The sequence below is a fragment of the Coturnix japonica genome, unplaced genomic scaffold (assembly GCF_054131305.1).
Source record: "Coturnix japonica strain WE unplaced genomic scaffold, WE-NBRP24 Scf039, whole genome shotgun sequence".
Taxonomy (NCBI): domain Eukaryota; kingdom Metazoa; phylum Chordata; class Aves; order Galliformes; family Phasianidae; genus Coturnix; species Coturnix japonica.
In genome coordinates, this window is record NW_028188942.1 from 2,373,929 (window position 1) to 2,444,090 (window position 70,162).

General features: G+C 45.8%; 4 protein-coding genes and 1 long non-coding RNA gene across 6 annotated transcripts; 1 reads left to right on the forward strand and 4 right to left on the reverse strand.

Moving 5' to 3' along the window:
* Positions 1-9,785: 9,785 nt before the first annotated feature.
* LOC146753211 (obscurin-like protein 1) lies at positions 9,786-13,482 on the reverse strand. Its single transcript, XM_085530863.1, has 4 exons — positions 13,269-13,482; positions 10,360-10,635; positions 10,116-10,193; positions 9,786-9,940 (listed from the first exon to the last, which is right to left on the reverse strand). The coding sequence occupies exons 2-3, from the start codon at positions 10,601-10,603 to the stop codon at positions 10,144-10,146; spliced, it is 294 nt and encodes a 97-aa protein (XP_085386989.1). The 5' UTR covers positions 10,604-10,635; positions 13,269-13,482; the 3' UTR covers positions 9,786-9,940; positions 10,116-10,143.
* Positions 13,483-20,820: 7,338 nt separating this feature from the next.
* On the reverse strand, positions 20,821-23,809 carry LOC146753212 (rho GTPase-activating protein 32-like). Its single transcript, XM_085530864.1, has 4 exons — positions 23,691-23,809; positions 23,199-23,542; positions 22,460-22,929; positions 20,821-22,140 (listed from the first exon to the last, which is right to left on the reverse strand). The coding sequence occupies exons 3-4, from the start codon at positions 22,623-22,625 to the stop codon at positions 21,710-21,712; spliced, it is 597 nt and encodes a 198-aa protein (XP_085386990.1). The 5' UTR covers positions 22,626-22,929; positions 23,199-23,542; positions 23,691-23,809; the 3' UTR covers positions 20,821-21,709.
* Positions 23,810-29,688: 5,879 nt separating this feature from the next.
* On the reverse strand, positions 29,689-33,226 carry LOC146753213 (obscurin-like). Its single transcript, XM_085530818.1, has 4 exons — positions 33,127-33,226; positions 31,960-32,229; positions 30,635-30,940; positions 29,689-29,975 (listed from the first exon to the last, which is right to left on the reverse strand). Exons 2-4 carry the CDS (start codon positions 32,201-32,203, stop codon positions 29,689-29,691), a joined length of 837 nt encoding a protein of 278 aa, XP_085386944.1. The 5' UTR covers positions 32,204-32,229; positions 33,127-33,226.
* Positions 33,227-35,394: 2,168 nt separating this feature from the next.
* Positions 35,395-36,198, reverse strand: LOC146753214 (obscurin-like protein 1). 2 transcript variants are annotated; one of them, XR_014940170.1, is made up of 2 exons: positions 35,932-36,198; positions 35,395-35,503 (listed from the first exon to the last, which is right to left on the reverse strand). XR_014940170.1 is itself a non-coding variant. In XM_085530865.1 (2 exons), the coding sequence occupies exons 1-2, from the start codon at positions 36,173-36,175 to the stop codon at positions 35,739-35,741; spliced, it is 270 nt and encodes an 89-aa protein (XP_085386991.1). In that variant the 5' UTR covers positions 36,176-36,198; the 3' UTR covers positions 35,719-35,738. The 2 variants fall into 2 exon arrangements, 1 of the variants encoding a protein (XP_085386991.1); XM_085530865.1 differs by lacking the exon at positions 35,395-35,503 and adding an exon at positions 35,719-35,764.
* An 8,480-nt stretch (positions 36,199-44,678) lies between these two features.
* Positions 44,679-49,260, forward strand: LOC146753215 (uncharacterized). Its single transcript, XR_014940172.1, has 4 exons — positions 44,679-44,937; positions 45,808-45,974; positions 48,700-48,858; positions 49,124-49,260. It is a non-coding gene; the product is annotated as an uncharacterized LOC146753215 (long non-coding RNA).
* The last annotated feature ends 20,902 nt before the right edge of the window (positions 49,261-70,162 follow it).

A 70,162-nucleotide genomic window follows, 5' to 3' on the forward strand; every position in this document is an offset into this window, starting at 1 on the left:
ATGCAGGGTAGGCTGCTGGGAGTGCCCTGACCAGTGTCCAACCCCCCAAACCCTGCTGCCCATAATACAGCAGCTGAACTGATGGATATAGTACAGTGGTTTAGACAGAAACCAAGAGAGCATGCCAGCATAGCTGCTCTGGTTATGGGACATGGAGGCAGAAAGCGCTGTGGTGTATGGACTGGAAATTTCAAAACTGACATCCATTACTACTCACCCTGCCCTCAGGCAAAGACTGTATGCTCTGTCCAACATAATGAGTATAGATGTGTGTCATATAACATGGCCAAATAAGAATGACATACCATTTAATATGAGCCTGTGGTCCTCTATGGAGGACTAACAAAATTATATTAGAGAATTAGGCATGAAAGAGGCAATCTATGAAGATGATTTTGAGAGCCCAGTCAATAAATTTTTCATCAGGAACGAGGGATCTCATCCTACAGCCATCACCTTTACATCAGTATGGGTCTATGTTATCCATACTGAACCCCCCAGTGGCCCTCAGGTGCTGTAATACAACAGGCTGCCCAATTGATGGGGAGACAAGAGTGCCTGCGGCCAGATGCAGGCTCTGAATGGTGGTGAAAAGGTCAGAGAACCATCTGCTGCCATGACTTAGGCGTCCAGCCCCTAAGGTAATCCAGTCTGGACCCATTAGGGTCTTGAGACAGCAAATGTTTAAAGACCAGATTAGAGCAGGTGTTCAGTTTAAAAAGATCGATGGACAGCATAATCAGGAAAAAATATCTGTTAAACAGGCCCAAGCACTGAGTATTTTCAGTCCAACCTTTTCAGCCAAACTAGATGTGAATGTAACTCAAGAAGGGTCTGGATGGGGTCTCTGGCAGAGCCAGAGTTCTTTGTGAACCCCTGTGAGGTTTTGGTCACAGGTTTGGCATGGAGCAGAATAAAGATACATCACAGCTGAAAAGCATTTATTGGCTACCTATTATACACTACAGGTGGTAGAACCAGTAACTCAGATTTCAGAGGTTATCTTTAAAACAACTAGGCCAGTCCAGGGGTGGGTAAAAGATCTAACACACATCTCTATGATGGGGGTGGCCCAATCACAAGCAGTGGTGCGCTCAGTTGTTCTGCTTGCCTGCTCCTCAAGGAGTTAGGAGAAATCTATGCCTGCTGCGTGTTCGAGTGCGTGCGCAATGCCATGTGGAGGGCTTATCACAATAAAGATTGGCAGATTTGCTGCGTAGACCGGTCAGAACTCAGATCTGCGTTGTGCTTCCTGCGGCACCAAACGCCCAACAGTGGCAGTTCCGTGTATTGGCCAGCAGGTGGCAGCAGAGACCACGGAAAGAACGTCTGCGGGACAGACCCTGGGGATCCGTTCTCTTTTGATTATAGGGGAAGAACACAAAGATGGATTAAAAAAAAAAGGGGGGGGGGGGGGGAGAGGAGGAGGAGTGGGAAAATAAAAAAAGAAAAAATCAAACCACAGCAAACAAATAAATCTTCTCCAAACGTAGCAAACGTGAATGTCTGTCAATAAATAAATGAGTAATTGAATTGATGTCTGTTTCCCCTCTCCCCCGCCCCCCCCCCAACTTCCGAGATGAAAAAACACCTGGTATCAATTGGACAGATGCACACAGTGAAGCCAGGGATGGTCTGAAACGCAAAGCAGCTGAGCAGCTTTTAGAAGAAAACAGAGTAGTAACAACTTCTGTACCTACATTCACCACTCTGAGATCCTGTCTGGGTCACCCAAGGCTTGTAAATAACCACTGGGTCGGTTCTGATGTCGAGTGATTTGTTGTCAGTTCTCTCATGGTTCTCCGGTCAGTTCTCAGGTGCCAGGATCTGCCACAGGGCATTCTGACCACGGGCATCATGTTTCTACGCTGCCGCCTGCATTTAACAGGCAATGGGACTGCCCAGCATGTGCAAGGCAGCACCTCTTTCACACCACCAGAATGTTTAAGGCTGTTGGGATTGTTGTTAGCGTCCCATTAACACTGAGGCTAGAGATACCCTTAGGATTGACATTACTATTAGCATTACTTTGATGGTGCCCTATCTGGGTCATTTCCAGGGGATGTCAGGAGTAAGGCACAGTGTCAGGAGAAAAAGAACAGACTCTGTTACTTTATAAAAGTGATAATAGAGAGAGTTCATTGGAAAAAATACAACTCTTAAATAATACAAAGCATGCTTCTGATTGGATGCAGGCATCATCTGGGCTCTGATTAATATTACTCTTAAGGTAAAGATTATTGTTACCATAATGATTTTTTTTTTTTTGGATTATGATCAGGGTTAAGGTTCCTTTTGCTACAAACTTCTAGCATCATTTTTGTTGTTACATTTGGAGTTAGAGACGATTTTAGAATCAGGGTAAGGGTTAGGATTAGAGTTACATTGCGGGTTAATGCTGTTGTCTTTACAGCTCCTGTGAGGGTTGGGGTCTGGGTCAGGTGTTTAAAAAATGAAATGAAAAAAGAATAAAAAAAAAATATATTGAAAGCTTCAGATTTCCTTAATCTTTGTGGGAATCATATAATGTGCAACTCAGATCTACCTCTTCGTGCAGTGACTGCCTGTAAATTTGCTAGAGCCTGATATAATATGGCCTTGTGCCATAGTCCTCCAGATTGTTGCTGGGATTCCTTTCCATATATTGAAATTGAATTGACCTAATATATAGGTCAGTTACCAACCTCTTGTTTTTAGGTTTTCCTTGTACTTTTCTGCGGACAGAGAAGGGCAATGTTTCCAACAGTCAGTACATTCATTCTGTCCTGTGCTGGGCTCTACCCACCCTGCGTATTTATCTTGTGCTTGTCTCAATTCTACCCATGTCAGAATGCCCCCAGTCTGAACTTAACTCTGTTCAGCAACTTTCTTGGTGGAAAAACTACTTATACAGCTGTTTTACAAGAGGGTTATACATTCAGTTAGGGCCTACACTATGTACTGAAAATACTGGAAACCTCCACTGCAAAAACACGATCTACCTCTCCCATCTGTGCAGCCTTGCAGACACAGAGCATGCCAGGTTATTTCTGCTTTCATAGCATTTGCATGCTGTAGGGTGAGCAAAAGGTTCTGCTGCTTGATTCTTCTGCAAGAGCTGCCTACCGGCAAATGGTTGCAGGGATGGAGGATGTGACAGAAAGCATTTGTCTCCACAAGAGCAGAGTTACATTCAGTGCAGAGTGTGAGAGTCAGGTTGGTGTGGAAAAGCACTGACACGCTGGGGATGATGCAGTGCTCACATGTCTAACACTCACAGACATTACTGTCAGAAGGATGGTGCTGTGTTGTGCTTCTACCTTTGGCAGCCCCTGGAGAAATGCTGTGGCACACAGAACACCTTTGTATTGCACTGACTGCTGCCATGCAGCATGGATTTAACACACCAAATCCAGAGGAGCATGACTGCATCTAACTGCCCTGAGAAAAACTACTGTAGCTGAAGAGATGAGGAGGCAGCTGCTCATCTGCAGAACAAGCAGCACTGCCAGACATTGGGCCAGGTGAGCACCTCCTGCTGCAGCGTGATGATGACAGGGCTGGAGATGATCTGCAAAGCCAGCTTCAAAGTGGGAGACATGAGTCAACATGGCAGGAGGACAGAGGTGTTAGGGAGCAGCCAAGGCATCAAAGAGTATCAAAAGGCTTTAAAAGGTACCACAAAGCGACAGCCAGGAAGACTGGGATTATCATGAGCAGCAACCTGGATGCTAGAGATTATTTGCTGCCATACAAAATGGTAGAGATCTTGCTGCTGACATCCCAAAGCCATGCAAAATGGGAACCCAGAGCTCTGCCTGCACGAACCCCACAGCCATAGCATTGCAAGCTGAGCTGCCTTGCTGTTTGTTGCATTCATCCCAATCCCTGTGAATGAAGACTCGGAATGCAGCCAAGGCGATGATTGAGCATGAGAGTGACTTTATTCAATAAAAGACAGGAGGGCTTGAGAGGTCAAGGGTGAAGATGGGACTCCTCTTGTCAAGATGAGAGTGGCTCAGAGCTGGTGCTGCTGCCTGGTGCCTGGGACTGGCAGCCTGACTCTAAGTCCCCATCTAAGATGCTCAGCTTCACCTCACTGATGCTGCCCTGCTCCTGCATGGTGGTGCTGCTGTTGGGGCACTCGGGCTGTGCTTGGGATGGGCAGCACTGCAAAGGCGCTGGGTCACAATCCAGGCAGGTGACTGTGGTGTCTGGCAGGCTCAGGTCAGGAGCTTCAGCAGAGCCAGGAGATATGAGAGCATGAACGTGGATGAGCCCCTTGTGTCCATCACTGTTACCATGTGGAAGGCTGTCATCCGAATTGCAGCGATTCGTGCTTAATAAGAACTCTCCATTGATGGAAACACACTGCACATCACTACTTGGTTTGGATCTTTGGGGTTGACAAGGGCTCGAATTATCTAGGAAGGCACAGAAACACAAGGGTTAGTGTCAAATGTTTGCAAGTTGAATCATGCAAGAGGTTGTTGATACTTGGTAATAGAGTGGTGGCAGGACGAAGCAAATAAGCTTGAAGCAACAGAGCCACTGTCTTGAAAGTGATCCTCGTGCAGGTCCATAAGTTTTGACTCTGCCTGGACTTCATATGGGGCAGTATGACATCACAAAAGGGTGATATGATGTCACAAATGGGCATTATGACGTCACAAATGAGCATTATGATGTCACAAAGGGGCACTATAATGTCAAAAAGGGGCATTATGACATCACAAATAAGCATTATGACGTCACAAAGGGCATTACGACATCACAAATGGGCATCATGACGTCACAAAGGATTGTTATGACGTCACAAAGAGGCATTATGACATCACAAAGGGGCATCGTGACGTCAGAAAGGGGCATCGTGATGTCAGAAAGGAGCATTATGACATCACAAAGGGCATTATGACATCACAAAGAAGCATTATGACGTCACAAAGGGGCATTATGGCATCACAAAGGGGTGTTACCATCACCCTGCGCCCAACTCCTCTCTCCCTCCTACTGGCTCCCTCTCCCACCAATCCCCGATCTCCCCTCCCCTTAGGCATTGAATTCTCTTCTCACTACCTCCTCCCAGTCCTCCCCTAGGAACAGAAACCATTCAGATTCTACAGCAAACTACAGCATCTGCACTGCAAGAGCACACTGAACCACCTGCAACAATGAAACATGGTTTTGGAGAGTGGGTTTGAAAACACACCTTTAGACAGCTGTCTCCCTGTAGCCAAAAGGAAACCAAGCAGCCAAAGAAGAGTCCAGCCTGAAACATGCCCATGCTACTAGCCCAGGTTTTTCACAGTCAATGCAGAATCCATCCTGTTCATGAGGTGACAAATGACCAGTGGGTCTCCCCTTGCTCCACCCCTTCTCCTTCAAAGCCAGAAAAAGAAAGAAAAAACAAGCTTCTGTACAGCTGCCGTTATTTCTGACAGCGAGTGTAATCACAGAATCATAGAATGGCCCGGGCTGGAAGGGACCTCAAGGATCATGAAGATCAATCACCTCCCTGTCCCTGCTGGCCATCCCCTCTTCTGATGGAGCCCAGGGGACCATTTGCTCTCTGAGCTGCAAGAGCACGCTGATGGCTCACGTTCTGTTTTTCATCCACTAGGACCCCCAGGTCCTTCTCTGCGGGGCTTCTCTTAAGGACTGCTCCTCCCAGGCTGTAGAAATGCCTGGGATTCCTCCAGCCCAAGTGCAAAACCTTGCACTTTGTTGTGTTCAACCTCATTAGATTCACCTAGGCCAACCTCTCGGTTGAGCTCCCTCTGAATGGCATCCCTTCCTTCCACTGCATCAGCCCCACCACTCAGCAAACAGCAGAGGGTGCACTCCATTGCATCACTGGTGTCACTGATAACCATGTAAAAAAGCACTGGTCCCAAGACAGACTCCTGGATGACACCACTTGTTATTGGCCTCCACCTGGACACAGAACCATGAATCACCACCCTCTGTCTGTGGCCTTTCAACCAATCCCTTATCCACCAGGTGGTCCACCTGTCAAATCCACATCCCTCCAGTTTAGAGATAAGGATGTGGTGGAGGGCCATGTCAAAGATCTTGCTCAAGTCCAGGTCAATGACATCAGTTTCCTTCCTTTTGTCCACAAATGCCGTCACTCCATCATAGAAGACCACCTGATTAGTTAGGCATGGCCTTCCCCTGCTAAAGCCACGATGACTGTCTTGGATCACATGCTCATTCCTTATGTGATCAAGCATGTCTTTGAGGCGGATCTGTTCTTCACCATCTTCATCACAGTTCTACATTTGAATCAAATAATTGGTGTTGCTGTCACCAAGAAAACCTCTTTGTCTTCTACTCCTGCTGCACTACTGTGCTTTCACCAGAAGCAAAGGGAGAGGCCACCTCCTAGATCCAAATTTTAAGAAACCAACACCCAATAGGTGTCATCTGAAGTAAAATAGGAGAGAAATTAAGATGACTCTTTTGCATCCAGCTTGGATCACTCCCTCACTCAGGCACACCACCATCAGATCAAGGAGATGCTGCCTTCAGCTTAGAGACTGTATGGGAAATCACAGCTTGAACCTCTGATTAATCAGCTGAGGCAAGTGTTGGGTCAGCTGCGAGAGCACAGGTGAGAGTAATCTAGCTGTGCTCCCAGAAGGGGTGGACCTCGACTGCACCTCTTCTGAGACCTCACCTCATTTAAAGGCTGACCACCACTAAGGCAGAATCTCTTGGAGACTGCTCCCCAGTTGAGACTGCCTCAGCTTTCTGGTCAAGGCACCAACATTGGTGAGTTTTCCTTTGCTAATAATCTTTGACTATTTACCACCATCTTGGTTAACATCTTTTTACTAGCCACCCTTACAGAGACCATAAGGGCTTGGGCTTCCAAACTCTCAGCAAGCATTTGGATCAGACAGCTTCCTGCTGGGGAGCCCCCTGCATCACTGCTGCCTCCTTTCGTACTGGACCTGCAGATGCTTCAGAGCTCATTAGCATGGACTTCCTTCCTCCCCTCAGCAGCTGCTCCTGCACTCACCTTCATTCCTACTCAGATACCGGCCGCTTCCAGCACCAGCTGACCTGCAAGACACAGAAAGGAAAGGTGGGAGTCATGCAAACGCACAAGCCCAAGGCTGCGTCACCACCACGTATGGCAGCCTCGGGAAGTCAGCTGCAACTACAGCCTTTGTCAGAATGGAAACAGGCACCGTCAATTAAGTGTGACCTCTGAACTCATTGCCACCATCAGAAATAGGCACTGAAATTGCTCACTTCACTGCAGCTGGTTACCTCCTGATTTTGGGTAAATGCGGACACTGTCTTGAGGGCTACCAGAAAAACGACATCAACTTCATTGTAGGTGGTTAAGCTTGGAAGCTGGACTTGAGCAAGAAAAGTTTCTCAGCTCACAATCACAGAATTATCAAGGTTGGAGAAGACCTACAAAATCATCTGGTCCAACCATTACCAATACTTCCCGGATAAATCATACCTCTAAACACAACATCCAAACGTTTCTTGAGCACTCCCATGGTCGGTGACTCCACCACCTCCCTGGGCAGTGCTATCCAATGCCTGAATACCCTTTAGGGGAAGTAATATTTCCTAATGTCCAGCCTGAATCTTTCCTGGCACAGCTTAAAACCATTCCCTCTAGATCTATAACTGATCACACGAGAGAAGAGGCCAAACCCCAGCTCACTACAACCTCCCTTCAGGACGTTATAGAGAGTTATAAGGTCTCCCCTGAGCCTGCTCTTTTCCAAGCTGAACAATCCTAGTTCCCTCAGCAGCTCCTCGTAAGGTTTGTGCTCCAGACCCATCACTACCTTCGTAGCTGAAGACGTTCCAGAACCGCAAGGTTTTCTTGCAGGGAGGGGCCCAAAACTGAATAGGTCAAACATCCTTCTCTCCATCATTGCTGTCACGTGGAAGGCTGTCCTTGGAACTGCAGTGACTCATGCATCCTAACTGCACTCCATTGATGGAAGCACAACGTGCATCATTGCAACTTGCTGGTGGGTTCCTGTATTGGCAAGGGATCGATTCACCTGGAAAGAGTAGATACACAGCATTTAGTGTCAAACTTTCACTGTCCAAGGAGGCAAAGTCTTGGTGCTGCCTGTCAAGCAGGTTTCAAGCAGCTTGTGAGACTCATCTGGGAAAGACAGGAGTCAAACAAAGATGTCAGGCACGGGCTTGAATGCCAGAAGGAGGTACAAGCCCACTGAAAGCATGAATTCTACCTGTGTTGCTGACAAGCAGTGTTTTGAAAGCTGGATTTGCACCCTTACCTGCCAGGACCACGACTTCTGCTTCAGAGGGCTCCCTGGCACTGCTCTGCAGTTGGTGTTTGGCCACAGGGGATGGTTTGCCCAGGCAGAAGCAGGAACGCCAACTGCCAGCTGCTGACTCTGCCCTCTTACTGGGAGAACTCAGTCTGGAGAGAAAACAGAGCATGCTGTCAGTCGTGGTGCAGGATGAGGGAAGAGCTGCACCGAGCCCTTGCCAATAGTTGCCTGTTCCCGCCACTGCCTGCTTTCTGCTGAAACACAGCCTAGAAACACCCTCTGTTTCAAACAGCAGAGGATGCTTCCATTCCTACAGCTCAGCCCTCAAGTCCTGCTGGCTACATTCCTCTCAATGATTTCAAGCAAGATTCGGAGCATGTGAGCAAAGGCTCCACAGCCGGACAGGAAAGGAGCTGGCAGGCGTAACTGCTTTCTGAGGAACCGTACAGTTATAAGGGAAGTTCAAAAGCATCCCTGACTCTTACATTAACACCTCCTCGGCCTCAGCTCACTGCCACCTTTAATTTCTAGTGCCAGCAAGTCTGACCAACAGCTCTGCTTACAGGAGAAGCACAATTGGTTTCAGGCACATGGCCCTGAAATCATGAAAACCCCAAGATTTCCATGTACAGCCAGCACAGAACAGGATAGACGCCAGCGTGGCTTTCTGCATCTTGTGACTGCCTGCCCAACCAGGAAGGAAAGGCACCTTGTGTGGCTCCACTGAGGCCATAGGGCAACTGTGTGTTAGTTGAATCCTCAAAGATATAATGGACAAAAAATAAACCAATAAAAATCATCCGAACAATGATGGTAGGGGCTGGAAAGGGAATTCCTCTTTCTTTATCTTTCAGATGGAAAATCAATGATTGCGTTGAAGTTCCTCAGTACAGCTGCAGGCCCTTCCTCCACTTGTATCTTGCTGCTCCGTGTTGCAACAGGAGAGCTGCTCTGGCCTCTCCTCTCAGCCTGTGCCGCCTGCACGGTGAGCAGCTTTGTGGATGGAGAGACCCACACAGACTTGGGCCCAGGCAGAGAACTGTGCCCTGCAAGGGAAAACCACAGCTAAGACAGAAAAGGAAGCAGCAGCACAGCCATCCCCATTCTGCATATCTCTCAGAATTGCTCATCCGAGCCACTGGAAGAAGAGGAGCTCAAAATATCTGTGTGCTCAGAGGTATGCTCGTGGCAAAGGACACAGCCACAATTAAGAGCAGCTCACTGTATCTTAAGAGGCAAACAAAAAGCCTAGAAAAACTAGGGGCCAGAGATCTCAGAAAGCATCACTGCCACACTTCAATCAAGTTTCACCTGCTTGCAAAACATCTTAAGAGCAGTGATGGTTTTCTCCATGTAAGGCTTGGACACTCTCAGGACCCATCAACAGGGCACCATATTCTAACCTAAGCCCAGAAGCCTGCTGTCTCCTCAACAGTAACAGAATTTTCAAAGGTCTTGGAGAAGCCCTGGATTGGATGAAGCTGTCAGATTTAGATCAAGCTAATGGAGGAAGATGCTCACCTACTCCCTCTCCCATGGCTGGTGTGGATTTGGAGCAGAAAAGGACGTCTGTGTAAATAGTACTGTTGAAATATCAACTGGTAGAGCAGTGTTGCACATTGTACAAATCACAGTTGGACATCCATGGCCAGCTGATGATAAAAGTAATTGTAGGGGAAGAGCTGGATGAAATATTGTTAAAAACAAATAATCATTTTAGCTGCACTTTTTTAAGCATTTCTTTTCATCCTTCTCAAAACAGTTTCATGGCAGAATAAAGAGGACACGTTCACACAGACATTTCCACAGCCAGACTAGGGAATAATCAAAGAATATCAACCAAAACGTGTTTCCTACCAGTTACATGAATCTTGAAGGTGAGTTTCTAGCCAGCAGCCTCGCAGCTGTACTCCCCTTTGTTGCAGTAATTCATTCCTGGATGTAAATCACATGTAGAAAAGTGTTGCTATGATACTAGATGACCAAGAAAGTCCTATAGCCAAAATGTTTTGCACCAGAGAGGCTGTCAGTTGATCCTCCAAATGCAAGACACACAAAATGAAGCGTTCCTTTATCTCTGGGATTCCAAGCATTTTCTCACCTCTGACTTTCACTTGGAATGTTGCTTTGTCATCTTTTGTTTCACAGCTGTAGCTCCCTTGGTCTTTCAGGGTCACATTTTTGACCACGAGCTTGCGGTGCGTCCCCTTGGAGATGATGGTTGTCCTCTGGTCCTGCTTCACCTCTGTTTGATCTTTCTTCCATACGACAGCTCCGCTTGCAGCTGACACCTCACACACCAGCTCCAGGTCTTCAGAAGGACTGACTGATATTTCTGGAGTCATTTTGGGCTTGCTGACAACATTAATGGCTTCATCTGAAGAAAAAAAGAGAAAGTGGTTTACATCCTGACTCAGGCTTATTCAGCACAGCATGAAGATACAGTTAGAACTGATTGTAATGTCTCTGCTCATTACATTTGGGTGATTGAGTTTCACCTCTGGAGGTACTCACATACAAACGTGTGCTTGATTCTCCTGTGTAAGGAAAGAGTAAGTTCTATGCAGATAGTTCTTATTTCTTTTAATCAATTCTGTATTCTGCACATGTTCTTCTGAAGCTAAAATGAAGGCAGCTAAGTAACGTGTTTGCAATGCATGAACAAACCTATTCAACACTTTGTCTCTAAGCTAACAAGCAGCGTTTGATGAGCACATCAGTATTTCATGCCCTTCATTCCATCCAGACAGAACCTGCCTGAGGAGCAAGCTGATGGCTGTCAGCTACAGGCAGACCTAGCTTAGCATTGCATTTCTTAGAGCAACAACTGTTGCTTTCAGTCACTGAATATACCAAGGCCAATTGCTATGCCAGGCACATTTATGGCATCAGTGAACAAATAATGAGTTGAAAATTGTAATAGACAGGAGTCATCTATTCTTTTAAAACTAGGTGACCAAAGAAGAACAGTCCCTCTAGAGTCAAGCTGTTTAGAACTAATAGCATCAATCAATGTCACGTAGATAGATTACTTCCCTGCCCTAAGACCATCTTGTGACCATTTGGTGCTCCTAATTAAGCCCTCTTGATGGCTTTTTTGTCTGAGCCATGTGACATTTTGTGATAGGAGTTACTGCTAGTGTTCCCTTCACCCTACACCAAAGTAGGAGGTATCCATTCTCAGGGAATCATGCAGGCTTCCTCTGGATTTGATGCTCAGAGACAGCCCCAGAACTTTTTAAATCTTAGCTTAGCTCTCATCCAATAATGTTCATCAAACAGTGCAACTTGTCCTTTGGGGATGCCTTTGTTCTGCATCAACCAGTTCCAACGGAGTCTTCTTGGCTTGTTTTAGATCAGTTTTTCAACAGATAAAGAAAGGGGCTTTGAATTACAAAGTGAAATTGCAGAATGCATGATTCTCAACCAAACAGAACGGGAGGTGGGATGCAGGGTGAATACCTGAGCCAACACCACCTGCAAGCAATCCTTCAATATCTTAGGAATCTCTAGCCATCCCAAATCCAGTGTTGTGCTTGATCTATCATCTCTGCTGAGTTTTTAGCTAGCTGATGGTGAGCATCTTGGTGGAGATGGGTGAGCAGTCGGACTAGAGGGTCTTAATCAACCTTAAGGATCCTGTGATCAGAGGAACTTGAATGTGCTGTTAAAGGTCACAAGAGCTGCACTGCAGCATGAGCATACACAGCGAAAGGTTTTCAGTAGAGCTTCGGTTCATAAATGAGGACTGGGTTATGGAAAATAGGCTCAAGAAATAAACCAGAAAACAGATCTTAACGCCAGGTTCTGTGAATGCAGCCAGCTGAATTTCACAGATATTGAATTTCAATGACAATTTCTTGTGTTATTTTACCCTCCAGCTCCACCCTGAACAGGAACAGGTCAGTGACAAGCATTACTCCTCCAGGCTTGATCTGACAGTGCTTTACTTGTACTATGAGCTAATGCCAGGAAGAGCAGGAAAAGAGTTTCATCCACGTGCCTTCTCCTTCCTTAGTAAAACCAGTGTGAAACTGCAGCCACGTCAGGCTGAAGGAGACGTCTCAGATGTCCTGCCTGGATGCAGGAGCTCACGTGTCAGAGGATGTCTGGCACGTCAAGTCTCATGGCAGTGCAGTGCATGACAAACTGCAACAACACTTTCCTGTGGGCTCCTTTGGGCACGAGGCCCAGCGGGTGACACACCTCTGGCTGCAGCTCTTCAGAGCCTCCCAGCAGCCACGTGATGCCCATGGGAGAGACACAGCTGACCCGCACAGCAGATGATTTACCAGCTCGCTCTGATTTACAGCAAGAGAAGATACAAGTGGTGATGCTGAATGCTGAAATACTGCGAGTGTGTGGCATAGGTATAAGATTTGTGAGCCTGAGGATGTTCAAAGTCAGGATGGACAGGGCTCAGAGCACCTGATGGAGCTGCGGTGCCCCTGTTCATTGCAAGGGAGTCCAACTAGCTGACCCTTAAGGGTCTCTTCCCTATCTATGAGATACACAAAAGCTGATTCTGCAGTAACCAAGCTACCAACAGCAGCTGTTTGTCATACAGCTTGCCAACACAGATTTTAAAATAACAGCATTGATTACTCATTTGATAGTCACATTACAGTGCAAAGCACATGGAAACGTCCATCAGCTAATTCATTTAATTCTTTGGGCAGACCTGCCAGTATGAAATATTATGCTAACATGACAGAGAGAAGAAAAGCAAAATTAAGACTAGCTGACAAGCCGTGGCAGGAAGTTCTGCTCTCCATCAATTTAGTCCCATTATTCAATTCTGTTTGGAGATGTCTCCATGACTCTCTGGAGTTTGTTCTTTGAGAAGAAGCAATTAAGTAAGCTCTCCAATGCCAAAGTGCATACACTACTCTAGGCCTTTCTTGTTTCTCCATGGATCAACAAGGGTGACAAGCCAGCAGAAGATGATGAAGAGCCTCATCATGCAAACTCATGCATTTTATCCCCCTCACAGATGCACTGACAACTTACAGCATCATCCATTGAGACGTTGTGAATTTTCAGGGTGTGTTTCTTCCCCACAATGTGCAGTTCATATTTTTCACTGGCCTTGAGCTCCTTCCCATCCTTCATCCACTCCACAGTAGCGCCTGTGTCTGAAAGCTCAGCCTGCAGTTTGGCTTCCTCACGCAGCCGAGCGGAGATCTTTTCTACATCTTTGCTCTTATTGGTAAATCTCACTGCAGCACCTGTCAGGAGCAAAGGCCTCGTTAGTTCAATTTAGATCAGGCTAACGTGGTCAATGTTTGCTGCAACATCTCTGAAAAAGTATCACCTTCTGTTCCTGCACTCATCATTGTGTCACTGCTGAGCAATTCAAGATATTTCATTTGGTCTTCTTGCCGGATTTACTAAGTAAAAATCAACCAAACATCTCCTTCTACTGATTAAGAAAGCTCTAAACATGCTTCTGCAGAGGTTTCCACCCAATGACAAACAGGTCCTCCCATCATGAATGTTTATTTGTTCTATTTTGTCATGCAAAGCTGATTGATAGAGATATTATTGGAATGATTGCTCCCCTTCTTCTAAATTATTCCAGTGCAATCAGAAAGGCTGTCTGAACCTGGAGCTGAAAGTACTGCTCTATGGTGATGCAGTGGTAAACCTGCTGACTGAATGCACTGGCCAATAGCTGTGAACTGCAGACATTCATCAGCTGGCATGAAGCAATCTGGTTCAGATACCAAGCAGCTGGGTAGACTGGCTTAGCCTACACTCAGTGCTATCATGTTTAGGTCATTACCAGGACTCACATCAGTCCATGGGATGCAATTTCAGGTATTTGGTACAGGCAGTGAATGCCTGCAGCCCCAGTTCTAATCATCAGATCACAGCAACTATGCCTTGACTGTAAGAGGAAAGGAGAAGGATCAAAGCAAATACCTCTCACTCTCATCTTGGTGCTGACATCAACATTTTCGGCAACAAATTTCACTTCTGCTCCACCATCATTCTTGGTGATGTTCTTTATGATTAGGCTGTGAGTAGTTTGGGTTCTCTTGATGATGCAGGTCTCGCTTTCCTGTAAGACTTTACCACTGAGGTACCAAGTGCTGCAACACATTGTTGTAAGATCAGTAGTAGACATGGCATCCCCTCCAGGTACAGCTTCACCAGCTGTTAGGGGGGATTTCACAACCAGGACTGGTTCTGAGGAAGAACAACATGGATGTCTTAATGCTCTTTAGATGCAAGTCTGGTATCTCATTTAGAGATGGAAGATTAAATCATAGGTACATTTCTACTTCTCCCTTTGCATGAGTGCTGGAAGAAGCACTTCTATGCTTAAGATCTGTTACAGAAAGTTCTGCCTCTTGCACATGTGAGATATCAAAAGATAAGGATATTCATGTCTCTCTCACAGAAACAGAACTTGTATCACTTTAGTGGTAGCTGGAGGTTGACAGGAGAACTAGTAATAAAGGAAAGCCTTTGGTGTGTTAGTGCACTACTATCCTTAAAGTCAAATGAAACATCTTTAGGGAACCAACACAGCTGCTCAGCTCACACTGACCCATTTCCATTGGGGTTTTTGTGCTTACCAAGGTGCACGCTCCCTGGGAATTCCAGAGACGGGCTCTGTCCATGCGCATTGACTGCAGACACTCGGAACTGATCATCATCCTCTTCAGACAGATTGCTCACCGTGAACTCTGGGACGGGGACATGAGACTCGTGGCACCTCACCCACGTGAAGCCAGTTAGTTTATTGCCTTCCACAATGTAGCCATCGATTGGAATGGGGCATTGCATCTTCGGAGGGGACCATGCCAGCGTCACTGAGGTTTCTGTTTTATTTTTCACCACGGGGTCAGCTGGGGGCTGGGTGGGAGGTTTTCTGGGAGCTGAACAGAAAGAAATACAGAAATATTAGCATAAGGTCATGTAGGCTGGAAAAGACCATCAAGACCAGCAGACTCAACTTTCAGCATGACCTACTGAGTCCCACCATTAACTACTGTGCTACCTGAGGACATACATGACAAGCTTATTCCTGCAGGTATTTGCATAGTGAATATATTCACCCTCTGGTTGCTTTGGAACATTTTAGAGGTTAAAATCCCATCAGACTTTTTCACTGTGTGCAGCCACTGATACAGGCAGGAGGCTGGGAATTACCTGATGGGCTCTAGTTACAGACTACTGACACAGTAAAGGATTGATTTCATTTCATTTTGGCCATCAAAAAGTTTGGAGTCTGGTTTAAGTCATCCATCTAGACTCCAATTATAATCATATGGAGAACAGCGCATTTAGGAGAACTCATCTCATCTTAATAAACCTGAATGAAATCACAGAATCATAGGATCACGGGAGGGCTTGGGTTGGAAGAAACCTTCAAGATCATCCAGTTCTAAACACCCTGCCATGGGCTGGCTGCCCACTAACCAGCTCAGGCTGCCCATCACCCATCCAACCTCGCCTTCAACACCAAGGACAGGTATCCACAGCTTCTCTGGTCAGCCTGAAATGGAAGCAATGAGCCACATGTTGAAGATACTCAAACATTCATGACTGTAGAGAGAGCCAAATACTCCATACATATTGCCTGCCTGGTCAATGGTATTAAAATGCCAACAACAGACTCATCCAGCTCATGGAAAATGGTGTGAACATGGCGTACAGGATTCTTCCAGCATCGAGTTAGATCAGCAAAGTGTAAAAATAGGAAATCTCAATGCAATGCAATTTTCCCTCATAACATAAATCGACACATAACTGTTTTGGGGTGCACTGTTACCAGCCTGTCAGTTGCTGTTGGTCAGTGCTAGATGCCAAAGGTCCCACTAACATAGCATGAAGCCGAAAGCTAGACGCTGGAATCAGATCTCTTGACCTTACCATCAGAAATTGAAATGTCATATTTTGCTCAGAGGTGCCTGCTTGTAGGAGGGACAGCTTCCGAGCTTTTTCTGCTCCAGGAACCAGCTTGAGCTTCAGAATTTAAACAGCAGTCAGAAATTAAACTGAGCTTTGTCACCTCCATCAAACAGAAGGAGTGGTTGGGTGGTACAGCTTTCCAAATCACTTAGAAACTGGCACAACAATCAGATGCCTACCTTTTCTTTTTGAACTTGTTAATACATAGAGCTTAACAGCATCAGAATGCCCCAAGCACTTCAGATAACACGACAGCTGTAAACCCTTCTTTAAGGATTCCTTTGTTTAACCACTGAGTAACTGTAATTCAGTGGTGCTGGTGGGAGAAGGGAAGTCCTAATCTTCCCAGATGGTGAATAGAGTTGATGTTCACATGCAGACTGGTGCTGCAGCACAGCCAGAAACCACTCATTTGGGAAACACAGCACCAAGAAAATAATGGGAATAGCTTCATAAAATCTGGCAGCTTCACCCAAATTTCATGTCAGGTCCATTATTCTTCCTATTTTCAGGAAGAAAGGTTTTCCCTTTTTCTTGTAGTTTTATTTTCTTTTCCTTTCATGCAAGCAGCTTTGTAGCTTAAAAAATTGTTTTCTAATCACCTCCTGGTGTGGACAAATCACACAGGTTTGACTCCATGTTTTACATAGTTAGCATTTTATATTTGTTCCAGTATGGAACTGTACAGCCATAGAATGGCCTGGGTTGAAAAGGATCTCAAAGATCATCCAGTTCCAACCCCCTGCTATGTGCAGGGTCGCCAACCACCAGACCAGGCTGCCCAGAGCCACAATCCAGCCTTTCCTCATAGGAGAGCTGCTCCAACACTCTGATCATCACAGTGGCCCCTCCTCTGGACCCACCCCAACAGCACCACAACCTTATTGTCCACAGAAAGCATATAACCCTCATTCAATTGCCCTTCCACTCAGCTTAGAGCACTACTAAAACCAGCATCTTCACCTTAGCTCATCACACTGCTGCAGTTCCTTTTACAAGGATTTCACTGGCAAAAATGAAATCAAAGCCATCACAAGGGATTTAGCACAGTTACGTGTTACTGGCTACGAGAGCTGTCAGCACAGTCACCTGTCAGGCTTTGCTGCTGTTCTCTTTATGTAGAGGCACAACAAGGTTCAGACACCTCACAGTGCAATTCTCACTTGGACTGTAAAGAAAAAGGAGGCTTGAAAAGCAGCGTGTGGAAAACAAAGAAACAAGAATTAGAACAACAGTGGGGCCATGGCACTTGTAGGAATTGTTCTGCCTTTAACAGCAGAGCTTTTCAAGAAGTATGAGGGCATTGCAAACCAGACCAGTTTGGACAGATTAACAACTGCAAGTAGTGGGTTCCAAAATTCCAGACATGAAATCAAAGATAGAAAAACTCTTCACATTTTCATCTCTCAATTTTTCGTACATTGTGCATTACAGTGCAAACAAGTCTTCACATACAACTTGGAAGCTAAAGACAAGTCTGACAAAACAGACTGCACAAAAATGATGGATAATTAACAGAGCAAATTGCTCTTTCAAAAACAGAGTTTATGTCTTCTGGTCATAACACTTCAGAAGCCTCAGAGGCTTCTTCTCCTTTGTATATTTTCATTAATCTTAGATTTTGTTTTCATTCAATGTGACCTCACTAAACAAATATTGTCTAAGACCATGAGTATCACATAAATGTGCAGATCTCAAGCTGCTCACTTATCTAGTACCCTTGGCATGATGCTTTCTTTTCCTCAGCTGATCATCTAGATTGTGCCTGTTGATTGTGCAACAACAGCCTGTTGGTCTCGATTACCTGTGAGAGGCTCTAACTTTGGCCAGGAAAAATCATTTGAGGACAAGTAATTCTCTTGGAATCAGTAAGGCAGTCTTCCCATTCTTTCTTACCAGCACCCATCTTACATGTTAATAAAGGATTCTGGAAATCAGTTTGAAGATCAAGAAACAATTCAGTTCAAGCATATGCAATCACAGGATTTGTACGTCACCTGCAAAAGTCAATTTATTCTATCCACAATCTCATCCTACATGCAGTTCCTTAGAGGGTTCCTTAGGCACACCAACCCCATGCTCCTATTACAGACCCTTGCATAAGACAGGTGATATACCTACAAGATTATCTACAGCTTAGACTATGAAAACAGGGAGTCTAGCTAGAGAAAATTATCTACCTGTGCTTCTGAGCAATCTGTTAACCACTCTCATACAGTTCAGGCCAATCCAAACAAGATGCAATGACATGTCAGCCACAGAAACAGCTTGATTTTAAGGAGTTTGTTTGGACAAGCCCCTGTTGCATACGGTGGTCAAACATGCATTACTTGGGGGCACATTGTATTTGATTTAACAGATACTCTTACCTTTGGCTTTGCACAGAGTCCAAAGTCTATCAGCTTCAAATTGTCAATCAGCAGATTTTCCCGGTGGATGAGAAAGCAGTCAGGAATGATTTCCACCCAAATGCCCAAGGAAACATCTTTTCTCTTCTCTTATTTCCTGCTGTGGACAGTGGTTCCCATTCTACTCAAAGCTCGCTCGCTCTCGCTGTCTCAGAGATCTTCACTGACTGCTGGCAAGTTCCCATCTTCCAATATCCCAGGTGGGAAATACTAGCTTGTATCTGTTGGAAAGGACCTGGGGACTAGGAGGACAAGTGGTGAGAGACCACAGGCTGAATGCAAGCCAGCAGTGTGCTCTGACAGAAAAGAAGTACAACAAGATCATCAGCTGCATTAAAAAGCAGCACAACCAGACCAGGACAAGTCATTCCTGCTTCAACACTCATTGCACCACATCTACAATACTGTATCTGGTTTTTGGCCAGGAAGGATAACAACCTGAAACAAACTCTGAAGCAAGTTCTATGGATGACCTCCAGCCTGTGCAGGGGGCTGAAGCTCCCACTCAGAGAAGAGAAGCTGGGGAGAATGATCTTTGTGACAGAAAATCCATTGGATGGGGCCAGAGGAATGCATCTCACCCCATACCCTCTGTACAGCCACCATTTGTTTAAAGGATCACTCTTCCTTGAGGCACAAAACTAGAGCAGGTTACACAACAGACTGACACCACAAGGGCTTCTCTCGAGATACAAACTGCAGCAAAGAGCATCACAAAAATGTGAAACCAACACTCAGATCAGATCTGTGTCTCTGCTCCGCTCATTAGGAGCATCATGTTTTACTCCCCTTCCACAGGAAGATACTTCTTCAAGGATAACAAAATCCAACTCAGCTACAGAACATAGTACCACATAGCAATAATTATCTAACATTTCCTGTAGGGAAAGAATCCTAAGCACAAGTTATTGTCTGAGTTTCAGCTGGGACTGAATTATTTTCTTCAGTGTCTGATATAATACTACGTTTTCATTCTAGAGAAACAATGGAGATAGCGCAGTGATGCTTACAGTTGCTGCCAGGCAGTGTTGTACAGAGCCACAGTCAATCTCAGCTGAGAGCCCAAGGAAGTGAGAAGGAACAGAACTAGGACAGCTGACTTAAACTGGCCAAAGGATATTCCATACTATATGACATATTGTGGAAGGAGTTTTGAAGGGGGTAGAACTTCATGTAAATCTCTTCCACTACTAGGAGGCTAACTGGACACTGATTGGTAGGTGGTGAGCAATTGCTTTTGCATTCATCATAACTATTATCCTTTTCTCTATCTCAGTACATAATTCTATCTCAACCCATGAGTTCTACTTTGTGTTACTTCTCCCCCCTTCAGTGCTCTCCTGCAATCCACTGGAATGGAGTGGAGTACTGTAACTCTCTCTGCCAACAGAAAAATAAAAACACATTCATTATTATTTATGGAAGACTGACTGCAGTTCAGGCTCACTGGTTTGAGGTCTCTGGGCATAACCCTGACTGTGAACAGAAGCAATTGCTGAAACAGTCTGTCAAAAAAAGACTGGAGCTTCCTCTTCCAAAAGGCGGTCCTTAGAAACAATGCAATCAAACAGCTTCCCTGTAAGATAAGGTTATCTGAAAATGCATTTAGAGAGTATCAGAGAAAGATAAGTAAGAAAGACAGCACAGAAAGCAGAAACTATTTCTTACCTCTATGACTATAAATATTTCTTTGATGTCTCTCTTACGTGATCCAATGGGCAAACATGTTGATGACTTCAGTTCTTCATGGCATCAATTTCTGTTTTAGCATGAGGCAAGTCATCCTTAAGAGACCATAAAAGCAAGCGATGAAATCGCTAACTACTGTGACATACCAGGTACCACATCTGACTGCTGTGGAACAGAACAAGCACATATGGGACAGTACACAATTCAACATCAACTCAGCAATGACTGACATCACTCCCATAGAAATTCTGAAACAGAGCTGTGAAAAATGAAAAGTAAAACATTCAGCATTTTCATTGGCATTTTGGTAAAGTTGCTGTAACAATGTAACAATAATGTAATGTAATGTAATGATGTAATAACTTCCTCCATTTTAAAGCCAGAGAATTCTGCCCTCTGAACAACCAGCAACAAGATTTGTGGTGCTCTGTTAAACTTTTTCCAGCTCTACAGCATCTTTCAAAAGGCAATGGGACCAGTAGGCTGCATTCGTATGTACCATCCCACCTGCCCCCGTGTTCTTGAGAACTCCACAACTCCAACAGAAGATATTCTCATATTTAAATGCCTTTTGGCTTACCCCTACAGTAACTTTCTCCATGATTTTTAGTGCAACTTTTTCACCAGACAGAAGATGCCGCCCGAGTTTTACCTTGGCAAAACCACCTACAAATCAAAACACAGATGCTTAAAGTTGAGTGTGAATTCTTCTCTAATATAATATTACAATTTCCAACTGGTTTAAAAAACGAATTCCAAATTTATACAAATGAAACCTGACTTAGAGAACTGACAAGAGCTGTTAATCTATTCTCAGATTAATTCTAGAGTGGTGAGACAGACTGTTAGGCGTGCTGTTTCTGTACAAAGATGACACTTACCCGTTCCAACTGTTTCATGGAATTCCTAGTACTTGAGAATTTCCTCGTAGTCACTGACAGACATCCTGAATGTGCAAGAACTGAAGATCCTCCAAGCACGTGCAATGAGGAAGTGCCAGCAGTGTTCACATCCTACTTAGGACATATTCTTAGAGGCAGAAGGGACACTCGTGGCAGATCCAGCAATGCTCATCTTCTCACCAACGTGCATCCCCCTCTCACCCAGCAACAACAAAACACAGTGCATGAAGCTGGCTTCACTTAGGTTAACAATATGGAACATCCCTCAGGGCTTTGTGCCACAGAGCAGTAGCAGGGCTGGACTACAGCTTGAGGAAGCAGTGGAAGCCTTTCCCTGTATGGTTACAGTGTCCCTGCACGCACCCCACAGCCAGAGCGTTGCAAGCTGAGCTGTCTTGCTGTTTCTTGTACTCATCCCAATCTCTGCGAATGAAAACTCAGAATTCAGTCAAGGCGTTGATTGAGCACGAGCGTGCCTTTATTCAATAGGAAAAAGGAGGGGGTGTGAGGTCTGGAGGAAAGATGGGACTCATTCTCTGTTGTCTGACGAGAGTGTCTCAGAAGTCGTGCTGTTGCCCGGAGCCTGGGACTCTTGGCCTGATTCTACCTCCCCCTCCAAGATGTTTGGCTTCTCCTCTGTAATGCTGACCTGAGCCTGCATGGTTGTGCTGCTGTCGGGGCACTCATGCTGTGCTTGGGCTGGGCTGTCCTCGAAAGGCACTCGGTTCAGGCTGGTGCCTGAGGAGTCTGGCAGGCTCAGGTCAGCAGCTTCAACAGGTATGGGATGAACGAGAGCTTCAACGATGATGGCATTCTTCTCTTTATAACTGATGTTATACGGAAGGCTTTCATCTGAACTGCAGCATCCTGTGCTTAGTAACAGTTCTTCATTGATGGAATCACAGGATGCTGCATTGTAACATGCCTGGCGTCTTGGAGATATACAAGGGCTCGGGTCACCTAGGAAGGAGTAGACGCACAGCAGTTAGTGTCAAAGTTTCACAAGATGTATCATGAAACAGGTTCTTGACATTTGGCTATGCAGTGATGGTGGGCAGAAGCAAATAGGCTTCTAGCAACAGTGTCACTGTCTTGAAAGTGATCCTCGTGCAGGTCCAGCTCTTGTGATGACAAGAGACTCATTTGGGAAAGACAGGGGTCAACTGAAGATGTCAGGCACAGGCTTGAATGCCAGAAGGATGTACAAGCCCACTGAAAGCATGAATTCTACCTGTGTTGCTGACAAGCAGTGATTTGAAAGCTGGATTTGCATGCTTACCTGCCAGGACCAAGACTTCAGCTTCAGAGGGCTCCCTGGCACTGCTCTGCAGTTGGCGTTTGGCCACAGGGGATGGTTTGCCCAGGCAGAAGCAGGAACGCCAACTGCAAGCTGCTGACTCTGCCCTCTTACTGGGAGAACTCATTCTGCAGAGAAAACAGAGCATGCTGTCAGTCGTGGTGCAGGGTGAGGGAAGAGCTGCACCGAACCCTTGCCAATAGTTGCCTGTTCCGGGCAATGCCTGGTTTCTGCTGAAACACAGCTTAGAAAAGCGCTCTGTTTCAAACAGCAGAGGATGCTTCTATTCCTACAGCTCAGCCCTCAAGTCCTGTTGGCTAAATACCTCTCAACGATGTCAAGCAGGGACATGGATCCCGAGAATGTTGGAGGCTCAGGCTGCTTCGCTCTCCTGGGGCAGGCCTTCAACAGGGAACGAAAGCAGGAGATGAACTTGCCCCGTTTCTTTGGCTCTGCGCAACAAAACAAAAAACAAGTTCATTTCAGCCCTGGCTCGGTTGGACGAGGCCGAGTGCAACACATTCAACAGAACACGTAACAACAGAAAGCATGTTCCCAACAAAGACACGCAAGAACGGATTTTCCCCATCCCTGGAGGTGCCCAAGGAGCTTAATGAAGTTCTCTTTCTAAGCTTGCTCAACTCGGGCATTAATGAACCCCCTGAAAGCCACGTTCAGACCCCATTTTACTAACCCGCATTGTCAAATGTAAAATACGCACCTGACTTTGGCAATGAATGTAGGATGGACTCGGGCAGTTTTCCCCTGATGAGTTCCACGCACTCACCAGGGAAAAAACCAACCTGTAATAAGAACAAAAAGACAGGTGGGCATTAGCCCAAGCCCAGAGCCAAAGGGAAGGTCCTCTGACACCGACACAGGGCAACTGTTTGCATCCAGAAGCCATCCTGTGCAGGCAGAGCAGCTCCAACCGGAGATTCTAGACACTACTGAAGCTGTGCTCTCTAGTCAAAAATGTGTGCCTACCTCAAAGCCACGCTTGCCTCTCCAAAAGGGGCTCATCTCCTTTGGTGGCATATCAACAATGCACACGATGTCTCCAACCTGCAAAAGATTGAAACATCAATCCCAGCTTCAGCACAGCTAAAACAAAAGCCTTCTTCTACGACACAAAATATGAGAGTATTCCCGAGGCGTTCACACTCTATACTAATTCTGTGCACAACAACAAGGAACGCCTGGAACTGCTTACCTCCAGAGAGAGCTCATCCGGCCCCTGGGCGACATGGCTCCTAATAACATGGGCTGCCGCAATCGCTGGTACGTTTAAAGATGACATAGCACGCACCAGCTGCGGCTCCCGCATGTTATCAGCCTGCAAAACAGAGCACAGGCCGTGGTCAGGAGATGAGGACAAACCAGGAGGATTTCAAGGTGAGGAGCACATCTGCAAAGAAAGCTGCAGCAAATGCGCTCCGTCCTTATCAGGAGCACTTCAGAAGGAGCTGCACGTCTCATCACAGTTATTTCCCTTTCTGGCGTGCATTGCCAGGCCATGCAAAGATGCATCTCTCTCTACCCAGACTAATCAGCAATGGCACTGGCACAGACAGGTGGCCAGGCCCTTTTTGGCCCATTCTTTCCTGCAGGAGAGTACACCTGTAGCTCCTTCTAATGGCTCAACACAGGGAAAAAAGACCGGCCAGAGCTTCATACTGTACCTCCGTCGCCGCCAACTCAGGCTCACGGCTGATCCCACTGCACGCAGCACCCATCACAGCAAGTGTGAACAGCTGGAACAGAGCAGAAACACACTTCTGTTTTCTCTATTCACACAGCACAGTATGGACAGACTTCATCAGAGCTACCCGCGCATACCCTGCGGCAAAACCATGCGGGGGGACAAAACATGGCACGTACCTGGCAGTGAGATCACCTCAAGCTATCTGCAGCAGTTCCTTGTCGCTTTGCTCGGATGAAATGAGAGCAAAAGCTGCACCGAGGCAGTGGGCGGAGGGTGAGGAGAGGAGAGAGAAAGAGCAGGTCAGTGAGCAGGGCTAAGACAGTCATGGAATAACACACACAGCACAACTGTCCCACCCACTTGCTGCAAGACATGCTGAGTCTCAGGCTACGTGATGCCTGTCCGCCCAGCAACTTTACAATGCTTCCACTACTGAGCAAAGACAATGGAAGAAGCACGGGACAGGTGCCAACTTTACTGATACCCCCTTTGGAACGTGTGTACCGGGGAAAATTAGGTCTGATGGTCAAGAGTAAGCAATACGGTGCTGTGAGCTCAAACAGCCAGCAGTTCTCAACACCTCACTGCCCACCCATCCATCCCACATCAGCTCAGCTTACCTACAAGCTGCTGCACACGACGGTGAGAAGAAAAAGCACTAAAGATACTAACTAAAGCCACTAACTAAAGGCACTAACTAACTAACGGCACTAACTAACTAAAGGCACTAACTAACTAACGGAACTAACTAACTAACGGAACTAACTAACAACAGTAACTAACTAACAACAGTAACTAACTAACAACAGTAACTAACTAACAACGCTAACTAACTAACAAAACTAACTAACAAAACTAACTAACTAACGGCACAAAAGGCACAAGAACAACAAGACAACCAACCACTCCGACCACTAGCTCACCCACAAAGGAACACAGAACGCACCGCTCCTCCCCTCATTCCAGCCGCTTATGACATCACCAACGGCCAACAGCCTGGTCCACCATGACCCCCCACAAGGCGGGGAGCCAAGACCACGTGGTCACATCTGATTCCAACACGGCACCACAACATTCCAGGACTCAGTGTGGGCTTGGAATTCTATCCTGGTGTGGCAGCGCAATGGGAGGTGTTAGGGCACAGCTGAAGAGCTGACAGACAACGGACGTTTCCAAAGGAGGGTGCCAGATTAACTCTCAGCATTCTCTTGCGGGGCTCTTAGGAATGCTTCAAACCCATTTTCACTGCCTAGCTCATTTCTAGAAAGTCCAGTTGAGAAATGCTCACTTTGTCTGGGGAACGCCTCTATGCATCATGAATGAAAAATAAAATAAAATGGGCACGCGACCCTATGAAACTTACCTCTCTGCTCTTGCTGTCAGCCAGACACCTCAGATGAGCATGACGTGTCCCTGCTCCTGAATGAAGATTCACCCAAGTCTGTGTTCCTCTCTGCTCCATCTCTGGGTCTAAAAGAAACACAGACAGAGATGATTACAAGATCCTTTGTGCAGACGAAAGACAAGGGTGCACACGAATTCTGTTTAGCAAGAAATACTACATTCCCAATGGTAGTACTTGAATCCTCCTTTGGGGCTGGAGCTCAACAGGTCAACACATCAGAAATAACACAAAGTGCATCTGGAAGACGTGTCTCAAAGCCCAGAAAATCCAACACGGGAGGGGGCTGGACAGTGGACCACAAGTGTCCATTTCCATTGCAGCTCCCTGTAGAGAACAGCACCAATCAGCAGGCGTGAATCAATTCATTCACAAGCTGCACAATGACTCTGTTCTTTACATGATAAAGAAACACACAGAGATTCCTGACCAAAAAGTTGGGAGTTAATAACAACCAAAGAGGTTCCTGTTCCTACGCCTCATCCTCTCACCCCAACTCCTGGGTGATGCCCACAGGCTTCAAGTCAGCTCTCAAATCCATTGAACTCCAGTCACAGAACTCCATCAAGAAGGATGTCACACATGTGACACTTACATACATTTTGCATCAGAAACAGTGACGCCAGCAGGAGCAGAGAGGTGACTGTCCCCCTGTACTCAGCACTGGTGAGGCCACAACTCGAATTCTGCGTCCAGTTTGTGGCCCCTCACTGAGAAAAAGACACTGAGGCATTGGAACGTGTTCAAAGAAGGGCAACAAAGCTGGTGAGGGGTCTGGAGCACAATGGGGCCATATGAGGAGAGGCTGCAGGAGATGGGAATGTCCAGCCTGGAGAAGAGGTGGCTCAGGGGAAACCTCATTGCTCTCTATAACTTCCTGAAGGGAGGTTGCAGTGAGCTGGTGCTTGGCCTCTTCTCTCGTGTCATTACTGATAGAACTAGAGGGAATGTTTTCAAGCTGCGGCAGGAGAGGTTCAGGCTGGACATTAGGAAATATTACTTCTCAGAAAGGGTGGCCAGGCACTGGAATGGACTGCCCAGGGAGGTGGTGGAGTCACCCACCCTGGGGGTGTTCAAGGAACGTCTGCAGAAATCCCTGCTGAAATCCTGACCTCTGCCACAGGTGGCTGAGTGACACAAAAGCTGTGTCCTTGGTTCCCGGCCTTACCTTCACATGCTGTTCATCTTGCTCTGCAGCTCCTGTTCTGAATAGTCTTCTTATATTCCCATGTGATGTACCCTGAAATACATCATTTAGTGAGTCTGAACAAAACATAAGACATTAATTGGAACTGTGAAAAAATGTTTTTTGCACTTTACTTGGAGGATGTTACATGCTATACCTTCTTTTCTCAATTGTAACACATGATTTTTTATAAAAAGAAACATAGCAAGTCAGCTCTTCAGTGTGCATATTGATGAAACTTGGTGAAATACAACTTTAGAAAAAGGTAATTTGAAAATTTAAATATTCTTATCAGAATCTCTGCTATTAGTTACCGTTCCAATGTTCTGATTTGATGATGATTCTCTCAGAGCTGTTTTGTCACTCCCCACCTCAAATGCACTTCAAGTGCTTTAGGAGCATCACTGGAATTTTGAATAAACTCGATATATTTTAGGAAAGCTGCTACAGATGCATGACTGCAGTACTTTGGAAAAATATAATCTTGATTGAATGCTGAACAGTGTTATTTAATTATAATCCAGGTAATTAAATTAATTAAACCAAGGGAATCACCTCCCAGTCAGTCAGCTCCCACCAGGGAACTCGCTTCCCTGCCAAGCAGATGCAACCAACACAAGCTGCTACATCACTCTAGGGCCCCACTGAGTCTTCCCAAGGGGTCTCCAAAGGCTTCCCTGTTGACTTCTGGGAACCTGGAAACACTCACATGGAAACCAGTGCCCCCTAATGTGCCCCAGAGGTTTCTCAGGGCCCTGCAATTAGCTCTACAGACATCCAGACATGCCCCAGAGCAAGTATGTGTGCTGTAGGGAGCCCAAGAGACATTCCAGAGTATGCTAGTACTCCTCAGTGCGCTCAAGGGTTCTTCACCTGTCTCTAAATATGCCATACTTGACTTTGTTTTCTCTTCTGGAGCTTAGTTCTCAGCTTTGCTTTCTCATGCCATTTATCATTCAGTTTAGAGATTATTTTAACTAAAATATTTTAATCCACCATATTTTCTGAAAACTAAGAATTGATCCCGCTCAAGGAAACAGAAGAGAAAAACATCACCCACAGGCTGCAGATATTTACCTCGACTTCTCTACATGCCATCCCCAGTGTGCTTTTCAACTCACCTTGCACAGTGACCCTGGCTTTTGTTTCAGAGTCCTCTGTCTCACAGGTGTACTCCCCGCTGTCCTTGGCGGTAGAGTCATGGATGATCAGAATGGCCCCAGTTCCCTCCTGCTGCAAGTCGTACTTCTGGCTTTTTCTGATTGCTTTGCCATCCTTGTACCACCTGATGTTCACATCTGGTTTCGACAGCTCACGGCTCAGGCTGATGTCCTGCCCTGCTGCTGCTGTCTTATCCTCCAGCTGTTTTGTTACCTCAGTAGGTTTTTCTGAAAGAAAACATGCTTTTTGAGTAACATACACTTAGGGTAGGATGCCTCTCTCAAAATACACGCATCTACATGCTGGAGATAAGTTAGAGAGGCACTTGCAACAGAGGCCATCCTACAGCCAGCAGTAATCTGTAAAGTACAGACAATAGAATTCCAGGCACCATTAATTCTCTCTTAAATCTACCCCATTGAGGATGATGAACCATGTCTGAAAGCTGCCTCTTCCTTCTCTCCACTGATCACACTGGGAGCCTCAGATGATGCTCTCAGATGCACATGTTCTAGATAGGAATTTGTTGTACAGCTAGATGATGTGAAGGCCATCCCTTCAGCTTATACTTAGAGGATATTGCTCCCACAGTTCCCTCAACAGATCATTCCTGATTTACTGGTAATGGAACAAGCTGGAGTGAGATGCCCATTTCCAACACTACCCCAGTGCTTTGGGTAGTTCTCACATTTGTGTCAAATGGTTCCTCCTTTTACTTATTTTTAAGAGAAATTCTCAGTGCTTCAAGGTTCAAGTAGAAGGTTGCTATTCACTTTAACCATATTATGAGTTAGCTCTCATGACAATCTTATCAGAAGACAGTTGAAGGAATCAGACCCCAGAATCTCTCCCATCTCATTACCTTTCACAGACAGAGAGGCTTTGGAGGTTAGACCACGGGCAATAAAAATGACTTCCCCAGAGTCAGTAGGAGTCACACTTTTGATAAGGAGAGTCTCTTACCAACCCACGTTAGAAGCTTTAATTCGCCCACCACTTTCCACTCTGCTTCCATTCAGTGTCCACTTGAACTCATCAATGCTTTCATGGGACAGAATGCATTCAAAAGTGCAATCTTCTACCTCCTGGATTTCAGTGTTTTTCAGCCGTTTGCTATTGCCAATATTCAGCTCTGGAAGATAAGAGATAGGTTAGTATGAGGTTTAGATGGAGAAAAGGCATTCGTGACCAATGTGAGTAGCAGTACTGGTGTTTGAACTCAGGATTTGCAGATCATGGCTGCATTCCTCACTGATGTATTCTCTAAGACATTCTCCTCTCAGAATTACCAGAAAGCTATAAAAAAAAAAGAGACGTGAATCTCTTGGCTTTGCTCTGGAAGAACTACAAGGAGAGCAGCTCAGTCCATGGAGCACAATGAAGATTCAATGAGCTACAGAGGGAAAAACCTAACAGAGAGGACAACTCTAGGATGCTGCGTGAGAAAAAGGGTTTTGCCTACGACAAGACATTAAATGTTTCTATTAGCTAATTTGTTACCATCCTACCCCTACTGGTGTTCAAACCATTTCTCCATTTTAGGGATGTTTAGAAAGGAAACATTTCCAGGACATTCTTGACGTTTTTTGTGATTTTCATGGCAAAAGGAGATACATTTACTTCAAAAGCAATGGGAATTTTCCAGACATCACTACGCTAAATTGCAGAAATACAGTTCTATTGTAGAAACTATTAAGGCTCGTGGGGGAATAGGTGTAAGACATAGTGACCACACTGAATGTGCTTTTAGCACTCCTTCACTTTCCACAGTACTTACCCTGAACGCCGACATTTGACTTGGCAACATCAGTGCCAATATCACAGGTATAGAAACCTGCATCTGGCTTCTCGAGGTCATGGAGAAGGAGACATAGGGTCTTCCCAGACTGTACCAGCTCATACTTGTTGCCAGAAGTGAGCACATCACCGTCCTTTTTCCTCACTGGTTTGACCTTCTCTTTAGAGACTTCACATTCCAATTTAATCACACCCCGCTCCTCACCAAAAACATCATCCAAGGACTTCATGAAGACAGCAGGCTTCTCTGCAATTAAACAGGCAAAACAGAACAACGTGATACAGAAGTTGAGACATTTCCAGTTGCTTTCAGCTTTTTAAGGAGAAATCAATAAATCTTTACCAGTACTGACAACACCAATATAGAACCTAAAGCGGTTTCATGTCTCTTGACAGAATGCGCTTTAAGGAATTCTGAACTAATCAGTAGGAGAATACAGGGAACAGGAGGGACAGCCTGCATTGCTGTGGGTGGGACTGATATCATATGAAGTTATTGGGATGCAGCTCTTCTAAAGCTGGAGAGCTGGCATTGCCCTCACATGGAGCAGAGCTCATACAGCAGGCCACAGGATTAAGAGGATAAGCTGATCTCTCCCTGCAGTCATAAATCCTTGGAGACAACAGCATTGACACTGCATGGCACTGAAGCAGTAAAAAAATTGCTCCTGTAACTCTTCTTGTGTTAAGTAAAATGATGATAAAAAGCAATGGAATGCTTTGGCAGGACACCAAAACCATCCTCCTTCGTTGATATCTGCTGCAATGGAACCTTCCACTGGAAGAAAGCCCCTGATAACTTGTCACCCCAGAGAGGTGAGCTTTAGAAGCAGGATTGCTTCACAATAGAATGAACTAGAGCTCCTTAGCATCTCTTACATCCAGGAGGGTTGTGACCAGACCCACCTATCACCTTCAGGCGCGCGCTTTCTGACACCTTGTCTGACTTCACTGTCACTGTGCCAGCATCTTCAGGCTTAACCTGACTCATTGTCAGTGTGCAGCAACTGCCAACGTTCTTGATGTCATTGTAATTGTTGGTATAAAGGAGGTTGCCATTCAGGAACCATCCCACGTCCTCGTCATCATGGGACAGCTCGCAGGAGAAGACAGTAGAGCTCTCTTCTTCAGTTTCCACATCATGCAGGTGCTTCGTCACTTCTACATTGCGAGCTGTGGGGAAACAAGGTGAACTGTTACAAAAATAAGAACCTTAAGAAGAGAAATCTGAGGTGAAATAGGACATGGAAGAGGCCACCCTCCATGCTCATACCTTCAGCTGTCGGCGTGGCCTAAGTCTCTGCAATTTCTGCCTTGCACTTGTACACACCAGCATCATCGGGCTTCAGCTTCAGAATCTTGAGCTCTGCTGAATGCTTATCCCTCTTGATCTTGTACTTCTCAGAGGGCTCGATGGGTGTGTGGCCCTTGAACCATTTCACAACCTTGGGAGAAGGCCTGAAGTCACAGGACAGGATGACAGAATGACGTTCCAAAGCTGTCTTGTCCTCCAACTTCCTGGTGATTTGTAAATGGTAATCTGAAAAGCAGGGGTGGAAGAGAAGAAAGGATGAGGACAATTGGAAGAAGAGGAAAGTCTCTTGCATCTATTCCATTCCAATTAATTCCATGTTCACAATTGTTCTTTGAACCACTCTAAAGATAAAACAAACGATTGCCTATAGGGAATGCCATTGACTACATTTCTATAAAGTAATACTGTATATTATCTACTAAATGCAAGGTCCAGCTCTTGTTCTGTGCTTATTAAATTGCTCTCAGTTGAGGCTTTTTTTCAAATAAGAGTGAGTTGAAAATATAACAAGTACTTTAGGATGTGAATGGAGACTCTTACGCTGGGGACAACAGCAGATAAGAAGCCTGGAAGTTTCCTTCAGATGAAATCAATGACAAACTGCATCAAATTTAGGTGCTACCAAACTTAAACTTGTCTAGTTCAGAAATACAATTAATTCCACCTGATTTGACTTCTTTGGTATAGCCAAGGACAAAACCTCAGCTCTGTAGGTCTGAATAGTAAGCACATCACAACTATTCAAACAGATCTTTTACTGAGATGCAGCTGTCTTATTTAGTGTCCAATGACTTTTAAAAGGAAATGGAGCCGACCCTCCAGAAAACACACAATATTTCAAAGACTCCAGTGAAGGAAGACTGTACGTTAATTAATTCTTCATCTTCATGATGTAAATCAAGCCAGGATACGTTACCTCTGATGAGCAGATTGGCTGTGGATTTGGATTTGCCAATTGAGAACTGAATGGTGCCTGTCATATCAGTGGTGGTTTTCGGTAAGGTCAGCCGGTGGATGGTGCCTTCTTGCTGCATAATCAAGTTTCTGCCAGCCTGTAAGATTTCTTCACGCAGATACCACTTGGGAGGTTTCATAGAAGGAATGGATATCTCGCATTCAAATTTGGCTTCTTCAGGCTCAGTCACATCCTCATCACACATCTCCTTTACTAGATTAATGGATTGCTCTTTAAGAAGGATGGAACAAGAGAAAGCAGAGATTTAGAAGGAATATAAAAAACCCATACATTATCACCCTACTTACTCATGTCAGCATTACTGCACATGAACACTACACCTATCAGCTCAAAATGCCTTAAAACATCATTAAAAAATAATAGAAACAAAGGAATGTTGTTAAGAAGTCAGACAATAAGGCTGACAACCTGAAGAGAGCCCAGATCTTCTGATTCCCAGTCCAACATCCAAATCAAACCATGACCTTCCCATCTCGATATCAAACTCCTCGCATTACGAAATGGAATAGAGGATCAGTGAAACACAGACATTGATAATTACTTTGGTTAAATACAGCAACGTAGCTCTGAACAACAAGTTTTCTCCTAGTAAAGGTCTCTGTAGCTCAAATGTAATGACTCTACTTAGGAGAAATTCATTTTCCAGGATGTTCTTGCCCTTATAATTGTAACAGTGGCAAAGCTGGGGACTGAACTCTTGAGTACTGTGCTAACTCAAATGTCTCCCTTTTCTTTATCACCCTTAACATCATATATATACCTAACATTGTATATATTAAAAAAAAAACACAACCTGTGCTCATTTCAAACATACAGAGAAGATGAAGAAAAATTCAAGCTATGTTTTTATCCCTCAACGTTCAAACACAAATCTGAAGTCTAAAGGTAGAAAATCAACTTCCTAAGAAAATCGCCTGTTTTACTTAGCAAAGTAAATCCCAAAAGACAAGCTGGATATTTTGTGGGCAGAAAGGCAGGTAGGTTGGAGCTTTTATTTCTGTGAAACGTCATGGTGGTGTTTAACTTCCTTGACATTAAAGCAAAGGATGTTAGCTGGTTTATAACATAAGATAATTTAAGCAAAATCGTCATCAGAAGCATAATTACCTTTCACTGTAAGATGGGCACGAGATTCTGCCTTTTCTGCTACAGATTTTATTTCTGCGGCATCCTTGACTTGGACACGTGTGTAAGTCAGCGAGTAGGTCTTTCCTGAAGCAGAGAACCACAGAGTCACTAAGGCTGGAAAAGACAACTAAGGTCATCTAGTCCAACCGCCAACTCATCCCTACCAAACTGTGCTCTTGAGAGCAAACCCACAACTACACTTGGCTTCCTTGAGCAAACAGCTCTGAGGCACATGGCCAGGCTGAGCATCATCCATCTGGTTTCACAGCATCACTGCCTGTTCTCTCATGTCAATGAAACCAGCCATTCCCCCACATCCACATCCCACCAAAGCTGCTTAGTGTTCCCAAAGCAAATGCTCACCAGTTGTTTCCAACTTGAAGGTCATCTTCTGGCCAGCAGCCTCGCAGATGTATTCTCCATCATCTTTCTTCTCCAGCTGCTCCACAACCAGACGCCGTGTTTTGCCCACAGATTCCATTCTGAACTTTCTGGAGGAGGCAAGCAGTCTTCCATCCTTGGATCATTTTACTTAGATTGGATCCTGTGCTACTTCACAGCTGAGGGAGGCACTTGCTGCCAGGGCAGCACTCAGCTCTTTCTGCACCTTCTCCTGGTTTATAAACACAGGTTTTGGCTCTGAGGGAAGAAAAGAAAAAGTATTGACTGAGGGACTGAAATGAGACCATCTTGCAGGTTTGTATGTACAGCTTGGAACAGGTTTAGGTTACCACTTGTGCCCAAACTAATAGCCTTCACTAGAGAATATCAGCTCTTCTGTCGAAACTAAGTGTCAAATCTAGGCAAGAAAGAACCTAGGAACTGAAGGAACCAAGAGGGTCCTTGAACACCAGTCCCATGGTTGCAAGTCACTATGCAAACATATTGAACCCAAAAGAACATCTGTCCTGCAGGCAACCAAAACCTGAGTTCCTTTTACTTCAGACCCACTGTGAAACATCAAAACACATAAACGTGTGATAGTCAAACCACTGGCTGCCTTTTCATGACCCAGAACAGTACTCCTGGCTTCCTGAACAGACTCCTCATGGCATCTACCATTGCCACAACTGTGACTGTCAAAGACACAAAGGAAATATGCTCACCAATGTAGTCCTTTGTTCTTTGTGTGTGATTTGCAGATATCTATTTTACTTTGAGCTCTGGGAATAGTCAGCTCTACCAGGTCTCTTACTGTGAGTAGCAGACTCACCTATCCAGATGCAGCCTCCAACATAAAGGCATAGTAAAAAGGCAGTGTACTACTAGGAGAAGTTCCTGCTTCTCCTGCCATGAAAGGCTGCACGTACAACATGCACTCCAGCCTCACTGCACATACTTAGCTTAGTCAAATGTTTCGGTGAACAAGAATTACAGTTTGGGATCTCAGGCACAGGAGAGATTTGAATAATATCTTGAATATTGCTTCCATTGTACATATATCAGTAATTATTATTCTACAGACAGACTGAAACAGGTCTTTGTGCCATACTAAAACCAAATACTTTCTACAAACCCAGGCAATCAAGTCTAGGGAAAAAACCTCAGCACAGACTACTGCAACTGGATCACTGTATAAAAGAAACTAGATTTTACTTTACTGTTCTCTGCTGTATTTCAGACAACACCTGTCTCACCTGTGACATGAATCTTGAAGGTGAGTTTCTGGCCAGCAGCCTCGCAGCTGTACTCCCCTGCATCTTTCTTCTCCACCTGGCTCACCACCAGCCGACGCTGTTTGCCCTCTGACTCAGCCTTGAACTTCTTGCTCCAGGTGATCAGTTTCCCCTCCTTGTACCACTTCACCTCCATCTTCTCCTGGGCCACCTCGCAGCTCAGCGTGGTGTTTACTGTTGGTGCAGCCTTCATCTCCTTTTGTATCTTGTCCTTCTCTGTAAACACGTCTTCTTTCTCTGCAGGGACATCACAAGAGTCACACAGTTTTGCTGTAGTCTGCTGCAGAGCTTACTCCAGTTGCCCGTTTTCATTATACTTGCACTTCACAGGGAGCATCGTGATGCCTCACTAAGACAGGAAAATACTTTCCCCTCTATTTTGCCTTGGGAAATGATAGACATATCATTTCATGTCATATCATATCACATCATATCACAAAGCTAAACATTTTGCAGTCTGATAGCAGATTTGGACATGAGATTTAGAATACCTGCATGCACTGCTGAACCTCCTATCTTATCTTTTTTTCTTCTGATGTCTCTCTACATTTCCAGTAAATCAGAAGGGAACGGCACTCTAGAACAGGTTGCCCAAGGAGACTGTGGATGCTCCATCCCTGCAGGCATTCAAGGCCAGGCTGGATGTGGTTCTGGGCAGCCTGGGCTGCTGGTTGACAACCCTGCACATAGAAAGAAGGGGGTTGGAACTGGATGAGCACTGTGGGCCTTTGCAACCCAGGCCATTTATGAGTCTGATTATTGGCATTTTCCACCTAATTGTGTCACTCAAATTTTGTAACCAGATCTCTTCAAACACCTCCCCTTTTCTCACTCCTTGCATGCCTGGTGTGCTCTTGCACTGTAACCCTGCAGACACCAGCTGACTACAAGAGCTGCACAAGTTACCCTCCTTGCCTATGGTTTGTTGCAGTAATTCATTCCTGGATGGAAAAGCACATGTAGAAAAGTGTTGCTATGAGACTAGATGACAGAGAAAGTCCTAGAGCCAAAATGTTTTGCACCAGAGAGGCTGTCAGTTGATCCTCCAAATGCAAGACACACCAAATGAAGCGTTCCTTTATCTCTGGGATTCCAAGCATTTTCTCACCTCTGACTTTCACTTGGAATGTTGCTTTGTCATCTTTTGTTTCACAGCTGTAGCTCCCTTGGTCTTTCAGGGTCACATTTTTGACCATGAGGTTGCGGTGCATCCCCTGGGAGATGATGGTTGTCTTCTGGTCCTGCTTCACCTCTGTTTGATCTTTCTTCCATACAACAGCTCCGCTTGCAGCTGACACCTCACACACCAGCTCCAGGTCTTCAGAAGGACTGACTGATATTTCTGGAGTCATTTTGGGCTTGTTGACAACATTAATGGCTTCATCTGAAGAAAAAAAGAGAAAGTGGTTTACATCCTGACTCAGGCTTATTCAGCACAGCATGAAGATACAGTTAGAACTGATTGTAATGTCTCTGCTCATTACATTTGGGTGATCGAGTTTCACCTCTGGAGATACTCACATACAAACGTGTGCTTGATTCTCCTGTGTAAGGAAAGAGTAAGTTCTATGCAGACAGTTCTTATTTCTTTTAATCAATTCTGTATTCTGCACACGTTCTTCTGAAGCTAAAATGAAGGCAGCTAAGTAACGTGTTTTCAATGCATGAACAAACCTATTCAACACCTTGTCTCTAAGCTAACAAGCAGCGTTTGATAAGCACATCAGTATTTCATGCCCTTCATTCCATCCAGACAGAACCTGCCTGAGGAGCAAGCTGATGGCTGTCAGCTACAGGCAGACCAAGCTTAGTATTGCATTTCTTACAGCAACAACTGTTGCTTTCAGTCACTGGATATACCAAGGCCAATTGCTATGCCAGGCACATTTATGGCATCAGTGAACAAATAATGTATTAAAAATTGTAATAGACAGGAGCCATCTATTCTTTTAAAACTAGGTGACCAAAGAAGAACAGCCCCTCTAGAGTCAAGCTGTGAAGAACTAATAGCATCAATCAATGTCACGTAGATAGATTACTTCCCTGCCCTAAGACCATCTTGTGACCATTTGGTGCTCCTAATTAAGCCCCCTCTTGATGGCATTTTTGTCTGAGCCACGTGACATTTTGTGATAGGAGTTACTGCTAGTGTTCCCTTCACCCTACACCAAAGTAGGAGGTATCCATTCTCAGGGAATCATGCAGGCTTCCTCTGGATTTGATGCTCAGAGACAGCCCCAGAACTTTTTAAATCTTAGCTTAGCTCTCATCCAATAATGTTCATCAAACAGTGCAACTTGTCCTTTGGGGATGCCTTTGTTCTGCATCCACCAGTTCCAACGGAGTCTTCTTGGCTTGTTTTAGATCAGTTTTTCAACAGATAAAGAAAGGGGCTTTGAATTACAAAGTGAAATTGCAGAATGCATGATTCTCAACCAAACAGAACGGGAGGTGGGATGCAGGGTGAATACCTGAGCCAACACCACCTGCAAGCAACCCTTCAATATCTTAGGAATCTCTAGCCATCCCAAATCCAGTGTTGTGCTTGATCTATCATCTCTGCTGAGTTTTTAGCCTGCTGATGGTGAGCATAATGGTGGTGATGGGTGAGCAGTGGGACTAGAGGGTATTAATCAACCTTAAGGAGCCTGTGATCAGAGGAATGTGAATGTGCTGTTAAAGGTCACAAGCGCTGCACTGCAGCATGAGCATACACAGCAAAAGGCTTTCAGTACAGCTTCAGTTCATAAATGAGGACTGGGTTATGGAAAAGAGGTTCAAGATAGAAACCAGAAACCAGATCTTAACGCCAGGTTCTGTGAATGCAGCCAGTTGAATTTCACAGATATTGACTTTCAATGACAATTTCTTGTGTTATTTTATCCTCCAGCTCCACCCTGAACAGGAACATGTCAGTGACAAGCATTACTCCTCCAGGCTTGACCTGACAGTGCTTTACTTGCACTATGAGCTAATGGCTGTGCTTACAGCACCTCAGGGAGACACCTCAGAGATCACAACGTCCTTCGGGTACAGCAGGAGACACTCAACTCTCCAAATGTGGAGTTTAATTTGTCAAAAGAGGAGACTGGATTCCCATGCTAAGAACTTAGGACCATTTCAGTCATAGGTTTAAAGATGATGTAAGTGCTGAGGCAATTCATGAACTAGAAGAATGAAGCCCAGATGTCAGGGCTCAAGTCGTGACTCCAGTTGTCTCTTTGTTTATGAAGTCTGCCAGTGCTGAAACAAAATATGGGCACACAAAATATGTACGATGGTAAAGAACTGCAGGGACATTGCTGACCATGAGGCATTCATTTATCATAAGGCCAAACATACACATTTAATCCTAGTTCTAATTGCTAGATTCTAATTCAGAAGCTGGCAAATTGGCAGCTTTTATAAACCACGTACCAGATTACCTTATCTCCACAAGTTGAAAGACATACACTGTACAGGGGACAGAGCCAAAGGAAGAAGCCCAGGGCTTAAAGAAAATGTCTAAACTCGGAAAACTGCGGAAAGAATTGGAACAAGCAAACTAGAAGGAAATAAATGGAGGGTGTTCTATTACTGCATTGTAACCCCCTGGAAAACAAATCGAGCCTAAAAGATGGAGACAACACTTAGGACTGAAAAGAAAAACAGAATTCCTTTATGGAAGTTAATTGGAGCGCAAAAGTTAGATGATGAAACTGGCCTCTATTAACACACAGTGGAATAATTGTAGTCACCTCACCACTGCTGGATGTGAGCCCAGCCACACAAAAGCAGCTGCTGGTTATCACTGCAGATACTGCAGGAAGGAGGAACAGCCCCCGGACTGGACCAGCTGAGCGTGGCCCTACCAGGATTTGCTCCAAAAGTCTTATTACCAGTAGTGCTTCCTGCTGAAATACATAGGGGTCCTCCTTTGATTCCAACCCCAACCCACCCCACCATGCTCCCTGATAACATCCATCAGGGCCACATCTCCACAGTTCCTGAACACCTCCAGGGATCCCACCACCTCCCTGGGTAGCCTGTGCCAGTTAATTCTGAGGGCAGACCTGCCAGTATGAAATATTATGCTAACGTGACAAAGAGGGAGAAGAAAAGCAAAATTAAGACTAGCTGACAAGCCTTGGCAGGAAGTTCTGCTCTCCATAAGTTTAGTCCCGTTATTCAATTCTGTTTGGAGCTGTCTCCATGCCTCTCTGGAGTTTGTTCATTGAGAAGAAGCAATTAAGTAAGCTCTCCAATGCCAAAGTGCATACACTACTCTAGGGCTTTGTTGTTTCTCCATGGATCAACAAGGGTGACAAGCCAGCAGAATATGATGAAGAGCCTCATGCATACTCAGTGTAAAAAAGAACAAGGCAATTGTTGCTGGGAAGAAGGTGCATTTGCATTTGTGTCTTCTGCAGAGGGTACTGCAGAAATGGAAAGTCTTCCACTGGAGCAAACAAAGGGCTCTCATTTATTGCAATCAAGGCCCAGCGTGTGGATCTCAGAGATCAGACCTAAACCCTGCAGCAAAACAGAGACCTGCGTGGGAAAGTTCAGTTTCTCCCTACATCTGTGTAAGAAAAAGCCCATCATGGAATGACAGCTAAGTAAACATCCCTGTGACTCATCACAGGTCTCTTCTACATGTCAGTGCTGAGCAATTCAAGATATTTAATTTGGTCTTCTTGCCAGATTTACTAAGTAAAAATCAACCAAACATCTCCTTCTACTGATTAAGAATGCTCTAAACATGCTTCTGCAGAGGTTTCCACCCAGTGACAAACAGCTCCTCCCATCACGAATGTTTATTTGTTATATTTGGTCATGCAACGCTGATTGATATTATTGGAATGATTGCTCCCCTACTTCTAAACTATTCCAGTGCAATCAGAAAGGCTGTCTGAACCTGGAGCTGAAAGTACTGCTCTATGGTGATGCAGTGGTAAACCTGGTGACTGAATGCACTGGCCAATAGCTGTGAACTGCAGACATTCATCAGCTGGCATGAAGCAATCTGGTTCAGATACCAAGCAGCTGGGTAGATTGGCTTACCCTACACTCTGTGCTATCATGTTTAGGTCATTACCAGGACTCACATCAGTCCATGGGATGCAATTTCAGGTATTTGGTACAGTCAGTGAATGCCTGCAGCCCCAGTTCTAATCAGCAGATCACAGCAACTATGCCTTGACTGTAAGAGGAAAGGAGAAGGATCAAAGCAAATACCTCTCACTTTCATCTTGGTGCTGACATCAACATTTTTGGCAACAAATTTCACTTCTGCTCCATCATCGTTCTTGGTGACGTTCTTTATCATTAGGCTGTGAGTAGTTTGGGTTCTCTTGATGATGCAGGTCTCGCTTTCCTGTAAGACTTTACCATTGATGTACCAAGTGCCGCAACACGTTGTTGTAAGGTCAATAGTAAACATGGCATTCCTTCCAGGTACAGCTTCACCAGTTGTTAGTGGGGATTTCACAGCCAGGACTGGTTCTGAGGAAGAACAACGTTTGTCTTAATGCTCTTTAGATGCAAGTCTGGGATCTCATTTAGAGATGGAAGATTAAATCATAGGTACATTTCTACTTCACCCTTTGCATGAGTGCTGGAAGAAGCACTTCTATGCTTCAAATCTGTTACAGAAAGTTCTGCCTCTTGCACATGTGAGATATCAAAAGATAATAATATTCATGTCTCTGTCACAGAAACATAACTTGTATCACTTTAGTGGTAGCTGGAGGTTGATAGGAGATAGGAGAACTAGGAATAAGGGAAAGCCTTTGGTGTGTTAATGCACTACTATCCTTCAAGTCAAAGAAAACAACTTTAGGGAACCAACACAGCTGCTCAGCTCACACTGACCCATTTCCATTGGGGCTTTTGTGCTTACCAAGGTGCACGCTCCCTGGGAATTCCAGAGACGGGCTCTGTCCATGCGCATTGACTGCAGACACTCGGAACTGATCATCAGCCTCTTCAGACAGATTGCTCACCGTGAACTCTGGGACGGGGACATGAGACTCGTGGCACCTCACCCAGGTGAAGCCAGTTAGTGTCTTGCGTTCCACAATGTAGCCATCGATTGGAATGGGGGTTGCATCTTCGGAGGGGAACATGCCAGCGTCACTGAGGTTTCTGTTTTATTTTTCACCACGGAGTCAACTGGGGGCTGGGTGGGAGGTTTTCTGGGAGCTGAACAGAAAGAAATACAGAAATATTAGCATAAGGTCATGTAAGCTGGAAAAGACCTTCAAGATCAGCAGACTCAACTTTCAGCATGACCTACTGAGTCCCACCATTAACTACTGTGGTACCTGAGGACATACATGACAAGCTTATTCCTGCAGGTATTTGCATAGTGAATATATTCACCCTCTGGTTGCTTCTGAAAATTTTAGAGGTTAAATTCCCATCAGACTTTTTCACTGTGTGCAGCCACTGATACAGGCAGGAGGCTGGGAATTACCTGATGGGCTCCAGTTACAGACTACTGACACAGTAAAGGATTGATTTCATTTCATTTTGGCCATCAGAAGGTATGGTGTCTGCTTTAAGTCACCCAATTATAATTTAAGACTCCAATTATAATCATATGGAGAACAGCGCATTTAGGAGAACTCATCTCATCTCAATAAACCTGAATGAAATCACAGAATCATAGGATCACGGGAGGGCTTGGGTTGGAAGAAACCTTCAAGATCATCCAGTTCTAAACACCCTGCCATGGGCTGGCTGCCCACTAACCAGCTCAGGCTGCCCATCTCCCATCCAACCTCGCCTTCAACACCAAGGACAGGCATCCACAGCTTCTCTGGGCAGCCTGAAATGGAAGCAATGAGCCACACGTTGAAGACACTGAAATATTCATTACTGTAGAGAGAGCCAAATACTCCATACATATTGCCTGCCTGGTCAATTGCATTAAAATGCCAACAACAGACTCATCCAGCTCATTGAAAATGGTGTGAACATGGCGTACAGTATTCTTCCAGCAGCTAGTTAGATCTGCAAAGAGCAAAGACAGGAAATCTCAATGCCATACAATTTTCCTGACCCATCCTGACACATAACTGCTTTGATGTGCACTGTTACCAGCCTGTCAGTTGCTGTTAGTCAGTGCTGGATGCCAAAGGTCCCACTAACATAGCATGAAGCCAAAAGCTAGGCGCTGGAATCAGATCTCCTGACCTTACCATCAGAAATTGAGATGTCATATTTTGCTCAGAGGTGCCTGCTTTTAGGAGGGACAGCTACCGAGCTTTTTCTGCTCCAGGAACCAGCTTGAGCTCCAGAATTTAAACAGCAGTCAGAAATTAAACTGAGCTTTGTCACCTCCATCAAATAGAAGGAGTGGTTGGGTGGTACAGCTTTCCAAATAACTTAGAAACTGGCAGAACAATCAGATGCCTACCTTTTCTTTTTGAACTTGTTAATACATAGAGCTTAATAGCATCAGAATGCCCCAAGCACTTCAGATAACATGACAGCTATAAACCCTTCTTTAAGGATTCCTTAGAGTAACTGTAATTCAGTGGTGCTGGTGGGAGAAGGGAAGTCGTGATCTTCCCAGATGGTGAATAGAGCTGATGTTCACATGCAGACTGGTGCTGCAGCACAGCCAGAAACCACTCATTTGGGAAACACAGCACCAAGAAAATAACAGGAATAGCTTCATAAAATCAGGCAGCTTCACCCAAATTTCCGTCTGATCATCACAGTGGCCCTCCTTTGGACCCACCCCAACAGCTCCACATCCTTCCCAGGCCTGGACACAGTGCTGCAAATAGGGCCTCACAAGAGCTGAGCAGGAGGGGACAATCACCTCCCTCTCCTGCTGGCCACCCCTTTTTCAGTGCAGCCCAGAACACACATGGATCTATCTTTTTCATATGTATATTCCCATAGATGTACATATATATACCACACCTACACCCCCACAATCTGCTACAACTTCATATTCCTCCCCATATTTGCCCCCGACAGCCCCCAGTAGCCCCATATCACCCTAAGGCCCCCACAACCCTCTATCTCTCCATACACCACCCCTTAAAGCCCCATACCTGCCCATATCCTCCAATAGCTCCCCACAACCCCTACACACCCTCACAGCCCCCTAGAGCCCCTAGTCCTCCTATGGCCCACCACAGCCCCATATCCCCCCTACAGTCCCCCTCAGCTCCTTTTACAGCCCCTGCACAGCTCTATAGAACAGTCTGATAGAACTACCTCTAGTAGAAGCAATCTCCACACAGAGATCCTTTCCCAGTGGCACTCAGCCCTTCAGTGGGGTCTAAGAGAGCTGCAGCCAGACTCAAACACAACTGCTCACACAGCTCAGCTGCCTTCACCTGTGCTCCTGACGCTGACACATTGCAGCCCCACATCCCCCTCTGCCCCCCCCACAACGGCCACTCCCGCCCACTGCGGCTCAGCCAATCGGAGCCGGCGGAGCTGCCGCTGCCCAATGGGAGGCCGGGGGAGGCCGGCGCTGGGACGGGGAGAGGAGAGAAGAGACAGAGGCAGCACTGAGGTGGGATGGGCTGATGGGGAGTGCGGGGAGGACAGGGGGGTGTGGGGCTGTGGGGGGGCAGAGGGGGATGTGGGGCTGCAATGTGTCAGCAATGTGTCTTTTCTTCCCTCAGAGTTATGATGAATGCCAAAGCAATTGCTCACCACCTACCAATCAGTGTCCAGTTAGCCTCCTAGTAGTGGAAGAGATTTACATGAAGTTATACCCCCTTCAAAACTCCTTCCACAATATGTCATATAGTATGGAATATCCTTTGGCCAGTTTAAGTCAGCTGTCCTAGTTCTGTTCCTTCTCACTTCCTTGGGCTCTCAGCTGAGATTGACTGTGGCTCTGTACAACGCTGCCTGGCAGGAACTGTAAGCATCACTGCGCTATCTCCATTGTTTCTCTAGAATGAAAACGTTGTATTGTATCAGACACTGAAGAAAATAATTCAGTCCCAGCTGAAGCTCAGACATCCTTCATTATCTTGTGCTTAGGACTCTTTCCCTACAGGAAATGTGAGATAATTATTGCTATTTGGTACTATGTTCTGTAGCTGAGCTGGATTTTGTTATCCTTGAAGAAGTATCTTCCTCTGAAAGGGGAGTAAAACATGATGCTCCTAATGAGCGGAGCAGAGACACAGATCTGATCTGAGTGTTGGTTTCACATTTTTGTGATGCTCTTTGCTGCAGTTTGTATCTCGAGAGAAGCCCTTGTGGTGTCAGTCTGTTGTGTAACCTGCTCTAGTTTTGTGCCTCAAGGAAGAGTGATCCTTTAAACAAATGGTGGCTGTACAGAGGGTATGGGGTGAGATGCATTCCTCTGGCCCCATCCAATGGATTTTCTGTCACTGAAGACTTTAAGCACAGGTTAGGTACTGGAAGGCTTGAATATTTCCTCACCAGTAGGTTAGAGCTTTGCATTTTGTAAGCTGCTGGTATCTCGGAGTAAAGCAAATCATTACAGCACGAGCATTTTCCTAGGCATCTTATGAAATCCCTCTATCTAAGGCTACTGGAAGGCACCCTGAACAAAGATCATTCTCCCCAGCTTCTCTTCTCTGAGTGGGAGCTTCAGCCCCCTGCACAGGCTGGAGGTCATCCATAGAACTTGCTTCAGAGTTTGTTTCAGGTTGTTATCCTTCCTGGCCAAAAACCAGATACAGTATTGTAGATGTGGTGCAATGAGTGTTGAAGCAGGAATGACTTGTCCTGGTCTGGTTGTGCTGCTTTTTAATGCAGCTGATGATCTTGTTGTACTTCTTTTCTGTCAGAGCACACTGCTGGCTTGCATTCAGCCTGTGGTCTCTCACCACTTGTCCTCCTAGTCCCCAGGTCCTTTCCAACAGATACAAGCTAGTATTTCCCACCTGGGATATTGGAAGATGGGAACTTGCCAGCAGTCAGTGAAGATCTCTGAGACAGCGAGAGCGAGCGAGCTTTGAGTAGACTGGGAACCACTGTCTACAGCAGGAAATAAAAGAAGAGAAAAGATGTTTCCTTGGGCACTTGGGTGGAAATCATTCCTGACTGCTTTCTCATCCACCGGGAAAATCTGCTGATTGACAATTTGAAGCTGATAGACTTTGGACTCTGTGCAAAGCCACAGGTAAGAGGATGTGTTAAATCAAATACAATGTGCCCCCAAGTAATGCATGTTTGACCACCGTATGCAACAGGGGCTTGTCCAAACAAACACCCTAAAATCAAGCTGTTTTTGTGGCTGACATGTCATTGCATCTTGTTTGGAATGGCCTGAACTGTGTGAGAGTGGTTAACAGATTGCTCAGAAGCACAGGTAGATTATTTTCTCTAGCTAGACTCCCTGTTTTTGTAGTCTAAGCTGTAGATAATCTTGTAGGTATATCACCTGTGTTATGCAAGGGTCTGTAATAGGAGCATGGGGTTGGTGTGCCTAAGGAACCTTCTAAGGATCTGTATGTAAGATGAGATTGTGGATAGAATAAAATGACTTTTGCAGGTGACGTACAAATCCTGTGATTGCATATGCTTGAACTGAATTGTTTCTTGATCTTCAAACTGATTTCCAGAAGCCTTTATTAACATGTAAGATGGGTGCTGGTAAGAAAGAATGGGAAGACTGCCTTACTGATTCCAAGAGAATTATTTATCATCAAATGATTTTTCCTGGCCAAATTTAGAGCCTCTCACAGGTAATCGAGACCAACAGGCTGTTGTTGCACAATCAACAGGCACAATCGAGATGATCAGCTGAGGAAAAGAAAGCATCATGCCAAGGGTACTAGATAAGGGAGCAGCTTGAGATCTGCACATTCATGTGATGCTCATGGTCTTAGACAATATTTGCTTAGTGAGGTCACATTGAATGAAAGCAAAATCTAAGATGAATGAAAATATACAGAGGAGAAGAAGCCTCTGAGGCTTCTGAAGTGTTATGACCAGAAGACATAAACTCTGTTAAAGCAAACGTTTCTCTCTATTTTTTGTGTTATTCCAGGGAGGCCTTGATTACCGCCTGAACACATGCTGTGGAAGCCCAGCTTATGCAGCACCAGAGCTAATCCAGGGCAAAGTGTCTATTGGCTCAGAGGGATGTAGAGCGGTGTTTGTTTTCCCCTCTTTCCCTTCCCTCTGCACAAAGCATTGAAAGGCAGTGGAGCTCAGGTAGGCTCTCTTGGTTTCCCTTCTGAATTCTGCTAGGTTGCATTGCTTGGTAGCTCTCAGAAGCTGTCAGTGGCCACAGACTAGAAAAGTGCAATTGGTCTCAGTTCACACAGCTGGCTGGTTTGTCTCTGGCTAATCCTGAACTGCCTCAAGCGACTGCTTTGGGGCTCTACAGAACAGCAGCTTCAGAGATCTCTTTCTATTACTAAGTTTTTGAAAGAGCAATTTGCTCTGTTAATTATCCATCATTTTTGTGCAGTCTGTTTTGTCAGACGTGTCTTTAGCTTCCAATTTGTAGGTGAAGACTTGTTTCCATTGTAATGCACAGTGTACTAAAAACTGAGAGATGTCTGGAATTTTGGAACCCACTACTTGCAGTTGTTAATCTGTCCAAACTGGTCTGGTTTGGAATGCCCTCATCCTTCTTGAATCGCTCTGCTGTTAAAGGCGGAGCAATTCCTACAAGTGCCATGGCCCCACTGTTGTTCTAATTCTTGTTTCTTTGTTTTCCACACGCTGCTTTTCAAGCCTCCTTTTTCTTTACAGTCCAAGTGAGAATTGCACTGTGAGGTGTCTGAACCTTGTTGTGCCTCTACATAAAGAGAACAGCAGCAAAGCCTGACAGGTGACTGTGCTGACAGCTCTCATATCCAGTAACATGTAACTGTGCTAAATCCCTTGTGACGGCTTTGATTTCATTTTTGCCAGTGAAATCCTTGTAAAAGGAACTGCAGCAGTGTGATGAGCTAAGGTGAAGATGCTGGTTTTAGTAGTGCTCTAAGCTGAGTGGAAGAACAATTGAATTAGGGTTATATGCTTTCTCTGGGACGATAAGGTTTTTTTTTCTTGAGATAAAGAGCCAGCTTTTCATGGGCTATATGTGGGCTTTGGCAAAGGCAGACAATCCAGTCTGTCAGGAAGCCATTTGAGGTGCTTCAGGTTTGTAAGCTTGTCTTTTTGTTTTTTGAGGCGGATATTTGGAGCATGGGTGTACTGCTGTATGCTCTGCTGTGTGGGTTTTCCCTTTGGATGATGACAATATGATGGGACTCTACAGGAGGATACCAGTGGATATCAGTGGTGCTAGAATACACTGAGAAGGGAAATAGCTGAGCTTGACAAGAGGCCTTGCTTTTCGGATGGCAGAACATGCTGAGCTGTGGGTAGAAAGGCCTGTCTGCTGAATATTGTCCCTGTTTTTGCTGCTTTGTCTGCCAGTATTTTGTGGATTTGGTTCTACGCTTGGTTGGCCTATGTGGCACTGTAGCCTGATTCTATACCATGATAGCATACAGAATTTAAGGAGAAGTATTTTCTTGCCAATGGGCGGATTTTTTGTATCTGGTTCTTCAACTGGCTGCTCCCTATACTATCTGTAGTAAAAATAGAGACACATCATTTGATTTCCCAGAAATGAATGTTACTAAATGCCAGCTCTTCTCATGTCTACGAAGAGCAAAGTTCTGCATTTGCTATTAGAATTTCCTCTTCCAGAATCAGGAGGTAATGTAGGAACCCACAGATTGCCTTCAGAATCCAACAGTTAGTTCTGTTTCCTTTGGGAGTGCATAACAACCTGAGCACATGAACTGAATGACGTGGCTTTTCAGTCTGGTACAAACTCTGCTGTACACTGAAACTTGGTCCATTTGTAAGCAGGACTTTGTCCATTTCTGCAGGACAGCAGAAAACCCTTTGTGCTAATCATGATGCCAAGAAGCATAATGCGGCAAATGGCAGATGATCCAACTGCTTCAGGTGTTCATTTCCTTAAAACTGTGAATAGTTTTGGACTGAGAGTTTGTAAGCAGAACGGAGCTCTTAAAGCTGTCAGAGGTTATTTCTGCACTGCTCAATTCTATCTGCCTAACATACACAGGATCTCAGAACTGCGTTGCGTGAACTGGTGGAACTTGTTGAAGTGAACTGGGATGAGCAAATTTTAGAACTTAGTCAGAACGCAGTAAAAAATGGATAATCTCATGGGTATTAAGGTACAGGCTTGCTATTTCTGCACTGAATTTGTTTTTATTTTACATGGTTGTGATCTGAAAGTTGCTTGAAACGCAGGCACCTCGGCACTGTTGTGTAACTGAATTTCACACATTATAGACCCTCAAATATCCTGGAATCTAAAACTCTGACTTGTTTTAAGTCTGCTGCTTGAGTCTATTCAGGGTCATAGTGTCTGTGTGAAGTGGAGTGTGTGGGGAGATTGTTGCTGCAGATCCTGGGAAGTTGCTGTGTATTTGCAGACAATGGCTGCTGTTGGTCACTGGGTGCCCCTGTTCCTCTGCAGAACAGCTGTGCTGTGCATGCAGCACAGCATGCTGTGCACGCCATGGAACTAGGAATCAAGAAGAGATAGAAGCTTGGCCTTGATGGCACGGGCTGTGTGTATAATCAGGAGGGGTGTTAACTCTTTGAAAGGGCTGATAATATCAGGACAAGGGGAAATGGTTTTAAGTTGAAAGAGGGAAGATTTACGTTGGTTGGTAGGGGAAGTTCTTTACTAGGAGAGTGCTGAGGTCCTGGAACAGGCTGCCCAGGGACGTTGTGGATCCCCCATCTGTAGAGGTATTCAAGGCAAGGTTAGATGTGGCCCTTGACAGACAGGTCTAATAAATGTGAAAGATAGGTGGCCCTACCAGGCAGGGGGAGTGGAGCTTCATGATCCTTGAGGTCCCTTCCAACCCGGGTCATTCTGTGATTCTGTGCTCCCCAGATGCCTCTTGGAAGTCATCAAGTCTGCCTCAGTGCTGACCACCAGTGCACTGTCCCCATGGGACTTAATGAGACACTTGGTGTCTCTGGCTGGGATCTGCTCGGTGATAAACATGGACGCGAAGAACTTAGCAATTGTGTGGGCTCCAAACCTCTTAAGGTAAACTTCTTTTTCCTTTTCAACACGATGCTTAGTTCTGCTCTCCTCCAACCCCAGGGGAACACTTTCTAGATGACAGTTTCTACTCACTTGTTTAGCTGGGACTGCTGTGTCCCTGATCATCCAGGATAATTTCGTCAGTGGCATCACTGTTTGCCCACTGCGGAAATCTCCGGAGCCCAGTTTGACAGTTTTTGGCTACAGAAATTCAGACTTGGGGAAATGATCTTGGGGAAATGACTTGTAAGATCTGCCTTTTCTTCAGATCCCAGCAGAGCCAATCTCCCTGCGCCAGTGAAGCTGCCTGCATGGAGCTGCAGACCCAGTCAGCTGTTGTGGAATTCCTCATCAGCCACGCAGATGTCATCTTCTGCTCCGAATCCACACCAGCCTTGGGAGAGGGAGTAGGTGAGCACCTTCCTCCATTAGCTTGATGTTGATCTGACAGCTTCATCCAATCCAGGGCTTCTCCAAGACCTTTGAAAATTCTATTACTGTCGAGGAGACAGCAGGCTTCTGGGCTTAGGTTAGAATACTGTGCCCCGTTGCTGGGTCATGAGAATGTCCAAGCCTTACATGGAGAAAACTATCACTGCTCTTAAGATTTTTTGCAAGCAGGTGAAGCTTGATTGAAGTGTGGCTGTGAAGCTTTCTGAGATCCCTGCCCCCTAGTTTTTCTACGCTTTTTGTTTGCCTTTTTCGATACAGTGAGTTGCTCTTAATTGTGGCTGTGTCCTTTGCCACGAGCATACCTCTGAGCACACGGTTATTTTGAGCTCCTCTTCTTCCAGTGGCTTGGATGAGCAATTCTGAGAGATATGCAGAACTGGGATGGCTGTGCTGCTGCTTCCTCCTCCGTCTCACCTGTGTTTTTCCCTTGCAGGGCACAGTTCTCTGCCTGGGCCCAAGTCTGTGTGGGTGTCTCCATCCACAAAGCTGCTCACCGTGCAGGAGGCACAGGCTGAGAGGAGAGGTCAGAGCAGCTCTCCTGTTGCAACACAGAGCAGCAAGATACAAGCGGAGGAAGGCCCCGCAGCTGTACTAAGGAACTTGGATGCAATCATTGATTTTCCATCTGAAAGATAAAGAAAGAGGAATTCCCTTTCCAGCCCCCATCATCATTATTTGGGTGATTTTTATTGGTTTACTTTTTGTCCGTTACATCTCCAAGGACTCAACTTACACACAGTTGCCCTACAGGCTCAGTGGAGCCACACAAGGGTGCATTTCCTTCCTGGTTGGGCAGGCAGTCACGAGATGCAGAAAGCCACACTGACGTCTATCCTGGTCTGTGTTGGCTGTACCTGGAAACACTGGGGTTTTCCAGATTTCAGGGCCACACACCTGAAACCAATTGTGCTTCTCCTGTAAGCAGAGCTGTTGGTCAGACTTGCAGGCTCTACAAATTAAAGATGGCAGTGAGCTGAGGCCGAGGAGGTGTTAACGTAAGAGTCAGAGATGCTTTTGAGCTTCCCTTATGGCTGCACCATTCCTCAGAAAGCAGTTACGCCTGCCAGCTCCTGTCCTGTTCTGCTGTGGAGACTTTACTCACATGGTCTGCATCTTGATTGACATGGTTGAGAGGAATGTAGCCAGCAGGACTTGAGGGCTGAGCTGTAGGAATGGAAGCGTCCTCTGCTGTTTGAAACAGAGCGCGTTTCTAAGCTGTGTTTCAGCAGAAAGCAGGCAGTGCCAGGAATGGGCAACTGTCATCAAGGGCTCGGTGCAGCTCATCACTCACCCTGCACCACGACTGACAGCATGCTCTGTTTTCTCTCTCCAGACTGAGTTCTCCCAGTAAGAGGGCAGAGTCAGCAGCTGGCAGTTGGCGTTCCTGCTTCTGCCTGGGCAAACCATCCCCTGTGGCCAAACACCAACTGCAGAGCAGTGCCAGGGAGCCTTCCGAAGCAGAAGTCGTGGTCCTGGCAGGTAAGGGTGCAAATCCAGCTTTCAAAGCAGTGCTTGTCAGCAACACAGGTAGAATTCATGCTTTCAGTGGGCTTGTGCCTCCTTCTGTATTCCTGCGTTCGAGCCCGTGCCTGACATCGTTGGTTGACTCCTGTCTTTCCCAAATGAGTCTCGCAAGCTGCTTGAAACCTGCTTGACAGGCAGCACCAAGCCTTTGCCTCCTTGGATAGTGAAAGTTTGACGCTAAATGCTGTGTATCTACTCTTTCCAGGTGAATCCATCCCTCGCCAACACAGGAACCCACCAGCAATTTGCAATGATGCACGTTGTGCTTCCATCAATGGAGTGCAGTTAGGATGCATGAGTCACTGCAGTTCCAAGGACAGCCTTCCAGGTGACAGCAATGATGGAAAGAAGGAGCTCTGACCTATTCAGTTTTGGGCCCTTCCATGCAAGAAAACCTTACGTTTCTGGAACGTCTTCAGCTAAGAAGGTAGTGAGGGGTCTGGAGCAAAACCTTACGAGGAGAAGCTGAGGGAACTAGGATTGTTCAGCTTGGAGAAGAGGAGGCTCAGGAGAGACCTTATAACTCTCTATAACTTCCTGAAGGGAGGTTGTAGTGAGCTGGGGTTTGGCCTCTTCTCTTGTGTAATCACTGATAGAACTAGAGGGAAAGGTTTTATGCTGCGCCAGGGAAAATTCAGGCTGGACATTGCGAAACATTACTTGTCGGAAAGGGTATTCAGGCATTGGAATGCACTGCCCAGGGAGGTGGTGGAGTCACCGATCATGGCAGTGTTCAAGAAACGTTTGGGTGTGGTGCTGAGGAATATGATTAAGCCGGGAAGTATTGGTAATGGTTGGACCAGATGATCTTCTAGGTCTTTTCCAACCTTGATAATTCTGTGATTCTGAGCTGAGAAGCTTTCCTTGCTCAAGTCCTGCTTCCAAGCTTAACCACCTACAATGAAGTAGATGTCAATTTTCTGGTGTCCTTCAATTCCATGTCCGCATTTTCCAAAAGAAGGAGGTAACCAGCTGCAGTGAAGTGAGCAATTTCAGTGCCTATTTCTGATGGTGGCAATGAGTTCAGAGGTCACACTTAACTGATAGTGCCTGTTTCCATTCTGACAAAGGCTGTAGTTGCAGCTGACTTCCCGAGGCTGCCATACGTAGTGGTGATGCAGCCTTGGGCTTGTGCGTTTGCATGACTCCCACCTTTCCTTTCTGTGTCTTGCAGGTCAGCTGGTGCTGGAAGCGGCCGGTATCTGAGTAGGAATGAAGGTGAGTGCAGGAGCAGCTGCTGAGGGGAGGAAGGAAGTCCATGCTAATGAGCTCTGAAGCATCTGCGGGTACGGAACACGAGGAGGCAGCAGTGATGCAGGGGGCTCCCCAGCAGGAAGCTGTCTGATCCAAATGCTTGCTGAGAGTTTGGAAGCCCAAACCCTTATGGTCTCTGTAAGGGTGGCTAATATAAAGATGTTAACCAAGATGGTGGTAAATAGTCAAAGGTTGTTAGCAAAGGAAAACTCACCAATGTCAATGTTTTGACCAGAAAGCTGAGGCAGTCTCAACTGGGGAGCAATCTCCAAGAGATGCTGCCTCAGTGGTGGTCAGCCCTTAAATGAGGTCTCAGAGGAAGTGGAGTTGAGGTCCACCCCTTCCAGGAGCACAGCTAGATTACTCTCACCTGTGCTCCCGCAGCTGACCCAACACTTGCCTCAGCTGATTAATCAGAGGTTCAAGCTGTGATTTCCCATACAGTCTCTAAGCTGAAGGCAGCATCTCCTTGATCTGATGGTGGTGTGCCTGAGTGAGGGAGTGATCCAAGCTGGATGCAGAAGAGTCATCTTAATTTCTCTGCTATTTTACTTCAGATGACACCTATTGGGTGTTGGTTTCTTAAAATTTGGATCTAGGAGGTGGCCTCTCCCTTTGCTTCTGGTGAAAGCACAGTAGTGCAGCAGGAGTAGAAGACAAAGAGGTTTTCTTGGTGACAGCAACACCGATTATTTGATTCAAATGTGGAACAGTGATGAAGATGGTGAAGAACAGATAGACCCTCAAAGACAAGCTTGATCACATAAGGAATGAGCATGTGATCCAAGACAGTCAGTGTGGCTTTAGCAGGGGAAGGCCATGCCTAACTAATCAGGTGGTCTTCTATGATGGAGTGACTGCATTTGTGGACAAAAGGAAGGAAACTGATGTCATTGACCTGGACTTGAGCAAGATCTTTGACATGGCCCTCCACCACATCCTTATCTCTAAACTGGAGGGATGTGGATTTGACAGGTGGACCACCTGGTGGATAAGGGATTGGTTGAAAGGCCACAGACAGAGGGTGGTGATTCATGGTTCGATGTCCAGGTGAAGGCTGATAACAAGTGGTGTCATCCAGGAGTCTGTCTTGGGACCAGTGCTTTTTAACATGGTTATCAGTGACACCAATGATGCAATGGAGTGCACCCTCTGCTGTTTGCTGAGTGGTGCGGCTGATGCAGTGGAAGGAAGGGATGCCATTCAGATGGAGCTCAACCGAGAGGTTGGCCTAGGTAAATCTAATGAGGTTCAAGACAGCAAAGTGCAAGGTTTTGCACTTGGGCTGGAAGAATCCCAGGCATCTGTACAGCCTGGGAGGAGCAGTCCTTAAGAGAAGCCCCGCAGAGAAGGACCTGGGGGTCCTGGTGGATGAAAAACAGAACGTGAGCCATCAGCGTGCTCTTGCAGCTCAGAGAGCAAATGGTCCCCTGGGCTCCATCAGAAGAGGGGATGGCCAGCAGGGACAGGGAGGCGATTGATCTTCATGATCCTTGAGGTCCCTTCCAACCCGGGCCATTCTATGATTCTGTGATTACACTCACTGACAGAAATAACGGCAGCTGTACAGAAGCTGGATATATTTTGGGACAGTTCTTGTAACCAGCTGATTTTAAGACCTTGCCCAAGTCGTGAGTCTTAATTGCATGTCAGAAGAAAGCTGGGAAAGTGGTTATTGCTCATTCTTTCTCATTTGCTGATTCTTTCTTTAGTGTTCCTTTTCCAAAGGAGATTCTGGTGATGGAAGCAGTTGAAGAAAGAACCAAAGCAGCTCTTGCCAAGAGTGCTTGAAGTCCCTGCTGAGAGAAGCAAAGAACTTGGGCTTCCTCTGGGATGCTCCCCACCATGTCTCAGGAAGGAGACCAACTGCTGTTCCACTTTCTGCTCTGTGTGTGGAAAGGTACGTCTGGGTTTCTTCTGCTTGTTTTTTCTTTCTTTTTCTGGCTTTGAAGGAGAAGGGGTGGAGCAAGGGGAGACCCACTGGTCATTTGTTACCTCAAGAGCAGGATGGATTTTACATTCACTGTGAAAAACCTGGGCTAGTAGCATGGGCATGTTTCAGGCTGGACTCTTCTTTTGCTGCTTGGTTTCCTTTTGGCTACAGGGAGACAGCTGTCTAAAGTTGTGTTTTCAAACCCACTCTCCAAAACCATGTTTCATTGTTGCAGGTGGTTCAGTGTGCTCTTGCAGTGCAGATGCTGTAGTTTGCTGTAGAATCTGAATGGTTTCTGTTCCTAGGAGAGGACTGGGAGGAGGTAGTGAGAAGAGAATTCAATGCCTGAGGTGTATCTTAGTGAGAAATGTTGGCATGAGGTGCTGAAAGTCTTGAGCTGTCAAAGGCCAGTGAGGCTCAGACTCCTTAACCTGCTGGAGCAGGGTGGAAGCAAGGAGTGGGCACTGCCGTCCCACAGGCTGCACTTGGTTCTGGTCTGCCAGGTCTGTGCTGGCCTGGATTTCTTCTGAGAAGTTTGTTGGAGCTGCTTGGAGTAGTGAAGGGTGGGGAAGAAGTGCTGCTCCAGAGCTAAAGCTCTGCTTGATCATTTTGGATGGATTTAACCATGGTATCTGATGACATAGTTTCCATCAGAATGATCCCAGCATTGTGCAAGTGTCTCAGCTGAAGCCCCTGAGCAGATGTGTGAGAGCACCCTCCTAGTCCAGCTGAGCCATAGGAAAGCTGACTGTGCCCAGTAATTACAGCTTCTGCAGATTGAATGTGCTTCCAAGTGTTTTCCTTAGTGATCAATCATGTCCCAGCACTCTGATATTCCATCTCTGTCACAATCTGGAGCATCTCTGCAATCCTTGGGTGCCCATTCCCACCAGCATTTCTTCCTTTCTCTCTTTAGAATCAGTGTGGTGCAGTTCCCTGTGTTTGTGAGCAGCAGCCAGCAGGCTGCAAGAGATCCAATGGCAGCTTTCAGCACACAGAGGGATGTGATGGGGACAGACTGTCCTTAGTGCCATGCAGAAGGGAGTTTTTACAGTCCTCTCTCAAGAAGTATGAAAGAATAGAGTTTGAATGATACTTGTGAGCAGGTGCTGTGCTGTAGGGGATGTCAGGTAACCATTAATTTGGGGGTGCAGGAAGGAGCAGTGAAAGTGATGTATTAGTTTGTGTTTTGACTGTTGGAGTGCAGTTCCATTTTTGGGAGCAAAACTATGGGCTAAGATGGAAAACAGAAGGGAGAAGGCTGATACCTGGATAGTGGGCTGAGCTTTGGTGACTGCAGCCATCTGCAGTAGAAGTTAGAAGTTTTGCACAGTGGGGTTCAGAATGGGAGCTGATGATGAATGGGAGCTGCTCAAGGGACAGACTTCCACATACAAGTTCCAGTGCCTCAATGACTTTCTTGTAGCGAGGAGCCCAAAACTGAACATAAGACTTGAGGCACAGCCTCTCCAGTGTTGAGTCCAAGGGGATGATTACCTCTCTGCTCCTGCTGGCCACACTATTTCTTATACAGGCCAGGATGCCGTGGGCCTTCTTGGCCACCTGGGCACACTGTTGGCTCATGTTCAGCTGAGCATCGACCAACACCCCCAGGTCCATTTCCTCTGCACAGTCCTGCAGCCACTCAGCCCCAAGCCTATAGCGCTGCATGGGGTTATTGTGGCCAAAGTGCAGGACCTGGCATTTGGCCTCACTGAACCTCATCCCATTCACCTCAGCCCAGTGAGGTTGATCCAGCTTATCTAGATCCCTCTGAAGGGGCCTCCCTTCCCTCAGGCAGATTGACACCAGCTCCCAGACAAAAGACAAAAAGAGAAGAAAGCAGAAATGAAGAAGGCTTCTCTGAGAGCTGCCCCTGCACCTGCAGAGGTGAGTCCTTGTTATGGACAGACACAGCTCTTGTTGTCAGGGCCTCCATCTGTCAGACATGAATGAGACTGTAAAATCCTGAGGGAAGTGGCATCCTGTTTCTGCACTTGCTTTGTTTCTTTGCAGTGTTTGAAGTGTTACACAAAATGAAGGATAAATCTCTAAAGCAGGTGGTCGGGATGCTGGCATGATGATGTTACTTTAGTAATTAGTGCTATTATTTTGTAGTATGTTAGCAGTTTGCTAATAAACAAAAAACAAGTGGGGGTTGGAGGGGTCGGTAACAGAGGAAGGGGTCCTGGTAACAGAGGATGCTGAGAAGGCGGAAATACTGTATGCTTTCTTTGCTTCTGTCTTTAGTGAAAAGGCATTCCCTGAGGAATCCCAGAACCTGGAGGTTAATGAGAGAGTCTGGGGAATGGGAGATTTCCCTTTAGTCAGGGAAGAGGTGGTCCGTGAGTGCCTAGGAAACATTAAGGTCCATAAATCCATGGGACCTGATGGGGTGCATCCACGGGTGCTGAGAGAGCTGGTGGAGGACATTGCTGAGCCACTCTCTGTAGTCATTCAGAGGCCTTGGACACTGGGGAGGTGTCTGAAGACTGGAGGATGACCAGTGTCACTCCGGTCTTTAAAAAATGGCAAGAAGGAGGACCCAGGTAACTATAGGCCAGTCAGCCTCACCTCTGTCCCAGGGAATGTGATGGAACAGCTTGTGCTGGATGCCATCTCCAGAGAACTGGGAGTAAAGCAGGTTATCAGGAGTACTCAGCATGGGTTCACCAAGGGGAGGTCGTGCTTGACCAACCTGGTGGCCTTTTATGAAGATGTCACTGGCTGGGTGGATAGGGGGAGAGTGGCAGATGTAGTCTACCTTGATTTCAGAAAGGCTTTTGATATTGTCCCCCATGACATCCTTATAACAAAGCTGAGGAAGCATGGAATAGATGAGTGTACAGTGAATTGGGTCAAGAACTGTCTGACTGGCAGAGTGCAGAGGGTTGTCGTTGGCGGTGCTGAGAGGGGATTTGATCCAGGTTTATAAATACCTGAGGTGTGGGGGCCATAGTGGCACGGCTGGTCTCTTTTCAGTAGTGCGTGGGGACAGGACTAGGGGTAATGGGCTGAAACTTCTGCATAGGAAGTTCCGCACGAATGTGTGCAAGAACCTCTTTACAGTGAGGGTGACGGAGCACTGGAACAGGCTTCCCAGGGAGGTGGTGGAGTCTCCTTCTCTGGAGATATTCAAGACACGCCTGGACACCTACCTGTGCAACGTGGTGTAGGGAACCTGCTTTGGCAGGGGGGTTGGACTCAGTGATCTCTAGAGGTCCCTTCCAACCCCTACAGTTCTGTGATTCTGTTGGAATGTGGGAATGCAAGAAAGAATATTCTGAGCAGTAGCTGTGGAGCGAGATAAATGGCATGAGAAAGCAAAGCTGAGAAGTAAGGAAGGCTCCAGAAGAGAAAACAAAGTCCAATAGGGCATATTTAGAGACAGGTGAAGAACCCTGGAGCGCACTGAGGAGTACTAGGGTGCCCTGGAATGTCTCTTGGGCTCCCTACAGCACACATACTTGCTCTGGGGCATGTCTGGATGTCTGTAGAGCTAATTGCGGGGCCCTGAGAAACCTCTGGGGCACATTAGGGGGCACTGACTTCCATGTGAGTGTTCCCAGGTTCCCAGAAGTCAACAGGGAAGCCTTTGGAGACCCCTTGGGAAGACTCAGTGGGGCCCTAGAGTGATGTAGCAGCTTGTGTTGGTTGCATCTGCTTGGCAGGGAAGCGATTTCCGTGCTGGGAGCTGATTGACTGGGAGGTGATTCCCTTGGTTTAATTAATTTAATTACCTGGAATATAATTAAATAATACTGTTCAGCATTCAATCAAGATTATATTTTTCCAAAGTACTGCAGTCGTGCATCTGTAGCAGCTTTCCTAAAATATATTGAGTTTATTCAAAATTCCAGTGATGCTCCTAAAGCACTTGAAGTGCATTTGAGGTGGGGAGTGACAAAACAGCTCTGAGAGAATCATCATCAAATCAGAACATTGGAACGGTAACTAATAGCAGAGATTCTGATAAGAATATTTAAATTTTCAAATTACCTTTTTCTAAAGTTGTATTTCACCAAGTTTCATCAATGTGCACACTGAAAAGCTGACTTGCTATGTTTCTTTTTATAAAAAATCATGTGTTACAATTGAGAAAAGAAGGTATAGCATGTAACATCCTCCAAGTAAAGTGCAAAAAACATTTCTTCACAGTTCCAATTAATGTCTTAGGTTTTGTTCAGACTCACTAAATGATGTATTTCAGGGTACATCACATGGGAATATAAGAAGACTATTCAGAACAGGAGCTGCAGAGCAAGATGAACAGCATGTGAAGGTAAGGCCAGGAACCAAGGACACAGCTTTTGTGTCACTCAGCCACCTGTGGCAGAGGTCAGGATTTCAGCAGGGATTTCTGCAGACGTTCCTTGAACACCCCCAGGGTGGGTGACTCCACCACCTCCCTGGGCAGTCCATTCCAGTGCCTGGCCACCCTTTCTGAGAAGTAATATTTCCTAATGTCCAGCCTGAACCTCTCCTGCCGCAGCTTGGAACCATTCCCTCTAGTTCTATCAGTAATGACACGAGAGAAGAGGCCAAGCACCAGCTCACTGCAACCTCCCTTCAGGAAGTTATAGAGAGCAATGAGGTTTCCCCTGAGCCACCTCTTCTCCAGGCTGGACATTCCCATCTCCTGCAGCCTCTCCTCATATGGCCCCATTGTGCTCCAGACCCCTCACCAGCTTTGTTGCCCTTCTTTGAACACGTTCCAATGCCTCAGAGTCTTTTTTGCAGTGAGGGGCACAAACTGGACACAGAATTAGAGTTGTGGCCTCACCAGTGCTGAGTACAGAGGGACAGTCACCTCTCTGCTCCTGCTGGCATCACTGTTTCTGATGCAAAATGTATGTAAGTGTCACATGTGTGACATCCTTTTTGATGGAGTTCTGTGACTGGAGTTCAATGGATTTGAGAGCTGACTTGAAGCCTGTGGGCATCACCCAGGAGTTGGGGTGAGAGGATGAGGTGTAGGAACAGGAACCTCTTTGGTCGTTATTAACTCCCAACTTTTTGGTCAGGAATCTCTGTGTGTTTCTTTATCATGTAAAGAGCAGAGTCATTGTGCAGCTTGTGAATGAATTGATTCACGCCTGCTGATTGGTGCTGTTCTCTACAGGGAGCTGCAATGGAAATGGACACTTGTGGTCCACTGTCCAGCCCCCTCCCGTGTTGGATTTTCTGGGCTTTGAGACACGTCTTCCAGATGCACTTTGTGTTATTTCTGATGTGTTGACCTGTTGAGCTCCAGCCCCAAAGGAGGATTCAAGTACTACCATTGGGAATGTAGTATTTCTTGCTAAACAGAATTCGTGTGCACCCTTGTCTTTCGTCTGCACAAAGGATCTTGTAATCATCTCTGTCTGTGTTTCTTTTAGACCCAGAGATGGAGCAGAGAGGAACACAGACTTGGGTGAATCTTCATTCAGGAGCAGGGACACGTCATGCTCATCTGAGGTGTCTGACTGACAGCAAGAGCAGAGAGGTAAGTTTCATAGGGTCGCGTGCCCATTTTATTTTTTTTTTCATTCATGATGCATAGAGGCGTTCCCCAGACAAAGTGAGCATTTCTCAACTGGACTTTCTAGAAATGAGCTAGGCAGTGAAAATGGGTTTGAAGCATTCCTAAGAGCCCCGCAAGAGAATGCTGAGAGTTAATCTGGCACCCTCCTTTGGAAACGTCCGTTGTCTGTCAGCTCTTCAGCTGTGCCCTAACACCTCCCATTGCGCTGCCACACCAGGATAGAATTCCAAGCCCACACTGAGTCCTGGAATGTTGTGGTGCCATGTTGGAATCAGACGTGACCACGTGGTCTTGGCTCCCCGCCTTGTGGGGGGTCATGGTGGACCAGGCTGTTGGCCGTTGGTGATGTCATAAGCGGCTGGAATGAGGGGAGGAGCGGTGCGTTCTGTGTTCCTTTGTGGGTGAGCTAGTGGTCGGAGTGGTTGGTTGTCTTCTTGTTCTTGTGCCTTTTGTGCCGTTAGTTAGTTAGTTTTGTTAGTTAGTTAGTTTTGTTAGTTAGTTAGTGTTGTTAGTTAGCGTTGTTAGTTAGTTACTGTTGTTAGTTAGTGCCGTTAGTTAGTTAGTTCCGTTAGTTAGTTAGTGCCTTTAGTTAGTTAGTGCCGTTAGTTAGTTAGTGCCTTTAGTTAGTGGCTTTAGTTAGTATCTTTAGTGCTTTTTCTTCTCACCGTCGTGTGCAGCAGCTTGTAGGTAAGCTGAGCTGATGTGGGATGGATGGGTGGGCAGTGAGGTGTTGAGAACTGCTGGCTGTTTGAGCTCACAGCACCGTATTGCTTACTCTTGACCATCAGACGTAATTTTCCCCGGTACACACGTTCCAAAGGGGGTATCAGTAAAGTTGGCACCTGTCCCGTGCTTCTTCCATTGTCTTTGCTCAGTAGTGGAAGCATTGTAAAGTTGCTGGGCGGACAGGCATCACGTAGCCTGAGACTCAGCATGTCTTGCAGCAAGTGGGTGGGACAGTTGTGCTGTGTGTGTTATTCCATGACTGTCTTAGCCCTGCTCACTGACCTGCTCTTTCTCTCTCCTCTCCTCACCCTCCGCCCACTGCCTCGGTGCAGCTTTTGCTCTCATTTCATCCGAGCAAAGCGACAAGGAACTGCTGCAGATAGCTTGAGGTGATCTCACTGCCAGGTACGTGCCATGTTTTGTCCCCCCGCATGGTTTTGCCGCAGGGTATGCGCGGGTAGCTCTGAAGAAGTCTGTCCATACTGTGCTGTGTGAATAGAGAAAACAGAAGTGTGTTTCTGCTCTGTTCCAGCTGTTCACACTTGCTGTGATGGGTGCTGCGTGCAGTGAGATCAGCCATGAGCCTGAGTTGGCGGCGACGGAGGTACAGTATGAAGCTCTGGCCGGTCTTTTTTCCCTGTGTTGAACCATTAGAAGGAGCTGCAGGTGTACTCTCCTGCAGGAAAGAATGGGCCAAAAAGGGCCTGGCCACTTGTCTGTGCCAGTGCCATTGCTGATTAGTCTGGGTAGAGAGAGATGCATCTTTGCATGGCCTGGCAATGCACGCCAGGAAGGGAAATAACTGTGATGAGACGTGCAGCTCCTTCTGAAGTGCTCCTGATAAGGACGGAGCGCATTTGCTGCAGCTTTCTTTGCAGATGTGCTCCTCACCTTGAAATCCTCCTGGTTTGTCCTCATCTCCTGACCACGGCCTGTGCTCTGTTTTGCAGGCTGATAACATGCGGGAGCCGCAGCTGGTGCGTGCTATGTCATCTTTAAACGTACCAGCGATTGCGGCAGCCCATGTTATTAGGAGCCACGTCGCCCAGGGGCCGGATGAGCTCTCTCTGGAGGTAAGCAGTTCCAGGCGTTCCTTGTTGTTGTGCACAGAATTAGTATAGAGTGTGAACGCCTCGGGAATACTCTCATATTTTGTGTCGTAGAAGAAGGCTTTTGTTTTAGCTGTGCTGAAGCTGGGATTGATGTTTCAATCTTTTGCAGGTTGGAGACATCGTGTGCATTGTTGATATGCCACCAAAGGAGATGAGCCCCTTTTGGAGAGGCAAGCGTGGCTTTGAGGTAGGCACACATTTTTGACTAGAGAGCACAGCTTCAGTAGTGTCTAGAATCTCCGGTTGGAGCTGCTCTGCCTGCACAGGATGGCTTCTGGATGCAAACAGTTGCCCTGTGTCGGTGTCAGAGGACCTTCCCTTTAACTCTGGGCTTGGGCTAATGCCCACCTGTCTTTTTGTTCTTATTACAGGTTGGTTTTTTCCCTGGTGAGTGCGTGGAACTCATCAGGGGAAAACTGCCTGAGTCCATCCTACATTCATTGCCAAAGCCAGGTGCGTATTTTACATTTGACAATGCGGGTTAGTAAAATGGGGTCTGAACGTGGCTTTCAGGGGGTTCATTAATGCCCGAGTTGAGCAAGCTTAGAAAGAGAACTTCATTAAGCTCCTTGGGCACCTCCAGGGATGGGGAAAATCCGTTCTTGCGTGTCTTTGTTGGGAACATGCTTTCTGTTGTTATGTGTTCTGTTGAATGTGTTGCACTCGGCCTCGTCCAACCGAGCCAGGGCTGAAATGAACTTGTTTTTTTGTTTTGTTGCGCAGAGCCAAAGAAACGGGGCAAGTTCATCTCCTGCCTTCGTTCCCTGTTGAAGGCCTGCCCCAGGAGAGCGAAGCAGCCTGAGCCTCCAACATTCTCGGGATCCATGTCCCTGCTTGACATCGTTGAGAGGTATTTAGCCAACAGGACTTGAGGGCTGAGCTGTAGGAATAGAAGCATCCTCTGCTGTTTGAAACAGAGCGCTTTTCTAAGCTGTGTTTCAGCAGAAACCAGGCATTGCCCGGAACAGGCAACTATTGGCAAGGGTTCGGTGCAGCTCTTCCCTCACCCTGCACCACGACTGACAGCATGCTCTGTTTTCTCTGCAGAATGAGTTCTCCCAGTAAGAGGGCAGAGTCAGCAGCTTGCAGTTGGCGTTCCTGCTTCTGCCTGGGCAAACCATCCCCTGTGGCCAAACGCCAACTGCAGAGCAGTGCCAGGGAGCCCTCTGAAGCTGAAGTCTTGGTCCTGGCAGGTAAGCATGCAAATCCAGCTTTCAAATCACTGCTTGTCAGCAACACAGGTAGAATTCATGCTTTCAGTGGGCTTGTACATCCTTCTGGCATTCAAGCCTGTGCCTGACATCTTCAGTTGACCCCTGTCTTTCCCAAATGAGTCTCTTGTCAACACAAGAGCTGGACCTGCACGAGGATCACTTTCAAGACAGTGACACTGTTGCTAGAAGCCTATTTGCTTCTGCCCACCATCACTGCATAGCCAAATGTCAAGAACCTGTTTCATGATTCATCTTGTGAAACTTTGACACTAACTGCTGTGCGTCTACTCCTTCCTAGGTGACCCGAGCCCTTGTATATCTCCAAGACGCCAGGCATGTTACGATGCAGCATCCTGTGATTCCATCAATGAAGAACTGTTACTAAGCACAGGATGCTACAGTTCAGATGAAAGCCTTCCGTATAACATCAGTTATAAAGAGAAGAATGCCATCATCGTTGAAGCTCTCGTTCATCCCATACCTGTTGAAGCTGCTGACCTGAGCCTGCCAGACTCCTCAGGCACCAGCCTGAACCGAGTGCCTTTCGAGGACAGCCCAGCCCAAGCACAGCACGAGTGCCCCGACAGCAGCACAACCATGCAGGCTCAGGTCAGCATTACAGAGGAGAAGCCAAACATCTTGGAGGGGGAGGTAGAATCAGGCCAAGAGTCCCAGGCTCCGGGCAACAGCACAACTTCTGAGACACTCTCGTCAGACAACAGAGAATGAGTCCCATCTTTCCTCCAGACCTCACACCCCCTCCTTTTTCCTATTGAATAAAGGCACGCTCGTGCTCAATCAACGCCTTGACTGAATTCTGAGTTTTCATTCGCAGAGATTGGGATGAGTACAAGAAACAGCAAGGCAGCTCAGCTTGCAATGCTCTGGCTGTGGGGTGCGTGCAGGGACACTGTAACCATACAGGGAAAGGCTTCCACTGCTTCCTCAAGCTGTAGTCCAGCCCTGCTACTGCTCTGTGGCACAAAGCCCTGAGGGATGTTCCATATTGTTAACCTAAGTGAAGCCAGCTTCATGCACTGTGTTTTGTTGTTGCTGGGTGAGAGGGGGATGCACGTTGGTGAGAAGATGAGCATTGCTGGATCTGCCACGAGTGTCCCTTCTGCCTCTAAGAATATGTCCTAAGTAGGATGTGAACACTGCTGGCACTTCCTCATTGCACGTGCTTGGAGGATCTTCAGTTCTTGCACATTTCAGGATGTCTGTCAGTGACTACGAGGAAATTCTCAAGTACTAGGAATTCCATGAAACAGTTGGAACGGGTAAGTGTCATCTTTGTACAGAAACAGCACGCCTAACAGTCTGTCTCACCACTCTAGAATTAATCTGAGAATAGATTAACAGCTCTTGTCAGTTCTCTAAGTCAGGTTTCATTTGTATAAATTTGGAATTCGTTTTTTAAACCAGTTGGAAATTGTAATATTATATTAGAGAAGAATTCACACTCAACTTTAAGCATCTGTGTTTTGATTTGTAGGTGGTTTTGCCAAGGTAAAACTCGGGCGGCATCTTCTTACTGGTGAAAAAGTTGCACTAAAAATCATGGAGAAAGTTACTGTAGGGGTAAGCCAAAAGGCATTTAAATATGATAATATCTTCTGTTGGAGTTGTGGAGTTCTCAAGAACACGGGGGCAGGTGGGATGGTACATACGAATGCAGCCTACTGGTCCCATTGCCTTTTGAAAGATGCTGTAGAGCTGGAAAAAGTTTAACAGAGCACCACAAATCTTGTTGCTGGTTGTTCAGAGGGCAGAATTCTCTGGCTTTAAAATGGAGGAAGTTATTACATCATTACATTACATTACATTATTGTTACATTATTACAGCAACTTTACCAAAATGCCAATGAAAATGCTGAATGTTTTACTTTTCATTTTTCACAGCTCTGTTTCAGAATTTCTATGGGAGTGATGTCAGTCATTGCTGAGTTGATGTTGAATTGTGTACTGTCCCATATGTGCTTGTTCTGTTCCACAGCAGTCAGATGTGGTACCTGGTATGTCACAGTAGTTAGCGATTTCATCGCTTGCTTTTATGGTCTCTTAAGGATGACTTGCCTCATGCTAAAACAGAAATTGATGCCATGAAGAACTGAAGTCATCAACATGTTTGCCCATTGGATCACGTAAGAGAGGCATCAAAGAAATATTTATAGTCATAGAGGTAAGAAATAGTTTCTGCTTTCTGTGCTGTCTTTCTTACTTATCTTTCTCTGATACTCTCTAAATGCATTTTCAGATAACCTTATCTTACAGGGAAGCTGTTTGATTGCATTGTTTCTAAGGACCGCCTTTTGGAAGAGGAAGCTCCAGTCTTTTTTTGACAGACTGTTTCAGCAATTGCTTCTGTTCACAGTCAGGGTTATGCCCAGAGACCTCAAACCAGTGAGCCTGAACTGCAGTCAGTCTTCCATAAATAATAATGAATGTGTTTTTATTTTTCTGTTGGCAGAGAGAGTTACAGTACTCCACTCCATTCCAGTGGATTGCAGGAGAGAACTGAAGGGGGGAGAAGTAACACAAAGTAGAACTCATGGGTTGAGATAGAATTATGTACTGAGATAGAGAAAAGGATAATAGTTATGATGAATGCAAAAGCAATTGCTCACCACCTACCAATCAGTGTCCAGTTAGCCTCCTAGTAGTGGAAGAGATTTACATGAAGTTCTACCCCCTTCAAAACTCCTTCCACAATATGTCATATAGTATGGAATATCCTTTGGCCAGTTTAAGTCAGCTGTCCTAGTTCTGTTCCTTCTCACTTCCTTGGGCTCTCAGCTGAGATTGACTGTGGCTCTGTACAACGCTGCCTGGCAGCAACTGTAAGCATCACTGCGCTATCTCCATTGTTTCTCTAGAATGAAAACGTAGTATTATATCAGACACTGAAGAAAATAATTCAGTCCCAGCTGAAACTCAGACAATAACTTGTGCTTAGGATTCTTTCCCTACAGGAAATGTGAGATATTTATTGCTATGTGGTACTGTGTTCTGTAGCTGAGCTGGATTTTGTTATCCTTGAAGAAGTATCTTCCTCTGAAAGGGGAGTAAAACATGATGCTCCTAATGAGCGGAGCAGAGACACAGATCTGATCTGAGTGTTGGTTTCACATTTTTGTGATGCTCTTTGCTGCAGTTTGTATCTCGAGAGAAGCCCTTGTGGTGTCAGTCTGTTGTGTAACCTGCTCTAGTTTTGTGCCTCAAGGAAGAGTGATCCTTTAAACAAATGGTGGCTGTACAGAGGGTATGGGGTGAGATGCATTCCTCTGGCCCCATCCAATGGATTTTCTGTCACAAAGATCATTCTCCCCAGCTTCTCTTCTCTGAGTGGGAGCTTCAGCCCCCTGCACAGGCTGGAGGTCATCCACAGAGTTTGTTTCAGGTTGTTATCCTTCCTGGCCAAAAACCAGATACAGTATTGTAGATGTGGTCCAGTGAGTGTTGAAGCAGGAATGACTTGTCCTGGTCTGGTTGTGCTGCTTTTTAATGCAGCTGATGATCTTGTTGTACTTCTTTTCTGTCAGAGCACACTGCTGGCTTGCATTCAGCCTGTGGTCTCTCACCACTTGTCCTCCTAGTCCCCAGGTCCTTTCCAACAGATACAAGCTAGTATTTCCCACCTGGGATATTGGAAGATGGGAACTTGCCAGCAGTCAGTGAAGATCTCTGAGACAGCGAGAGCGAGCGAGCTTTGAGTAGACTGGGAACCACTGTCTACAGCAGGAAATAAAAGAAGAGAAAAGATGTTTCCTTGGGCATTTGGGTGGAAATCATTCCTGACTGCTTTCTCATCCACCGGGAAAATCTGCTGATTGACAATTTGAAGCTGATAGACTTTGGACTCTGTGCAAAGCCAAAGGTAAGAGTATCTGTTAAATCAAATACAATGTGCCCCCAAGTAATGCATGTTTGACCACCGTATGCAACAGGGGCTTGTCCAAACAAACTCCTTAAAATCAAGCTGTTTCTGTGGCTGACATGTCATTGCATCTTGTTTGGATTGGCCTGAACTGTATGAGAGTGGTTAACAGATTGCTCAGAAGCACAGGTAGATAATTTTCTCTAGCTAGACTCCCTGTTTTCATAGTCTAAGCTGTAGATAATCTTGTAGGTATATCACCTGTCTTATGCAAGGGTCTGTAATAGGAGCATGGGATTGGTGTGCCTAAGGAACCCTCTAAGGAACTGCATGTAGGATGAGATTGTGGATAGAATAAAATGAGTTTTGCAGGTGACATACAAATCCTGTGATTGCATATGCTTGAACTGAATTGTTTCTTGATCTTCAAACTGATTTCCAGAATCCTTTATTAACATGTAAGATGGGTGCTGGTAAGAAAGAATGGGAAGACTGCCTTACTGATTCCAAGAGAATTACTTGTCCTCAAATGATTTTTCCTGGCCAAAGTTAGAGCCTCTCACAGGTAATCGAGACCAACAGGCTGTTGTTGCACAATCAACAGGCACAATCTAGATGATCAGCTGAGGAAAAGAAAGCATCATGCCAAGGGTACTAGATAAGTGAGCAGCTTGAGATCTGCACATTTATGTGATACTCATGGTCTTAGACAATATTTGTTTAGTGAGGTCACATTGAATGAAAACAAAATCTAAGATTAATGAAAATATACAAAGGAGAAGAAGCCTCTGAGGCTTCTGAAGTGTTATGACCAGAAGACATAAACTCTGTTTTTGAAAGAGCAATTTGCTCTGTTAATTATCCATCATTTTTGTGCAGTCTGTTTTGTCAGACTTGTCTTTAGCTTCCAAGTTGTATGTGAAGACTTGTTTGCACTGTAATGCACAATGTACGAAAAATTGAGAGATGAAAATGTGAAGATTTTTTCTGTCTTTGATTTCATGTCTGGAATTTTGGAACCCACTACTTGCAGTTGTTAATCTGTCCAAACTGGTCTGGTTTGCAATGCCCTCATACTTCTTGAAAAGCTCTGCTGTTAAAGGCAGAACAATTCCTACAAGTGCCATGGCCCCACTGTTGTTCTAATTCTTGTTTCTTTGTTTTCCACACGCTGCTTTTCAAGCCTCCTTTTTCTTTACAGTCCAAGTGAGAATTGCACTGTGAGGTGTCTGAACCTTGTTGTGCCTTTACATAAAGAGAACAGCAGCAAAGCCAGACAGGTGACTGTGCTGACAGCTCTCGTAGCCAGTAACACGTAACTGTGCTAAATCCCTTGTGATGGCTTTGATTTCATTTTTGCCAGTGAAATCCTTGTAAAAGGAACTGCAGCAGTGTGATGAGCTAAGGTGAAGATGCTGGTTTTAGTAGTGCTCTAAGCTGAGTGGAAATGCAATTGAATGAGGGTTATATGCTTTCTGTGGACAATAAGGTTGTGGTGCTGTTGGGGTGGGTCCAGAGGAGGGGCCACTGTGATGATCAGAGGGTTGGAGCAGCTCTCCTATGAGGAAAGGCTGGATTGTAGCTCTGGGCAACCTGGTCTGGTGGTTGGCGACCCTGCACATAGCAGGGGGTTGGAACTGGATGATCTTTGAGATCCTTTTCAACCCAGGCCATTCTATGGCAGTACAGTTCCATACTGGAACAAATATAAAATGCTAACTATGTAAAACATGGAGTCAAACCTGTGTGATTTGTCCACACCAGGAGGTGATTAGAAAACAATTTTTTAAGCTACAAAGCTGCTTGCATGAAAGGAAAAGAAAATAAAACTACAAGAAAAAGGGAAAACCTTTCTTCCTGAAAATAGGAAGAATAATGGACCTGACATGAAATTTGGGTGAAGCTGCCTGATTTTATGAAGCTATTCCTGTTATTTTCTTGGTGCTGTGTTTCCCAAATGAGTGGTTTCTGGCTGTGCTGCAGCACCAGTCTGCATGTGAACATCAACTCTATTCACCATCTGGGAAGATTAGGACTTCCCTTCTCCCACCAGCACCACTGAATTACAGTTACTCAGTGGTTAAACAAAGGAATCCTTATAGAAGGGTTTACAGCTGTCGTGTTATCTGAAGTGCTTGGGGCATTCTGATGCTATTAAGCTCTATGTATTAACAAGTTCAAAAAGAAAAGGTAGGCATCTGATTGTTGTGACAGTTTCTAAGTTATTTGGAAAGCTGTACCACCCAACCACTCCTTCTATTTGATGGAGGTGACAAAGCTCAGTTTAATTTCTGACTGCTGTTTAAATCCTGAAGCTGGAGCTGGTTCCTGGAGCAGAAAAAGCTCGGAAGCTGTCCCTCCTACAAGCAGGCACCTCTGAGCAAAATATGACATCTCAATTTCTGATGGTAAGGTCAGGAGATCTGATTCCAGCGTCTAGCTTTTGGATTCATGCTATGTTAGTGGGACCTTTGGCATCTAGCACTGACCAACAGCAACTGACAGGCTGGTAACAGTGCACCCCAAAACAGTTACGTTTCTATTTATGTTATGAGGGAAAATTGTATCGCATTGAGATTTCCAGTTTTTACTCTTTGCAGATCTAACTAGCTGCTGGAAGAATCCTGTACGCCATGTTCACACCATTTTCAATGAGCTGGATGAGTCTGTTGTTGGCATTTTAATACCACTGACCAGGCAGGCAATATGTATGGAGTATTTGGCTCTCTCTACAGTCATGAATGTTTGAGTATCTTCAACATGTGGCTCATTGCTTCCATTTCAGGCTGCCCAGAGAAGCTGTGGGTGCCTGTCCTTGGTGTTGAAGGCGAGGTTGGATGGGTGATGGGCAGCCTGAGCTTTTTAGTGTGCAGCCAGCCCATGGCAGGGTGTTTAGAACTTAATGACCTTGATGGTTTCTTCCAACCCAAGCCCTCCCGTGATCCTATGATTCTGTGATTTCATTCAGGTTTATTAAGATGAGATGAGTTCTCCTAAATGCGCTGTTCTCTATATGATTGTAATTGGAGTCTTAAATTATAATTGGGTGACTTAAACCAGACACCAAACTTTCTGATGGCCAAAATGAAATGAAATCAATCCTTTACTGTGTCAGTAGTCTGTAACTAGAGCCCATCAGGTAATTCCCAGCCTCCTGCTTGTATCAGTGGCTGCAAACAGTGAAAAGGTCTGATGGGATTTTAACCTCTAAAATGTTCCAAAGCAACCAGAGGGTGAATATATTCCCTATGCAAATACCTGCAGGAATAAGCTTGTCATGTATGTCCTCAGGTACCACAGTAGTTAATGGTGGGACTCAGTAGGTCATGCTGAAAGTTGAGTCTGCTGATCTTGAAGGTCTTTTCCAGCTTAAATGACCTTATGCTAATATTTCTGTATTTCTTTCTGTTCAGCTCCCAGAAAACCTCCCACCCAGCCCCCAGCTGACCCCGTGGTGAAAAATAAAACAGAAACCTCAGTGATGCTGGCATGGTCCCCTCCGAAGATGCAACGCCCCATTCCAATCGATGGCTACATTGTGGAACCCAATAAACTAACTGGCTTCACCTGGGTGAGGTGCCACGAGTCTCATGTCCCCGTCCCAGAGTTCACGGTGAGCAATCTGTCTGAAGAGGCTGATGATCGGTTCCGAGTGTCTGCAGTCAATGCGCATGGACAGAGCCCGTC

Bases quoted from the DNA above. Each gene is read 5' to 3' on its own strand.
- LOC146753213 (XM_085530818.1), bottom strand. From the start codon at position 32,203: ATGTGTGATGAGGATGTGACTGAGCCTGAAGAAGCCAAATTTGAATGC. The intron at 30,941-31,959 runs GTAACGTATCCT...TCTCTTCTTAAG, and splicing joins AGCCAATCTGCTCATCAGAG to GTTCTTATTTTTGTAACAGT. The intron at 29,976-30,634 runs GTGGGTCTGGTC...GTTTAATTGCAG, and splicing joins CGCGCGCCTGAAGGTGATAG to AGAAGCCTGCTGTCTTCATG.
- LOC146753211 (XM_085530863.1), bottom strand. From the start codon at position 10,603: ATGACTCCAGAAATATCAGTCAGTCCTTCTGAAGACCTGGAGCTGGTG. The intron at 10,194-10,359 runs GTGAGAAAATGC...ATTTACATCCAG, and splicing joins ATTCCAAGTGAAAGTCAGAG to GAATGAATTACTGCAACAAA.
- LOC146753212 (XM_085530864.1), bottom strand. From the start codon at position 22,625: ATGCTCTGTTTTCTCTGCAGAATGAGTTCTCCCAGTAAGAGGGCAGAG. The intron at 22,141-22,459 runs GTAAGCATGCAA...ACTCCTTCCTAG, and splicing joins TGAAGTCTTGGTCCTGGCAG to GTGACCCGAGCCCTTGTATA.
- LOC146753214 (XM_085530865.1), bottom strand. From the start codon at position 36,175: ATGACTCCAGAAATATCAGTCAGTCCTTCTGAAGACCTGGAGCTGGTG. The intron at 35,765-35,931 runs GTGAGAAAATGC...TTTTCCATCCAG, and splicing joins ATTCCAAGTGAAAGTCAGAG to GAATGAATTACTGCAACAAA.